Here is a 72,089-nt window from a genome sequence, read left to right on the forward strand (position 1 = left end):
GATGTCTTTGGGATGGATTCCCAAAGGTATCCTCTCTCGAATTCAAAAAATATCTTGCAGATTCCTTCCGAATGGCCACAATGAAGGGAGACCCTTTGCTTGGGTGGGATAGGGCCACATTACGTTCCCAAAGAAGTGGGGTGGTTGGGGTTTGAAAGACCTTCCATCCTTCTCTCATCCACTAGCAACTAAGATGAGATGGCTCATGCTTACCTCACACATCCTATGGACAGAGGTGGTGCATTTCAAATACATCTGGCCACTTCAGATAATGGAATGGATTCGGCTCCCAGCATGGCATAAAATAGGTATTTCTTCGATATGGCAAGTTGTCCTTCATTCACTACCCACCATCAGGAATGGACTTGTCTGGTGCATCCATGATGGCCAATCAATGTGGATAGGCATGGATCCATGGACAGGTGGTGGTAATATGCTCTGACATCCACCTGACCTAATTCTTTTCCTTAAGCACCATGACATCCATAGAATTGCCAACATTGTTGATATGGAGCACACCACCATATTCACTCAATCTTGGAAATTGGCAAAGATATTAGGCATCCCTGATCAGTGGCACCAGATTTTGACTGATTATAGAAATTTTTTGATAGAATCACATGTTCACATCATGGAGGGTGCTGATGAACTCATCTGGGCTCATGTGGGACATGGTGTATATACACCTAAAGAAGGATACCCTATCATACATGCATCCCACACTCCTCCTGCATTTGTAGACTAGTGGAAGTCCATATGGAAGCTCGAAGAACCTCCACAAACAAGACTATTAATGTGGAATATCTTAAGAAAAAAAATGCCCACTAGGAGCACTTTGATACAAAGGTACTTTCACAACACTTCCTAGTGTGTTTTATGTCATTTGGAATAGGAACCAACTGATCATCTATTTATCCATTGTCCCATTGTGATTGATTTATGGACACAGATTCTCAATTCTCTCTCCATTACTTTCTGATGGCATAGAAATACCATTGTTGAGGCATGGAATCACTAGAGAGAGGGGACCGCGAACCTAAAACTCCATTGTCTTCCCCTAATTATTAGTTGGACCATTTGGCTGAATAGGAATGGAGTTATCTTCAGGGACATAGTTGTCTGTTGGCATGTCTCCATTTCCCATATTATCAATGCATACAACGAAATCCCAGATGTGGACTCTTCTCCTCCTGTTCGGGCTGTGATCCTAGAAGTTATAAACCAAAATCTGCCATGGGCTTATTTTGACGGTGCTGCACAGGAACAAGGTTGTTGGGGGGGGGGGGGGGGGGGGATATGCTATTCCACCAAACTCAATACCTTATTTTTCATATCCATATGGGGTCTAGGTTGGGAAAAAATAACTTTTTCGAATTGATCACCCTTTGACACTTGCTCCACTTTGCACTTACACATGAATGCAGACATCTACGGGTATCCTAGGACTCAAAAATCATAATAAATTGGCTCAAAAATGCATCTGGATGTCATATGCACTCACGCAGAAATATTTTGGATGAAGTTATGTTATTTAAGTCATAATTTTAATATATCTCTTGTCAACATATTTACAGGGAGCGCAATTAGGTTGTTGACCTACTATCCAAGGCGGCCACAGACCAGCGCAGGGGGATTTGGCTCATAAAGGAATAGTAGGGTGAAGAGCATTTCCAATACTATCACCGACCGTACATATATCAATTAGTGGGCCAATAGGCCCTAATTTTATAGTATATTTTTCTCCTTTCCTTAGTCTATGGTATATATTTTTCTATATACAACATCTATAGGAACAACCACAACATACCCTGTTTGGATAGATTTTGTATAGATTACTTTTTGATGGCTACGGCCCAACATGTGGCATATGCCACACATGCATCTACAACATGTAATTTTCTCTTTATAATAGAAAATAGTGATTTTTCCCGGGGAAAAAAATAAAATTAATCAAACAAATATATTTGAAAAATAAAACATGAAACATTTAATCATATTTATTCTTTTCGTAAATTTTTTTAATAATAAAATTCATTCACATATTTAAACTAATAAAACATAAAACATTTAAACTTTCTCTTCATATTTATTCTTTTCTTAGAGACTTTTAATAATAAAATTCATTGACTTATTTAAATTATAATGCTTTTTATGGACACCTAAAGGAGAGAGAGGAATGTTTTTTAGAATTTACATTTCAGGTGAGATACTAATCAACGTTTTGTAGAAGATCTAATTTGTTAGAAATTGTATATTACAGAGCAATGGAACACATAAAATACTGCAGAAATATATACAAAAAACACATAAAACAAGAGAGACACATATATATGTGGTTCACAAAATTTGGGCTACGTCGATGGAGAAACAAACAGTCCTTCCTTTTATCTTATCCAACAAAATAAAGAGATACAACCTACAAGAGATCCATTGTAGTTCCCTCTTTGCTTTGACACACTTTCCTCTCTCTTTCTCATCCAGAATACACATCTACATAGCTCCAATACAATTCCATCATTAATAGTGAGGGGTTACCTTTCAGGGCAAAAAAACTTAAATTAAACATAACTTCTACTGGCAGATTTCCACTTAATGAACAACCCAAATAGATTACGAAATTACACCATTTTACAAGGGAAAATTACATCTATTTTTAGCTTTGGGGACACTGCCACGATCCTTGGCCAAGGGGGGGCATTTAAAGAATCATTGTCAGCCCCCCTAGACTTCCTTGGAGGCACGAAAAAATGGGCAGCCTTGCCGCCCCATTATGACCCAGGGTCCACTACGATGATACCTTTGAATAAAGAATATAACCAAGCTCCATACCAAAAAATCTCCCACTTGGAGACTGATTATAACAACTCCACCAATGCTTCATTTGTTGTATAATGACTCCACTTTGGACCTTAATGTTTCTCATCTTCATCATCATACTTGAAGACCAACTGAAACCGAGAAGAATCTCAGTTTCTCCATGGTTACAACTTTTGTTAACATATATGTAGGATTTTGGCTAGTGTGTATCATTTCCAACTTCAACTGTCCATCTTCCAACACTGACCATATGAAATGGTACTTGAATTTTATATTTTTAGTATGGTAATGAAATGTAGAGTTCTTTGGAAGATGTATGGCACTCTAACTGTCACTGTATAACTTGCCCAACTCTTGCTTCTTACCCAATTCATCCAAAAACCTTTGTAACCAAATCATTTCTTTACTAGCTTCTGTAGCAACAAAATACTCTCCTTCCGTCGTTGAGAGTGAAACAACACTTTATAGTTTTGAAACCCAAATAGTACTTGTTCCACCTAGAATAAACACATACTTTGTGGTACTCCTCCTGTTATCTCTATCACCCGCAATATCTGCATCAACATATCCATGTAGAGAAATGTTTGATCCACCAAACGATAATGCTTGATTTGTGGTACCTCTCAAATACCTGAGAATCCACTTCACTTCCATCCAATGTTCTTTTCCTGGATTTTTCATGTACCTGCTTACAACTCCCACTGCATGTGAAATATTAGACCTTGTGAAAGCCATTGCATACATTAGGCTTCCAACTGTTGATTCATATGGAACTTTAGACATATAAGCCATTTCTTCCTGAGTCTTGGGAGAAACCTCCTTACTTAGTTTCAAATGGCTAGCCAAAGGTATACTAACTAGTTTTTCATTCTAGATATTAAATCTTTTTAAAACCTCTTGTATGTAATCACTCTGAGACAATGTTAATTTTCAACTCTTGTTGTCTCTAGTTATTCTCATACCAAGGATTTGTTTTGCAGCACTCAAATCCTTCCATTGCAAATGAGTTTTCCAGTTTTATTTTCAGCACATTTATTTCCTACATGTTAGAACCTGTAATAAGCATGTCATCTACATACAATAACAATATAATGTAGCTCCCATCATTTTTCCTTTTGAGATAAAGAAAAGGATAAAAGTGACATCTAGTATAACTTTGTTTAGACACAAACCTATCAAATTTTAGATAGCACTACCTCGGAGCCTGTTTTAATCCATACGAGCTCTTCTTCAACCTTCACACTAGTTTCTCCTTCCCTTTTACCTCATATCCTTTTGGTCGTTGCATATATCTCTTCCTCCAGATACCCATAGAGAAAGGTTTTCTTTACATCTAACTACTCAAGATGCAGATATTCAACTACTACTAGAATTAAAATAGTTCTGATTGAAGTCATTTTATCAACAAGAGAAAATATCTCATGAAAGTCTATACCCTTTTTCTGTGCAAACCCCTTCACCACAAGTTTATCTTTATACCTTTTTTTACCTCCATCTTCTTTATTCAACCTATCAACCCAATTTATTCTGCAATGTTATTTTACCTATAGGAAACCCGACTAAGTCCCAAGTCTGGTTATCTACCAAGGAGTCAATTTCTCCTTTCATGGCTTGCTCCCACTTCTTCTTGGTTTCTACCTGCACTGCTTCTTCATAACTTTCTGCTTCACCAAAATCAGTCAACAATAAATAATATAATGAAGGAGAGTATCATTCAGGGGTTCTACTTATCTTGGTAGATCTTCTAACACCACTTTTAGGTGTTTAAGGTGGTTTTTGTTGTTATGGTTGCAGTTTTCATTGTTCTGGCTGTTTATCATTATGATTTTTAGGCACCTTCACTTTTTCTATGATATCATCAAGCACCATGTATTCTTTGTTTTTTTTTTCCTATTTCTTTTCTTGCATCCGATCCTTATACAAAACTTTTTTATTGAATATGACATCTCTACTCCTAATGATTTTTTGTTTTTCATAATCATAAAAGTGATAACCAAAATCATTAACACCATATCCAATAAAGGTACATTTGTTTGATTTTGCCTCAAGCTTTGTTCTATTTTCTTTATTAATGTGGACAAAGACTTCACAACCAAAAGTCTTTAAAAATGAGTAGTTTACCTTTTTACCTATCCATGCCTCCTCTAGAATACCACCATCCAAGGCACTTGAAGGCCCTACATTTATTAGATAAACAACAATATCTATAGCATCTGCCGAAAATTGTAAAAGCAATCCTACATGAAATCTCATGCACCTTGCATGCTCCATGATTGTCTCCTTCATCTTTTTTGACACACCATTTTCTTGTGGTGTTCCTGGAATTGACTTCTCTCTGTGAATTCGATTCTCTGAACAGTACCTATCAAACTCTTTGTTGCAATATTCACCTCTGTTTTCTGATCCAAGATACTCAACCTCTTTCTTGTCTCATTTTAAACCAAACATTTCCATTTGTTGAATGTATCAAGTACATCGGATTTATTTTGAATACAATAAATCCAGGTTTTTTTGGTTGCATCATCAATAAAAGTAACATAATAACCAAAGCCACTGAGAGATGATACCTGAGCAGGTCCCAATACATTTGTATGCACAAGCTCTAATTTTTCGCTCTTCTTTTCTTTTATAACTCCAAGGAATTTGTCTCTCTCCTGTTTTCCATAAACACGATTCTCACAAAATTCCAAATCAACATGCTTCAAACCTGGCAAAAAATTTCTTGAGTGAAGAAACTACATCCCATTCTCACTCATGTGCCCAAGCCTATGATGCCACAATGTCTTATCTTCTCCTGTAGAGGTTAAAGCATTAAAAAAATTAGAAATACTATTGCATAAATACAATGTACCATCATTTTCTCCTTTTTCTTTTACCAGGGCTCCTTTAGAAACCTTCGAGGTTTTATCTGTAAAAGTAGTTACACAACCTTCACCTCCCAACTACCCCATTGAAATTAGATTTTTCTTCAGATCTAGAACATGCCTTACCTCATTCAATATCCATTGATTTCCATTTTCCTTTTTTATGAAAACTGTACCCATTCCAATGATTTTACAGGGTTTATAATCACCCAATTGGACCTGTCCAAAGTCTCCTTGAACATAATCATGAAAATGTTTTCGATCATGTGTGGCATGGAATGAGGCCCCTAAATCTACCACCTAGGCATCAATAATCTTTTCCAATGAAAGAATGAAAGCATCTTACAATACATCACCTATCACATTCGCTTCATGATTGTTTTATTGTTGAACATTTCCTTCTTTTCCCTTCCGAGAATTGCAATATTTCTTCAGGTGTCCTTTCCTCCCACATTTCCAGCACACTATCCCTGATCTAGACTTGGATCTACCTTTCCTTGACTTACTATATGATATCCTCATCTCTTTCCTTTTTCCATTTTTCTTCCCCTAGTCTATGAAGTCAAAGAATTACTTGATGTCTCACTGGAGCTTTTCTGTTAGGATATTCCGACACATAGGAAATAGTTAAGTACAACTTGGTCTAGTGTAGAGTTAGATAGAGAGTTAGGTAAAGTGTGTTTCTTTACTGTTGTACATTTTGTAACTTACAATCCGACGGTCACGATATGTAGTGATCTGACAGTTCATTCTCTCCTCGGTATTACCGACACTTGATCCGTGGCTTGACACCCGATTGGTCCATGAATTCTATTTAAAGCGCATGGAGGGTCATTTGTAGAGTAATCTGTGCATGAGAGAAACATATGTAAATTTTCATTCTTTTATTAATAAATTGCCTAAAGTGGCCGCGTTGGCTCAGGCCGTGGACTGTTTCCCTCTTTGAGGGTTTTAACCACGTCAAAAATATTGGTGTATTGATCTGCGATCTGGTTGTGAGCGGTTTCCTTTGGTGTTCTATCTGAGGAACTTACCCTGTAAATTCCTGCATGGTATCGGAGCTATTTAAGGGCCGCGTTCATTGGTGATCTAAATTTGAAGCTGGTAGAACTGCATCCGACTGTCGTTTCCTAGATCTACTATTTCTGACTGCTTTCGGGCCGAGAGGACTGCTCTGTTGTGTTGGGAACATCTTTTCTAGTGAGGAACCCCTTTCGTTTCATGCGAAAAGGTTTCTGGTAGCCCTAGCTGCGTCATTTTTAAGATCAGGAGGTATACAGTGTTTATTTGCAGTTTACTGTTATTTTCTCTCTGTTTATTTCGGTTTCGATTTATTTAGCCTTTTTATTACCGGATCTATACCTTTCATTTTTGTGTATGCTCTTTGCCCTGCGACTCTGTGTGATCTGGGCAAATCAGAAACAGAAAGGAATGATTTTTCTCATGCGTATGCTCTTTTCCCTGCGCCTTAGGGTGATCTCGGAAAATCAGAAACATTGAGGAAAATATTTAGTTTCCAGCCAAAGCTAACTTTGAGCTGCAAGGTTCATTTTTGAAAATATTTAGTTTTTCTGCTAAAGCTAACTTCGAGCCATAAGGTTCGTTTTCTTTGCATGTCCGTGTTGGGTTTTATGTTTTTTGTTTTGTAGGGAAAAAGAGCTTCCTCAAAGCAAGCACGCAACCCAAAGCACCCCCCCCCCCCCCCCTCTCTCTCTCTCTCTCTCTCCATTTTCAAGTCTCCATTTTGTGGGGGCGGACATTTTCATTTCCGCACATTCTTGCACTTCGTTGGCAACTTCAACAACTTTTTTTCAAAAAGCCATAACTTCTTCATCCGGAAGCCGTTTTCAGAGCCGTTTTTTTTAAACCAGCCTATTTTTTCGAGATCTACCCATTGGAACACTTATTTTCAGCATCTTTAGCTTCAATTTCCATTAAAATGGAAAGTCAATACCAAATTACCCTTGACAGCACCAACTACTTCCAATGGTTGGCTTACATTGAGGATTTACTTAGAAGTAAAGGTCTCTACAGAATAGCCTCAGGCCAAGAAAAGAAACCGAAGGATGAAGATAAGGCTGCTAAATGGAAAAATAGGTAAGATCAAGCACGTGGATTGATAGCGATGTCTATTTCTCCAGATCTTAGATTCCATATTGCAGAAATTGATACTCCTGATGAAGCAATGAAACAAATCAATAAAGTTTTTGGGATTAAATATGAAATTAGAGCCCATCAACTTGAAAATGAGTTGCTTACATTGGACCCTAATAATTTTTCTTTCATTGAAGATTTCTTTTCCAAGTTCAAGACCCTTAGATATCTTTTGGAAGGTGTTAAAGTTAAGAAAGAAGATAGTAACCTTATCTATTCCATTCTTACAAAGTTGGGACCAGCCTACTCTGTGTTTGTTTCCACCTTCCATTCTGCAAGAGAAGCCTTCATTTCTCAAGGAATAGACTACAAGCCCCCTTCATTTGACTCTTTTTGTGATTCTTTAATAAGAGAACAAGAAAAACTCTTACACCTTGGTCTTCTTAATCTTGGAAACTCTTCCAAGAAAGCGTTAGCCGCCCAGCAACAACCAAATTCAAAGAATCCTAAGAAGTCAGATCCTAAAAAGAATGGTCCTAAACCAAACAAGGGTCCTAAGAAATTTCAGCCCCAAAATGAAAAATCATTTCAACAAAATGATAAGACATAAAAACAAAGGGAAGAAGACTGATAGACATTGCAATTTTTGTAATCGAGATGGCCACCTAGAATCAAAATGCTTTAAGAAGATGGAAGCCTTGGACGCAGCAATGAAGAAGCATAACATCCATTTGGGGCAATCTTCAACTTCAACTTCATCTTCAGGAATGGCACTTTTTGCATGTGGTTGTCAAGCATCTCGGTCTGGCTATGCATTAAATGTATCTTCTTCTTCTCATTCTCATGAGTGGCTCATTGATTCTGGAGCTGTTGGCATTATGATTCAAGTGTTGTCCTTGATGGCAACTCACTCAGAGGTTGGTACAGGTGCTCAAAGGTTGGTACAGGTGATGGCAACTTAATCAGAGGACAGATCTTAGTACAGCATGCCAAGAAAGTTCATACACGCAGGTTCGTTAAGCCCAAGTCACATATACAAGCAGGTTCACTATATACCAAGTCGCGTATACGCAGGTTCTCTATATATCAAGTCGCGTGTACACGCAGGTTGGCTTCAGTAAAAGAGCGTGTATGTGGAAAAGTACCTTTGGTCCGTGGCGGTTAGTCCTTGGAAGTTGTGCCTATGGTTTCGGACCATGGTGTCTCGACGGGCGTGTCGATCCCTCGTTTTGAGGTTGATGGTATTGTGTTACTATGGTTTTGGACCGTGGTATTGTGAAGTACCTAAGGCTATATAAGGAGAAGATCATTAGGCAAAGGGAAATCATTGGGTGTCTGACGAAGTGAGAAGATCTGGTATTGCTGGTTATCTGTTCGGGATGCTTGGCAAGGGTCGGATCTGACAGCGAAGGTATAAGTAATTATTTCTAGATCTGCACGCGGGTTGCCTTTGGTGAAAGCGCGTATACACGCGGCTTTGGTACAGTGAAGTAGCGTATGCATAATAAGATTTGATATTTCAGGTTGCTGCTGATTCTGGTGGTTGTTGTAGAGTTCTGGGCTCTGGTTTGGGTTCTGTGATCTTGATGACAGGGTTTTAGTGATTCAGTATTGGGTTGTTTAATGAATTATGATGCAAGTATAAGTTGATGATTGTATTGCAGTAATGTTTGTTGTGTACTCTTGGATCCAGTCTGAAAATTGATGAAACGTGGTCCCTGAAGGAAAGAAGGTTGTAGGGTTAGCACCTACGTACTAGTAAATGGATCAGCTAGTACAAGAGCTGAGGGGGTTGTAGCTCCCTTCCAGAAGTAGTTGGAAAACGAGAGAGGGTTGTAGCCCTCTGCAGGTTGTAGCCTGCGTACTGGTAAAGGACTGCACCAGTACATTGTAAAAGAAGTTTCTTATTAAAGAAGAAAGAGACGAATTGCAGTAGGTGGTTTTCATCCACATTGGGTTTCCACCTTATATCATGGTGTCCATGTGTGTGGCTCTTGTGTGATGTTCTGTTCTGTTATTCTGCACCTGTTTACTGTTAATATGCTTAATAATGTTTTGATGCATTTACTGAAGATTAAGCTAACTGAATTATAAGATCTCTGGATATACGCGAGTTTCATTAGACACAGCAGCGTGTACACGCAGGTTCACTTAATTGAAGTAGCGTATATGTTTCTGAGTATGAAATTGGAAAGTTTTTACTGATCTGATAATATTGATTCACCCCCCCCCCCCTCTCAGTATTATTTCCAAAAATTGGTATCAGAGCAGGTCCTTTAGAGGAAGCTTGATCGCTTGAAGGAAAGGATCCATCAGAATGGCTAATCCAGAAAGAGAGGCACACATCAGGCCACCAGTCTTTGACGGGAACAATTTTACTCACTAGAAGATAAGAACCACTGCATATCTACAATCACTTGGAGCAGAAGTTTGGGGAATCGTAGAAGGAGGATACAAATTCCCATCAGCAACTCCTACAGATCCAGCAGAGAAAAAGCAATATGAGCTCAATGCCAAAGCTTTTACTGTCCTATTGAGTAGTTTGACTCAATCAGAATTTATGAAGATCATACATTTCAAATAAGCTAAGGAAATATGGGACAAAATTTTTACAAGCTACGAAGGAGATGATCAGGTAAAAAGAGCAAAGCTTCAAACTCTCAGAATCCGGTATGAAACTCTTAAGATGCATAGTAATGAAAGCATAGCTAATTATTTCCTGCGTATGGATGAGATTGTGAATTGTATGAGGGATCTGGGTGAAGAATTTGAGGAAGTTGTCTTAGTTGAAAAGGTTTTGAGATCTCTGTATGCTAAATTTGATTCTAAAGTATCTGCCATAGAAGAAAAGGAGAATGTGCAGAAAATCACCATGTCACAGCTTCACGGGATCTTAACTGCTTTTGAAATGCGACAAGAGGTACCACCAGAGGCCGCATTCGAAGTGTCAGAGGAAGAAGATGAGGTAAATTTTGTCAAGAATCTTGAACAGGGAATTGGACGGTTCAAAGGTAAGCTACCTTTCAAATGTTTTCTATGTGGTAGAGTTGGTCACTATGCTGCTAGATGTCCTCATAACAAAGGAAAGATATCTGAAGAAGATGGTAGAAGCTATTATACCCATATTAAAAGTTCATTCAATGATAGTGAAGATATTAGAAGTCTCATGGCACATAAGAAGAAGAATGCTTCATCCAATAATAGCGAAGATATTAAAAGTCTCATGGCACATGAAGAGAAGAATGCAGAAACAGAAGAAATTTCCAAATTAAAAGAACAATTGGAGACAAAAATCAGGGTAAGGGAGCAATTGCAGGATATAGTAAAGGATCAGAGTACAACTATTCAGAGACTTGAATCAAAGATCCTCTCTCTAAAAGAAGATCTTAAAAAATCAAGAGAACAGAACAGAGAAGATCTTGAAGATCAAGAACATGAAGTGACCAAACTAAAGCGACAAGTGGAAGAAGGAAGAAGAGCTGAAGAAGACCTAAGGAATCAATATCTGAAAAAGGAAGAACAACATCAAGTTGAGGTAAATATCTTGAAAGGTAAAATAGAAGAAAAGGATAAGCTTTTACGATTTCAAGATAATACTAAAGTTTTGGATGATATTCTTAATAGTCAAAGGTCTCCTGCTATCAAGACTGGTCTTGGTTTTCATGAATATGTTGAAGGTGAATCTAGTCCACAAGGTGAGGCAAGAAACTCTAATGAGAAATCTGAAATGCTCAACAAGGAACAACCAAGGAAAGAAATTCCTCAAGGAAGATCCTTTACTCCTAACTATGGACGTGATAGACGATTATTTCCTCCACTGAATAATGTTGAATGTTATGTATGTCATAATCTTGGATATGTTGCAGCCAGATGTAGAAGTAGAATGGTTCAAGAAAGATCATCGCATCCCAGGTATTTCAGAGGATATTGCTTTGCCTGCAATGCATATGGACACAAAGCAATTGATTGTGATAGAAGGAACATGAAAAATATAAGGTGTTATACATGCAACAACTATGGGCATAAAGCAAGGGAATGCAGGAGCAGATTTCAAAATTCAAAACAAGAGGACCATACATCATCACAGTTCCAGGAACTGAAGAAGACAGAGACAGAAAGGTGTGGCATAATTCAGACAGCTGACATAACAGACACAAGGGAATCTGAAAGTGATGAAATTCAGTATTCCATCTTGCATATGCTGATATAATGAAGACAAGTCACGTATATATGCGAGTTACAGGCTGCAAAGTCACGTATATGAAGAAAGGGCAGCATAACAGACCCAGGTTCAGTCATGGTTGGCTCAGGCTCAGGGGGAGCAGAACAGACTCAGGAAATGGTTCAGTCATGGTTGGCTCACACTCAGGGGGAGCATATACTTCAAATAATTCATTGTTGGCATTATGGTTAGAAGTGGCTGATGAAACTAAATGATACATCTTGTTGTTTGATCAAAGGAATAGTATTATAGGCTGATGCTTATGGTACAGATCAGAATGGCTGGTCTTAGAACCTGCATCTGCTCAGGGGGAGCGTGGATAGATTGGTACACTTTGGCATAAACAAAGGGGGACCCAAATCAGAAACTTCAGCATGTACTCAGGGAGAGTATGGATAGCAGTATGGACAGCAGAAGGTATACCAAAGAAGAAAATATCTTGGTCCGCCCTTTCCCCTTGATGTCAAAGGGGGAGAGTGACTTGGTGTGGTGGTTGCCATCAAGTCCAAAGGGGGAGATTGTTGGCATTATGATTCAAGTGTTGTCCTTGATGGCAACTCACTCAGAGGTTGGTACAGGTGCTCAGAGGTTGGTACAGGTGATGGCAACTTAATCAGAGGACAGATCTTAGTACAGCATGCCAAGAAAGTTCATACACGCAGGTTCGTTAAGCCCAAGTCACGTATACAAGCAGGTTCACTATATACCAAGTCGCGTATACGCAGGTTCTCTATATATCAAGTCGCGTGTACACGCAGGTTGGCTTCAGTAAAAGAGCGTGTATGTGGAAAAGTACCTTTGGTCCGTGGCGGTTAGTCCTTGGAAGTTGTGCCTATGGTTTCGGACCATGGTGTCTCAACGGGCGTGTCGATCCCTCGTTTTGAGGTTGATGGTATTGTGTTACTATGGTTTTGGATCGTGGTATTGTGAAGTACCTAAGGCTATATAAGGAGAAGATCATTAGGCAAAGGGCAAGCACTGGGTGTCTGACGAAGTGAGAAGATCTAGTATTACTGGTTATCTGTTCGGGACGCTTGGCAAGGGTCGGATCTGACAGCGAAGGTATAAGTAATTATTTCTAGATCTGCACGCGGGTTGCCTTTGGTGAAAGCGCGTATACACGCGGCTTTGGTACAGTGAAGTAGCGTATGCATAATAAGATTTGATATTTCAGGTTGCTGCTGATTCTGGTGGTTGTTGCAGAGTTCTGGGCTCTGGTTTGGGTTCTGTGATCTTGATGACAGGGTTTCAGTGATTCAGTATTGGGTTGTTTAATGAATTATGATGCAAGTATAAGTTGATGATTGTATTGCAGTAATGTTTGTTGTGTACTCTTGGATCCAGTCTAAAAATTGATGAAACGTGGTCCCTGAAGGAAAGAAGGTTGTAGGGTCAGCACCTACGTACTAGTAAATGGATCGGCTAGTACAAGAGCTGAGGGGGTTGTAGCTCCCTTCCAGAAGTAGTTGGAAAACGAGAGAGGGTTGTAGCCCTCTGCAGGTTGTAGCCTGCGTACTGGTAAAGGACTGCACCAGTACATTGTAAAAGAAGTTTCTTATTAAAGAAGAAAGAGACGAATTGCAGCAGGTGGTTTTCACCCACATTGGGTTTCCACCTTATATCGTGGTGTTCATGTGTGTGGCTCTTGTATGATGTTCTGTTCTATTATTCTGCACCTGTTTACTGTTAATATGCTTAATAATGTTCTGATGCATTTACTGAAGATTAAGCTAACTGAATTATAAGATCTCTGGATATACGCGAGTTTCATTAGACACAGTAGCGTGTACACGCGGGTTCACTTAATTGAAGTAGCGTATATGTTTCTGAGTATGAAATTGGAAAGTTTTTATTGATCTGATAATACTGATTCACCCCCCCCCTCTCAGTATTATTTCCAACAGGAGCTTCTTATCACATGGCCAAAAACAAAGCCATGTTTTCTTCTTTAAATGATTGTAACACCAAAAATATATATGTTGGTGATGATAGATCTCTTAATGTTGTAGGGACTGGAACTATTCATTTAGACAATGGTCAGTTTAATGATGTATTGTGTGTTCCAACCTTATCCTGCAACCTTCTATCTGTATATCAGATAACTCATTCAGGTGAAGGTAAAATCATTGAATTTTCACCTCATGATGTTGTAATCAAGGACTTAAGAGATCCTAAACAGATTTTGGCTACTGGCATTGTTGATGATTCTACAAGGTTGTATAAGTTTCACAACTTTGGGTCATCAAATCTTCCCTCAGTATTTGTTGCTCATAACGATGAAGTGAGAAAACTTTGGCATGAGCGATTTGGTCACTTAAACTATTGCTCCCTTCAGCATCTATGTAAAGAAAATATGGTGACAGGTCTTCCTATGGTATCTTGCAGAGATGGTGTTTGTTCCGGATGTGTACTCGGAAAACATCATCAGGACAGTTTTGAAAAACGTGCCTCTTGGCACGCCTCAGCCCCTTTACAGCTTGTGCATAGTGATTTATGTGGTCCACTTCCAGTTGTGTCATTCTCTGGCTGCAAGTATTTCTTAACTTTCATTGATGATTTCTCCAGACACACTTGGGTATACTTCTTAAAACTCAAGAGTGAAGTATTTAACACTTTTTTGGCCTTCAAGGCCTTTGTTGAAAAACAATCTGGACATCAAATTCTTAAGTTAAGATCTGATAATGGCGAAGAATATGTTAAAAACACATTCATCAACTATTGCATTGAAAATGGAATTCAAATGCAACATACTATTCCATATACTCCACAACAAAATGGTGTAGCTGAAAGGAAGAATCGCACCTTAAAGGAAATGGCTAATTGTATGCTACAATCTAAAGGACTTGGTCTTAGTTTTTGGGCAGAAGCAATTAACTATGCAAATTACATAATAAATCTCACTCCTACTAAGGCTTTAAAGAATATCACTCCAGAAGAAGCATGGAGCTCAATCAAACCAGATGTAATTCACTTTCGTGTTTTTGGAAGTGAAGCGTGGGCCCATATTCCAGATGAAAAGCATAAAGCTTTAGAACCTAAGAGTGAAAAATGTACTTTTGTTGGATATTCTGAAGATGTCAAAGGCTATAGACTTATTCCGTTTAAGTCCAAAAATGTTATCATTAGAAGAGATGTAAAATTTGATGAAAATATATCGGCCTGTGAGCCGAGTCCGGCTGATGTGCCACCTCTCCCTATCTCTTCTACCTTTGAAAACATTTTTTCTTCAGATGATGAAAGTGAGGATGACAATCCTCCCCCACCATCTCAGGATCCTCCTTCAGCTCCTGAGCTTCCAAAATGGGTTCGTGCTACTCGAGATGCAGCAGGTGATCTTGCCCGTGATCCTACAGATCAGCGACGCACACGTTCTCAGTTTGAGAGAGCCTCTTCTTTACTGGCTCAAGATCCAGTAAATTAGGATCCTGGCACCTTTGCAGAAGCTTCAGACCATCCAGATTGGGAAGCAGCTATGAATGAAGAATATCATTCATTATTGGCAAATGATACATGGGATCTTGTTCCTTTACCAAAGGGACGAAAACTTGTTAGATGCAAATGGGTTTACAGAACCAAGTATGGACCAGTTGGGAAAGTTGATAAATATAAAACTCGTCTTGTTTCTAAGGGATTTTCACAGGTTGAAGGCATTGACTACACTGAAACCTTCTCCCCTATTGCCAAAATGAACTCCATCCACCTTGTTCTTTCCCTTGCTGCCTCTTTCAAATGGGAAGTCCATCAGATGGATGTTAAATCTGCCTTCTTGCATGGGGACTTGCATGAAGAAATCTATATGGAACTACCCATTGGCTTCATACAAACAGACTCCAGCCTTGTTTGTCGACTTAAGAAATCCCTTTATGGTCTCAAGCAAGCTCCTCGAGCTTGGTATGCCAAAATGGATAGCTTTCTTTTAGAATCTGGCTTTTCTAGGTGTCATTCTGACAATACTGTCTACACCAAGAAAGTGGGCAACTCTCTTATCATCCTTGTTCTTTATGTTGATGATCTTATCCTTACTGGTAGTGATCCCAACCTTATAAACCATGTGAAGTCTAGCCCTAAAAGGAAATTTGAAATGACAGACTTAGGACACTTACACTATTTTCTCGGTCTTCAAGTCTTGCAATCCAAGGAGGGTATTTCCCTTTCCCAGTCCAAGTATGCTTGTGATATTCTACGTCATTTTCACATGGAAGACTGTAAGCCAGCCCCTTCTCCCTTTCAGTCTGGAGTCAAACTCTCAGTCACTTGTACTTCTCCTGAAGTTGATGCTACCTTATACCGTCAACTTGTAGGAAAACTTTTGTATCTAACCCATACTCGTCCTGACCTTTCCTTCGTTGTTGGCCTTGTTGCTCGGTTCATGCAAAACCCCCGTGAAAGTCATTGGAAAGCAGCTAAAAGAATACTTCGTTATGTTCGAGGTACAGTTCAGTTTGGGATTCATTACGGTGCCGAAGCATCTCCTCTATTGGTTGGTTTCACTGATTCTGATTAGGCTGGTGACCCTGATGATCGGAAGTCTACTGCCGGTTATGTGTTCACTCTTGGTTCAGGACCTATTACATGGGCTTGCAAGAAACAGGGTGCCATTTCTCTTTCGTCAGCAGAAGCAGAGTATCGTGGTGCCGTAGAAGCTAGTAAGGAAGCCTTGTGGCTTCGTCAGATCTTGTCAGAGTTTGGCTTTCAGCAGCAGCATCCAACTACACTTTTGTGTGATAATCAAAGTGCCATTCAGCTATAAGATCCAGTCCAACATTAGCGCAGCAAACACATTGAACTGAACATGCACTTCATCAGAAAGCCCATTCATGAGCATGTTCTTGAAGTGCAATATTGTTCAACAGATGATCAAGTGGCAAACATCTTTACAAAGGCTCTCACAGAGGCGAAGTTCACTAAACTTCGATTTCTAGTTGGAGTTCAGGAAGTTGTCACTAAGGGGGGATAGGCTCTAGTGCCTCCTTCCTTCTCCTATTGTGTCATATTTGTAAGTCCTTTAATCCTATCCCAAGTTGTTCTTAAGGGGGGATGTTAGGATATTCCGACACATAGGAAATAGTTAAGTACAACTTGGTCTAGTGTAGAGTTAGGTAAAGTGTGTTTCTTTACCGTTGTACATTTTGTAACTTACAATCCAACGGTCACGATATGTAGTGATCCGACGGTTCATTCTCTCCTCGGTATTACCGACACTTCATCCGTGGCTTGACACCCGATTGGTCCATGAATTCTATTTAAAGTGCATGGAGGGTCATTTGTAGGGTAATCCGTGCATGAGAGAAACATATGTAAATTTTCATTCTTTTATTAATAAATTGCCTGAAGTGGTTGCGTTGGCTCAGGCCGTGGACTGTTTCCCTCTTTGAGGGTTTTAACCACGTCAAAAATACTGGTGTATTGATCTGCGATCTGGTTGTGAGCAGTGTCCTTTGGTGTTCTGTCTGAGGAACTTACCCTGTAAATTCCTACATTTTCTATCGCATTTCCTCGCTAAGGATTTCACTGACAACATCATCAATCTTTAAAGTTATAGATCCATAGAGAGAGTTACTAATGTCCATAACTAAACCATTCCCACTTTCTCGCAATGAGAATAGAAATAATGGAGCCCTAACTTCATCATCAAAAGTTTCCCCTACAGAACTTAACTATCTGGTAAATGTATTAAATTCATTTAAATGATCAACAATAGATCCACCTTCTAACATCTTCATATTAAATAAATGCTTCATAAGAAATACCTTATTTGAGGTGGACCGTTTTTCATATAGTTTCGTCAATACCGACATTAACGCCTTTGTTGTCATTTCATTTGAAATATTAAAGGCTATCGATGCTGCTAGGCACAACCGTATTGTTTAAAGTGACTTTCTATCAAGAATATCCCATTCTGTGTCTATCATACTCGTCGGCTTCTTTGTATTTCCCCTCAATGGTAGGTACAAATCTTTCTGGTACTAATAATCTTCCATCTGCATCTTCCAAAAGCTGGTAGTTTTGGCTATTCAATTTTTCGACCCTTAAACTACCATCTTCAGCCATTTCTCCCATTTGAACTAGGAACCCTTCTCTCCTACCAGTTTACCATTGAAATAGACTTTTGAATTTGATAATAGTTATAAGAAAATTATACATTACAAAGCAATGGAGCACATAAACTATTGCAAAAATATACACAAAGAAAATGCATAAAATAAGAGAGACACAGATATACGTGGTTCCCCCAATTTAGGCTATGTCCATGGAGAAACAACCAGTCCTTCCTTTTATATTACCCACCAAAATGAAGAGATACAACCTACAAAAAATGCACTTTAATTCCCTCTTTTCTCTCACACAACCTCCTCTCCCTTTCCCACTCAGAATACACATCTACATAGCCACAATACAGTTCCCTCATATATAGCGAGGGGTTGCCTTCTAGGGAAAACAAATCTAAATTAAACATAACTTCTTCTATCATATTTTCTCCTATTGAATGACTTAGATTGACTACGAAATTTCAACATTTTAGAAGGCAATTTTACATCTATTTTTAGTTTCGGGGGCTCTTCCCGCTATCCCCCACCAAAGGGGGGGGGGGGGGGGGGGGGGCGGCTCTAAAGAATCGTTTTCACCCCCCTGAACCTCCCTGGTGGCACACAAAAGAGGGTAGCCTTACCGACCTATTACGAACTAGGGTCCACTATGACAATACCTTTGAATAAAGGAGATAATCAGGCTCCACGCCCAACAATCTCGCACTTGGAGACTGATTATACCAACTCCACCACTACTTCATTTGCTCAAAAATGAATCCACTTTGGACTTGAATATTTCTCATCTTCATCATCATACTTGAAGACTAACTATAACTGAGCAGAATCTCAGTTTATCCCTAGTTACAACTTTTGTTAACATATCTACAGGATTCTGTCTAGTGTGTATCTTTTCCATCTTCAACTATCCATCTTCCAACACTGACGGTATGAAATGGTACTTGAGTTGTATATGTTTAGTCTTGGAATGAAATGTAGAGTTTTTTTACAAGATGTATGTCACTTTGGCTGTCATTGTGTAGTTTGCCCAACTCTTGCTTCTTACCCAATTCATCCAGAAACATTTTTAAACAAATCATTTATTTACTAACCTCTCTCGCAACAACATACTTTGCTCTTGTAATTGAGAGTGCAACAACACTTTGCAGTTTTGACACCCAAATGACAACTATTCCACCTACAATAAACACATACCATGTGGAGCTCCTATTGTTATCTCTATCACCTATCATATCTGCATCAACAAATCCTTGTACAGCAATGTTTGAACCACCAAAGCATAATGCTTGATTTGTGGTACCTCTCAAATAATTGAGAATCAACTTCACTGCCATCCAATGTTCTTTTCCCTGATTGTTCATGTACCTGCTTACAACTCCCACTGCATGTGAAATATTAGGCCTTGTGCAGACCATTGCATACATTAGGCTTAGGACTACTGATGCATATGGAACTTTAGACATATAATCCATTTCTTCCTGAGTCTTGGGATACACTTCCTTACATAGTTTGAAATGGCTAGCCAAATGTACACTAACTAGTTTTACATTCTGCATATTAAATCTTTTCAACACCTTTTGTATGTGCTTACTCTGAGACAATGTTAATTTTGAATTCTTCCTGTCTCTAGTTATTCTCATACCAAGGATTTGTTTTGTAGCATCCAAATCCTTCATTGCAAATGAATTTACCAATTTTCTTTTGAGCACATTTAATTCCCGCATGTTAGAACCTGCAACAAGCATTTCATCTATATACAATAACAATATAATTTAGCCGCCATCATTTTTCCTTTTGACATAAACACAATGATCAGAGTGACATCAAGTATAATCTTGTTCAACATAAACCTGTCAAATTTTAGATAGCACTACCTTGGAGCCTATTTTAAGCCATACAAGCTCTTCTTCAACCTGCACACTAGTTTCTCCTTCCCTTTTACCTCATACCCTTGTGGCTACTGTGTATATATCTCTTCCTCTAAATCCCCATGGAGAAAGGTTGTGTTTATATCTAACTATTCAAGATGGAAATCTTCAGCTGCTACTAGACTTCAAATATTTTTGATTGAAGTCATTTTAGCAATAGGAGAAAAGATCTTATCATTGTCTATACCCTTTTTTTGTGCAAATCCCTTCACAACAAGTCTAGATTTATACGTTTTTCTACCTCCATCTTCTTCCTTCAACCTATAAACCCATTTATTCTGCAATGTTGTTTTACGTGTAGGCAACCTGACTAAGCCCAAGTCTGGCTTTCTACTAAGGATTCCATCTCTTTTTTCATGGCTTGCTCCCACTTCTTCCTGGTTTCTACCTTCACCACTTCTTCATAACATTTTGGCTCACCATAATTAGTCAACAATACATAATGTAATGAAGGAGAGTATCATCCATGGGGTCTACTTATCATGGTAGATCTTCTAACACCACTTTCAGGTGTTTGAGGTGCTTGTTGTTGCTGTGGTTTTAGCTGCTATTTTTCTGGCTATTGATCATTATGATTTTTAGGCACCTTTGCTTTTTTTTTTATCTCATCAAGCACTATTTATTCTCTTGTTTCTTTCTCTTATTTCTTTTCCCGCATTTGATCCTTATATAAAGCCTTTCATTGAATTTAAAATCTCTGCTCCTAATGATTTTGTGTTTTTCATAATCATAAAAACAATAACCAAATCATTAACATGATATCCTATAATAGCACATTTCTTTGATTTTGCCTCAAGATTTGTTCTATTTTCTTTATTAATGTGGACAAAGGCTTCACAACCAAGAGTCTTTAAAAATGAGTAGTTTACCTTTTTACCTATCCATGTCTCCTCTGGAAAACCACCATCCAAGGAACTTAAAGGCCCTCTCTTTATTAGATAAACAAAAGTATCTACACCATCTACTGCAAATTGTAAAGGCAATCTTGCATGCAATCTCATGCACCTTGCACAATCCATGATTGTCATGTTTATCCTTTCTGACACACCATTTTCTTGTGGTGTTCTTGGAACTGTCTTCTCTCTTCAAATTCCATTCTCAGAACAATACCTATCAAACTCTTTCCTGCAATATTCACCTCCATTGTCTGATCCGAGACACTTCAACCCTTTTCCTGTCTCATTTTTAACTAAAACTTTCCATTTCTTGGAAGTATCAAATACATTAGATTTATTTCGAATACAATAAATCCAGTTTTTTTTGGTTTCATCATCAATAAAAGTAACATAATAACGAGAGCCACCGAGAGATGATACCTAAGCAGGTCCCCATACATGCGTATGCACAAGCTATAAATTTTGTCTCTTCTTTTCTTTCCCAACTCTGAGGAATGTGTCTCTCTTCAGTTTTACATAAACACAATTCTCACACGATTCCAAATCAACATGCTTCAAACATGGCAAGAAATTTCTTGAGTGAAGAATCTCCATCCCCTTCTCACTCATGTGCCTAAGCCTATGATCCCACAATGTCATATCTGCTCTTGTAGAGGTTAATGCATTAACATAATTAGGAATACGATTGCATAAATACAATGTATCAACCTTTTCTCCTTTTGCTATTATCAAGGCTCCTTTAGTGAGCTTCCATATTTTATTTATAAAAGTACTTACACAACCCTCACCTTCCAATTGCCTTGTTGAAATTAGATTTTTCTTCAGATATGGTACATGACTTACCACCTTCAATAGCCATTGATTTTCATTTTGTTGTTTTATGAAAAATGTACCCATTATAATCTCTTTACAGGGTTTATCATCACCCAATTGAACCTGTCCAAAATCTCCTTAAACATAATCATGAAATTTTTTCTTATCAGGTGTGGCATGGAATTAGGCCACTGAATCTACCAGACAGGTACCAATAATATTTTCTAATGAAAGAATCAAAGAATCTTACAACACATCACCTGTCACATTCGCGTCATTATTGTTTTCTTGTTGTGCATCTCCTTCTTTTCCCTTCTGAGACTTGCAATCTTTCTTCAGGTGTCCTTTCTTCCCAAATTTCTAGCACACTATCCCCGATCTGGAATTGGATCTTACTTTACTTCAGTTACTGTGATATCATTGACTCTTCCCTCTTTCCATTTTTTTCAACTAGTCTCTACACTCAAAGAATTACTTGATGTCTCACCGATGATTTTCCGTCGCATTTCTTCGTTAAGTATTTCACCAACAACATCATCAAACTTTAAAGTACTAGATCTAGAGACAAAGTTACTAATGGCCATAACTAAACCATTCCAACTTTCTGGCAATGAGCATAGAAATAATAGAGCCCTAACTTCATCATCAAAAGTTACCCCTACATAACTTAACTAATTGGTATTTGTATTAAATTCATTTAAATTATCAGCAATAGATCCACCTTTTGACATCTTCATATTAAATAAATGCTTCATAAGAAATTCTTTTTTTGAGGCTGAGGGTTTTTAATATAGTTTGGAAAATATTGACATTAACCCCTCTGTTGTCGTTTCATTTGAAATATTAAAGGTTACCGACGCTGCTAGGCACAATCATATTGTTCGAAGTTACTTTCTGTTGAGAATATCCCATTCTCTACCTATTATACTTGTCGACTTCTTTATCTTTTTGCTCAATGGTAGGTATAGATCTTTCTGGTACAAATAATCTTCAATATGCTTCTTCCACAGCTTGTAGTTTTGGCCATTAATTTTTTTGACCCTCAACCTACTATCTTCTGCCATTGCTACCACTTAAATGAGGCACCGTTATCTACTATGCGTTTATCAGCCAAATAGACCTTCGGCTCTGATACTAGTTGTTAGAAAATTATATATTATAGAGCAATAGAACACATAAAATATTACAGAAATATACACATAGAAAACGCATAAAACAACAAAGACACATATATACGTGGTTCACCCAATTTGGCCTATGTCCACTGAGAAACAACCAGTCCTTCCTTTTATATTATCCATCAAAATGAAGAGATACAACCTACAACAGATGCATTGTAATTCTCTCTTCACTCTCACACAATCTCCTTTCTCTTTCTCGCTAAGAATACAGATCTACATAACTACAATAAAATTCCCTCATATAGCAAGGTGTTCCCTTCTAGGAAAAAACCCTAAATTAAACATAACTTCTGTCGTTAGATTTCTGCCTATTGAGCGACCCAGATTGACTACCAAATTACAACATTTTACAAGGCAATTTTGCATTTATTTTTAGTTTTTGGGGTGCTGCACCCAACCCCCCACCAATGGGGGAGCTCTAAAGAATTGTTGTTTCCACCCGTGGACCCCCCTGGAGGTGTGTAAAATCTAGCGGTGTTTCCACCCCATTACGAACTGGGCTTCACTGCAACAATACCTTTGAATAAAGAAGATAATCAGGCTCTGCACCCAACAATCTCCCACTTGGAGACTGATTATAGCAACTCCACCGCTGCTTCATTTGGAGGACAATGACTCGACTTTAGACCTAAATATTTCTCATCTTGATCATCATACTTGAAGATCAACTGAAACCGAGAAAAATCTTAGTTTCTCCCTCGTTACAACTTTTGTTAACATATATGCAGGATTCTGGCTAGTGTGTACCTTTTCCATCTTCAACTGTCCATCCTCCAACACTGGCCATATGAAATGGTACTCGAGCTATATATGTTTAGTCTTGGAATGAAATGCAGAGTTCTTTGCAAGATACATGACACTCTGGATGTCACTGTATAACCTGCCCAAATCTTTCTTCTTACCCAATTCATCTAGAAACCTTTGTAACCAAATATTTTCTTTAGTAGCCTCTATAGTAGAATCATACTCTGCTTCCATCGTTGAGAGTGCAACAACACTTTGTAGTTTTGAAACCCAACTGACAACTGTTCCACCTACAATAAACACATACTCTGTGGTGCTCCTCCTGTTTTCTCTATCACTTGCCATATCTACATCAACATATCCCTATAGATCAATGTGTTTGATCCACCAAGGCATAATGCTTGATTTGTGGTACCTCTCAAATACCTGAGAATTCACTTCACCGCGATCCAATATTTTTTTCCTGGATTGTTCATGTATATGGTATTCCCACTGCATATGCAATATTAGGCATTGTGCAGACCATTTCATACCTTAGGCTTCCAACTGCTGATGCATATGGAACTTTAGACATATAAGCCATTTCTTCTTGAGTTTTGGGAGACACCTCCTTACATAGTCTGAAATGGCTAGGAAAAGGTATACTAGGTGGTTTTGCATTCTTCATATTAAATATTTTCAACACCTTTTCTATGTACTCACTCTAAGACAATGCTAATTTTCGATTCTTCTTGTGTTTAGTTATTTTCATACCAAAGATTTGCTTTGCAAGACCCAAATCCTTCATTGCAAGTGAGTTTTCCAATTTTCTTTTGAGCACATTTATTTCATACATGTTAGAACCTGCGAAAAGCATGTCATCTATATATAATAACAATATAATGTAGCTACCATCAATTTTCCTTTTGAGATATACACAATGGTCAGAGTGACATCTAATTTAATCTTGTTCAGACATAGACCTGTGAAATTTTAGATACCACTGCCTTCGAGCCTTTTTTAAGCCATACAAGCTCTTCTTCAACACGCAAACTAGTTTCTCCTCCCCTTTTACTTGATATCCTTGTGGCTGTTGTATATATATCTCTTCCACCAAATCCCCATGGAGAAAGGTTGTCTTTACATCTAACTACTCAAGATGAAAATATTGAGCTGCTACTAGACTTAAAATAGTTATGATTGAAGTCATTTTAACAATAGGAGAAAATATCTCATAAAAGTCTATACCCTTTTTCTGTGCAAACCCCTTCACCACAAGTCTAGCTTTATACCCTTATCTACCTCCATTCTCTTCCTTCAGCCTGTAAACCCATTTATTTTGCAATGTTGTTTTATGTGCAGGCAACCTAAATAAGTCCCAAGTTTGGTTATGTACTAAGGATTCCATGTCTTCTTTCATGGATTTCTCCCACTTATTCCTAGATTCTACTTGGAATACTTCTTGATAACATTCTGGTTCACCAAAATCAATCAACAATACATAATATAATTAAGAAGAGTATCGTTAAGGGGGTCTACTTATCCTCGTAGATCTTCTAACACCACGTTCATGTTTGAGGTGCTTGTTACTGTTATGGTTGCATCTATTGCTTTTCTGGCTGTTGATCATTATGATTTTTGAGAACCTTCACTTTTTCTGTGATCTCATCATGCATTGTGTATTCTTCGTTTTATTTTTCCTGTTTCTTTTCCTGTATCTGATCCTTATACAAAACATTTTGATTGAATATAAAATCTCTGCTCCTAATGATTTTGTATTTTTCCTAATCATAAAAGCGATAACCAAAATCATTAACACGATATCCAATAGAGGTACACTTCTTTGATTTTTCCTCAAGCCTTGTTTTATTTTTTTTATTAATATGGATAAAGGATTCAGAACCAAAAGTCTTTAAAAATAAGTATTTTACCTTTTTATCTATCCATGCCTCCTCTGGAATACCACAGTGCAACGAACTTGAAGGCCCTTTGTTTGTTAGATAAACAAAAGTATCTACAATATCTGCCCAAAATTGTAAATGCAATCTTGCATGCAATCACATGCACCTTGCACGCTCCATGATTGTCCTGCTCATCCTTTCTGACACACCATTTCCTTATGGTGTTTTGGAACCATCTCCTCTCTATGAATTCCATTCTCTAAACAGTACCTATCAAACTCTTTGCTGCAATATTCACCTCCATTGTCCGATGTGGGACACTTCAACGTTTTTTCTCTCTCATTTTCAACCAAAGCTTTCCATTTCTTGAAAGCATTAAATACACCATATTTATTTCGAATAAAAAAAATCCAGGTTCTTCTAGTTGTATCATCAATAGAAGTAAAATATTAATGAGAGCTACTGAGAGATGATACATGAGCAGGTCCCCATACATTTGTATTCACAAGCTCTAATTTTTTTACTCTTCTTTTCTTTCCCAACTCTGAGGAATCTTACTCTCTTCTGTTTTCCATAAACACAATTCTCACAGAATTCCAAATCAACATGCCTCAAACCTGACAACAAATTTCTTGATTAAAGAATCTACATCCCCTATGATGCCACAATGTTATATTTGCCCCTATAGAGGTTAAATCATTAAGATAATTAGAAATACCATTGAATAAATACAATGTACAAGCCTTTTCTCCTTTTGCTATTACCACATCTCCTTTAGTGACCTTCCAGTTTTCATCTGTAAAAGTAGTTACACAAACTTCAGCTCTCAACTGCCCTGTTGAAATTAGATTTTTATTCAAACTTGGAACATGCCTTACCTCCTTCAATAGCCATTGATTTCCATTCTTCTCTTTTATGAAAATTGTACCCATTCCATTGATTTTACAGTGTTTATCATCACCCAATCGAACCTATCCAAAATCTTGTTGAACACAATCATGAAAATGTTTCCTATCAGGTGTACCCTGGAATGAGGCCATTGGATCTATCACCCAGGCATCAATAATATTTTCTAATGAAAGAATCAAAGAAACTTACAACACATCACCTATCACATTCGCTTCATGATTGTTCTTTTCCTCCACGTCTCCTTATTTTCCCTTCCAAGAATTGCAATATTTCTTCGGGTGTCCTTTCTTCCCACCTTTCCAACACACTATCCCTGATTTAAACTTGGATATTCCTTTCCTTGATTTACTACGATATCCTCAGCTCTTTCCTCTTTCCATTTTTCTTCCCCTAGTCTCTGCAATCAAAGAATTACCTGATGTCTCACCAGAGATTTTCCATTGCATTTCCTTACTAAGGATTGCACCGACAACATCATCAAACATTAAAGTACTAGATCAAGAGATAGAGTTACTAATGGCCATAACTAAAGCATTCCAACTTTCTCGCAATGAGCATAGAGATAATAGAGTCCTAACTCCATCATCAAAAGTTACCCCTATAGAAATTAATTGACTGGTAACTATATTAAATTCATTTAAATGATTAGCAAAAGATCCACATCCTTGCGTCTTCATTTTAGATAAACTCCTCATAAGAAATACCTTATTTAAGGCTAAGAGCTTTTCATATTGTTTGGCTAATGCCAAAATTAACCCCTCTATTGTCGTTTCCTTTGAAATATTAAAGGCTACCGACGCTGCTCAGCACAACCACATTGTTCCAAGTGACATTCTGTCGAGAATATCCCATTCTACGTCTGTCATACTCGTCGGCTTCTTTGTCTTTCCTCTCAATGGTAGGTACAAATATTTCTAGTACAAATAATATTCTATCTACATCTTCCACAACTGGTAGTTTGGTTGTTAAATTTCTCGACCTTAAACTTATCATCTTCCGCCATTGCTCCCACTCAAACCAAGAACTCTTCTCTCCTGCGAGTTTATCGACCAAATAGACCTTCGACTCTGATACTAGTTGTTAGAAAATTATATATTACAGAGACATGGAACACATAAAGTACTGTACAAATATACACATAGAAAACACATAAAACAAGAGAGACATAGATATACATGGTTCACCCAATTTGGGCTATGTCCATGAAGAAACAACCAGTCCTTCCTTTTATATTATCCAACAAAGTGAAGAGATACAATCTACAACAAAACTGTTGTAATTCTATCTTTGCTCGCACACATGCTCCTCTCTCTTTCTCACTCTAAATACACTTCTACATAGCTACAATACAATTCCATCATATATAGCTAGGGTTTTCCTTCTATGGAAAAAAGACTCTAAGTTAAACATAACTTCTACCGTTAGATTTCCAACTAATGAAAGATCCATATTGACTACAACATTACAACATTCTACAATGCAAATTTACATCTATTTTTAGCTTCGAGGGCTCTACCCTCGATCCCCTACCAAAGGGGGTGCTGTAACGAATCATCTTCGCCCCCCCTTGGATCCCCCTGTCACCGCGCAAAAGCGGGTGGCGTTGTTGCCCCATTACGAACTAGGTTCCATTGTGGCGATAATTTTGAATAAAGAAGATAATCATGCTACACACCCAATATAATTTAGTTTGATTAATTAAGTATCTATATTTTTATATGAAAGGTTTGATTTCTTTAAAATATAATTGGTAAGTTTAGGTTTTAGGAATATAAGTAATGTTATTTAAATAAGATTTACATTCTAATTAAAAATTAAATTAAAATTATTATTTTAATAATTATGTAATTGTTTGAAACAAACTTTACAATTTACAATTGTTTTGAAAAACACTCTACACTTTGAATTGGTGATAAAAGTAATATGCAAACTGTGAAAATTAAGAGATTCAAGGTTTAAATCTCCCTAGTCATGACCTTGTTACTAAGATATCCAAGGTTCAAATCTCTCAGGTTGTGACCTTGTTTATGGAGAGGAGGATAGAGAGTAGACCCCAGAGGTTTCAAGCACCTACACGTGAGATAATGTGAAAAAAAGAAAAAGAAAAAGAGAAAGACACTTTACAATTTAATATGGGAGAGATGTTGTCCCATAATGTTACATTAAAAGAATTATATTATTTAACCAAGTTTTAAGTTTCAATATAGAATTAAATTAAAATTATTGATGACGATGATGTTTAAGGTCCAAGATATGGTATCTCACACCATTAATTGAGATTCTTTAACATTTTATTTCCATAATCTAAAATAAGGGAGAGAAGATCATTGCATTTTTTCTACTTAACAAGTAGCAAAGATTCTAAAAACTTCTTTTGATCTTCAACCCTTTCAGAATCACAAAGGTGACACATTTTCATCCCAAAGTGTCTTGGGAATTCACCAATGCCATATCTCACTTTGAAGCTCATGAGAATTAGATCTAATCTTGGCAATGTTCATCATGGTTTTGACCTATGGTGTTGTAAAAATTTCTATTTACAAATTATAAATTTCTGTGGGTTTTATCAAATGTGCTATGAAATAAGATTTTTTGGGAATGTGGTATTGATAGGTCATTTACCAATTGCGATAACCCTCAAGGTTTGATAGGTATCAAATATTTAAAAGAGGTTTGCATCTTAAGAGATTTCATCCCTCGACCCTCAAATCTCTTTTCAATCTAAAAAAAGGTTTTACATCTCAAAGAGATTTGAACCCTCTAGGAGGGGAGGAGAATTTGACCCAGTGATCTCTCAACCAATTGAGCTAACCCTCAAGGCTTGAGAGAGATCAAATCTCCTTTTGACTCCAAAAGATTGCATCTCAAGAGGTTTGTTCTCTTTATGAGTGGAGGGGAATTTGGCCATGCTACCTCCCAATGGAGAGGTACTTAGCATAGATAACTCAAACAATTGAGAGAACACTAAGGCTTAAATATATGTATGTTTAATTTATATATTAATTCATTTTGTAATTTATAATAATAATTTGAAGTTATAATTTAATTTATGTTTTTTATTTTTTTAACGATAGCAACTTAACATGCATGATGAAGTCAGTGTTTTGATGTTTATCATTGATTGATGCCTATATGCATTTACCAACCATTTAATTTATATGGTTGCACTAATTAAATTTATAATTGCTTCAAGAGATGCTTTGTAGTACCATGTGGGAAAAACAATAACAAAAAAAAAAGTTATTTCAACAAGTAACATGAGTATGAACAATTTTACATCAACTTTCTATATAATGAAAGATAAAGTAATTGATAGTTAAAAAGAATCCAATTTCTTTCATGATTTCTTTCAACAATTTAGTATGGCTGAAATGTGTAATTACTTTAATGTCCACCTTAAATAACTTAATTTTATTTCAACTTCATCCATAGAGAGACAAAGTAATTGATAGTAAATAAATGCTAATTTTTTCTGTAAGTGCTTTGTGCTTTCTATTGTTAAGTATAGAGAGATTTCTTATTCTATTGATAAGTGTTTTCTAATTATGGAGTTGACATGTAACATTTAAAAAAAAATTTATAAGACAAAATTTCAATGTATAAAAAATCATTTTAATGTGGATGATGTGAGTTATAAATAAAATATTTCAATGCCTATATCTAATAAAATATTTTAATATCTACTATCTATACATTATATAAAACAATTTCCAAAAAATACATATGATTTAACACATTTTCTTATTGTATTTGTCAAAATCAACATGTTTTGAAATTCTTTTTAGACTCAAATATATATATATATATATATATATATATATATATATATATATATATATATATATATATATATATATATAACCATAACCAAAACTAATATAGATCCAATTTATAAGCCTATATTTATCAAACTCGTAGATGGATAAATTCATATTTTCAAATTTTGTATTTAAAAACAATTTACACCTTAGATTTTGATTCCTCTCTACACTTATAAATATAAATTTATGATAAATCTAAGTTAATTTAAAAATAAATATATATTTCATAATATACAAATAAAGAATTTAATATATATATATATATATAAATTATTTTATATATATATTATTATTGCTATGTAACAATTTTATTTATATATAATTTTAAAAAAGATAACAATTTTACTATAATTAATTATTTAGTTGAACCATTTTTATAATTATATCCTATAAAATCATTATATATAATTTTCTTATATTTTCATCCTAAGTTTTCTCTCTAATTCTTTATCTTTAATTTATGTATAAATTTTTATTGGTACACCATTCCCTAATCATAAATTCAATTTTATTTAATTGATGTATAGTTATGATTTAATTAGATACATAAATATATATAACGGGCTAACAACAATATCTTCGGAAATCGGTACCCCATTCCCTAACCATAAATTCAATTTTATTTAATTTATGTATAGTTATGATTTAATTGGATACGTAAAAATATATCTATATAACGGGCTAACAAAAATATCTTTCGAAATCACCGCAACTGCTTGCAACGGAATCTTCATCCTATTTTTTCACCGCAGTTTCATTTAATTTATATTAAAACTTTCAGCCTTCTAGAAATTTTAATTTTTCCATTTAGAGTTTCATGTACCAGAGAGTTAGAGCTGCAGCGCCGTTGCTATTTATTTATGATTCCCAATTATGGTTTATGCCTGTGCTGGTGGTGAATTGCTCAGCATGTCCAATCAACGTAGTGTCTTGGCTTGCACAATCTTGATTGGAATCTTGTGCATCTATGGGCAGGTGCCCCATTGTTTGGCGGCCAAGGCATTTGGAGAAGCAGCAACTGTCAATATCAGCAGCTTCATCCCTGCTGTGGAAAAGGATGGGCACGGCCCAGTGCAGATTGTCGAAAAGTAATTAAACGCCAACAATACTACCGCCATATTGATTGATTGGTTTTATTCATGACATAATTTATCTCTCCCCATGATAATGATTAAGAGTGGTAGATTTTCAAAGTTAGAATTTATGTTGTTAATTTGTGTGTGTTTTTTTTAAGATTTTCAGGTTCAAAAGAATAAGTATAGACTTTAAAATTTCTATGTGATTTATTTACAAAAATAATATATGATTTTGAATCACAAATTAAAATAATTATATTGCTAATTTGTGTTTTTCTGAAGATTAATTCCTTTCTCATGTAATATATCATTGCAGAAGCATTATTAACACCACAAGACGAGAACTGGCCTCTTCGACAGGAAGAACAGGCAACCCCATTGATGATTGCTGGCGCTCCGAGACCGACTGGCGCCAAAACAGACAACGACTAGCACGCTGTGGCGTTGGATTTGGTAAGGACGCCATTGGAGGCATAAATGGGAAAATCTATGTGGTTAAGGATTCCCGTGATGATCCGATGAATCCATGGCGCGGCACTTTACGTTACGGAGTCATTCAGACAGAGCCCCTGTGGATTATTTTCAAGAGCAGTATGGTGATCCAACTGAAGGAGGAGCTGGTGATGAACAGTTTCAAAACCCTAGATGGACGAGGGGTCAACGTCCACATAGCAAACGGTCCCTGTATCACCATTCAGCAGGTGAGCAATATCATCATTCACGGCATTCACATTCATGATTGTAGGCCACCGAATCGAGGAGGAAGGGTTCCTGTGAGGATTTCTCCATATGAGTATTCGTTGAGATGGAGACCAGATGGCGATGGGATTTCCATCATTTCAGCATCCAACATTTGGATCGACCATTGCTCCTTATCCAGATGCCAAGACGGTCTCATTGATGCTGTGAGAGGATCTACACAAATCACAATTTCAAATAACCTTTTCACTGACCACGACAAGGTTCTACATTCCTAACTTTATGTGTTTTTGAGTTTCTCACTGTAGGTTAGATGTCATCACATTTGATTTTTGTTGTACTTAATCTGATTTTTGTTGTTCTTCAGGTATATGTTAGATGCCAATGTTTTTTAGCGTCTTATTGTATGTTAAGTGTCATCACATTTGATTATGCTAGATGTTATTACATTTGATTCTTTATAAGTAGGATTTCCGTAAAGAGTGACATTTGTCCAGACTTTTCTAACTAACTAGTGTGATTCATTCTCAAGACATTTGATTCTTTTGTCTATTAAATATTATAATTCAAGTTCACTTTACTTTAGTCTATTTATATTTCAATCATTCATCATTTATTATTGATATTTTCACTATAATTTATTTAGCTATTCTAAATATTGAAAAAACAGTCTCTACACCATTTTTCACTCTCATTCTTTATTGCACCATAGGTAATGATGACCATGACGATCTGGACAAAATCATGCAAGTAACGATAGCCTATAACCATTTCGGGAAAGATCTGGGACAACGAATGCCAAGGTAAATAATTACTGAAGTTATTTTGATCCTAGATTTTGAAAATATTATGCAAGATTTATTAACTTTATTCATTTTAGTTAGCCAGATTCTTAAATATTTTCAAAAGTTTTCATCTATTTTAAATATTAATAATTTTATTATTTACCTGGAATATGAATAAACTGTTAGATTATTAACATTTCATTGATAACCAGATTAATATCGCTATTTATTATCTGAATGAATTCATGCAGATGTCGACTTGGGCAGTTCCATATAGTCAACAATAACTACATTTATTGGCAAATGTATGCTATTGGTGGAAGTGCAAACCCCACTATATTGAGTGAAGGAAATAGATTCTTGGCATCGACACATAAACAGGTAATATTAATATTGATTTAAGAGGTCTATGTTTATTGCTATGTAGGGTTTAATAACAAATCTAATAAGGAAAGGAGTTGGAGAAGGAAGTTAATTTGGATGAAATTATTGTTTGGATGGAGTTTATAGCAATGTATTATTATGTATAAGTTAAAAAGATTAGTGAAGTGAATTTTAAGAATATTTTAGAATTTAATGAAAGAGAAGCTAATTGTTTGATTTTTTTGTATTATCTGATTTTGGAATATTCCCCAAATTTGTATTTTAATACATTTCATAAACCTAAAAACATATATTGTAATTTGATTGGAATTAGAATCTTGAGGTTTCAGGTAACGAAGCGGTTAACTACCAATGGTTATGAAAAATTGAGATGGAGCTGGATATCAAAAGATGACTTGCTTCTGAACGGTGCAGTCTTCGAACAATCGGGATCAGTTTCTGTAGCTTCAAGAGCACAGAGTGTAAAACCGAAGCCTGGGACCCTTGTAGAACTCATGACTCGGGACGCTGGTGTACTCAGATGCAGGAAAGGGAGACGTGGTCGTTGCTAGATTCCAAGTTTGTAAAAAGCATGGCACCACCATTCCCCCTGACGATGTTAGTGGCTTGCATCTAGTCTAACATCAATATTGACATTGGATTTGTATTAACCACTAGTTATTTGCCATACTTGTTTTTCAATTATGGAGGATAGAGCAAGGAATGCTGTGGAGGCTTCTGATTTTCAGTTCTTGGTGAATAAGGAGGCCTCAATCTATCATCAGCACTTCAAGCTGACATCAAATAGTTATATGATTTCCATTAATAGTTACTTAATTACTATATTTGTGTTGCAATGATATAAGCGTTGGGAGGCCCTGGTGTATTGTATTAAGTCTGTGCATATCAATACAATACAAGTGGTTGAATTTTTATTATTATTATTAATTTAATTTAAAAAATGAGATGATTTTAAGATCAAGTATGTGAGATATGCACAATTATAATGAAATGATACAATATAAATGTAATAAGTTAATATATAAAGCTTAAATGTGTTTAATATGTTTTTTTCTTTTAAATAAGTGTTTTTCTAATAATCACTTAATTGTTTATGATTTTGTGTAAAAAAATCAATTCCCCATGTTAAGTATTAGGCTTTGCATGAATAATTTATCTTCCCATATTGTTTATTCTACTATTAGGTTCCTCAAGTTGATGAGATATTCAATAATTTCTTATTTTGTAGTTGCTTAATCCTGGTCTCAAGGATTGTTTCCTTTTCTGGCATGGTTTTCTCTAGTAAAATTGTTTGGGCTAGGATCTTGTTATCAATTACCTTCTTCAAGCAAGAAATATGGAAAAATAGATGTACATATCAAGATGAAGGCTATTCCAACTTGTAAGCCATACTTCCAATCTTTTGTAAATTTTATAAGGGCCGTGATAAGTGGGTGTTACTTTATTGTCATTTCTTTGTTGTTTAAGGGACATCTGCTTATACAATTATAGCCTAAAATATATCCAATCCCCCACTTCAAATTCCATTTCATTTTGATGTTGCTACACATGTTTTTTCATCATATTATGTGTTATGGTAATGCTTTCCTTCACTAGTTAAATAGCCTCTTTTTGGTGCCCCATGTTGTCCTCAACTACTTACACCTTTGTCGTCCCTTTCAAAGGTGATGTGATGGATGGAGGATAATATCCATAAAGTATCATAACTGAAGACATTTTTATTAAGTATGAAAGGATGTTATGTACCACTATTGTTGTAAGGGTTGACATTTTTATTAAGTATGAAAGGATGTTATGTACCACCATTGTTGTAAGGGTTACCAGTTGACCCATTATGTCTATCTATCTTATGCAAAGCAACAAAAATATCCTTTTAATCATCCATTCACAATTTCATTTTTCCTATTGGATTGATGATGGTAGGATGACCCATGATCTAGTTGAGTACTCTAATAGGAAATAATTTAGTAAAAAATATTCTAGTTAATATTGGATCAATGCCACTTATAATAATCTTTAGGATTTTATGTAGCTTTTGCAAAACAGATGCTATTGCCACTCTACTTGCTTTAAAAGGATGGTAAAGACAATAAAAATAGACATAATTTATCATTCAATATGTTAAAAGACACATCATTTAAAAGTAGGAGAATTAGAACGTTGTGTGATGGTTATTATTCACAAGATATACATATAAATGCAAAAAAAATTGACCCTTGGTTTAATATTCCAATAGGTATCTTCTACTTCTTATGACTATTTGTGTCCACTTGAGACTTCTCACCTTCCTCTCAAGTGAATAAACCAATTTAACATAGCCCAAAAAGATTATGTTTCCAATATTTTTGTAACAGCTCTGGGTTGATTTTCCATGTAAATGGAAGGACATTATAAAGGAAAAATAAGACCAAATTCATGTGACACATATTCCAAGCTTAATGAGGAGATAAAACATCACATTGGTCATCACTTGTGGATAATTATTGGCTATGGAAATTGGCATTGACATTGGCCAAAGGCAAAGGGCAATAAATGACAATTAATTAAGGAAATAAAAGGAAATAAGAGAAAAGGAAGATGAAGAGACAAGAATATGCATGCAAGGGAAATTGAAGAAAAAAGAAGGGAAAAAAGAAAAAGAAAGAAAGAGGAGTGAGAACATTCCAACACTGTCTTGATCACTCTTGGATACTCTTTGGATAGAATTAGACATTATAACATTCTCTCTTGAACACTCTCTTGGAGGAAAGGAGAAGAAGAGTACACTACAAAATAGAGGAGAATCAGCTACAACACCTATACAAGTAAGTAGCATAAAAATGAATTAATGGATAGTTGAGAAGAAGATTGGACAACAACAAACAAGGGAAGAAATCAAGCAAAGAAAGAGCAGCTAGCACGAGGATTTGGTAGGTAACAGTTTGCATGTGTTATTTCCTTGCTGGGATTTCAATGCGTGGTCCATGCATTTGATTATTTGGTTATTTTTTTGTCATTGCCATGGGATTTTCCTAGATTGACAATGGACTACAACCATGCTTATGTCATATCCATATAGCCATGATGTAGTGGATTCCTTTTTTGTTGAGCTTTAGATTGTTCGAAGATTTTGGATCTAGGTGAGGTGGTATCAAGAAAATCCCAAGCTTTGCGGGTGCAAATGGTTTTCTCAGGGAAACCCTTGATAGGTGTGTTGAGATAGGGTAATTCCTTGGGTCGTGTTTAAGAAATTCTATGGTATCCAAGCTTGTGTTGGTTTGGTGATCTTTGAACCAATTTAGGTGAGAAGACTGCACCTTAAGGGTGGAGGTGGTTTAACCTTTGGATTCCCTATTTGGATATGTTATGGTTTATCCTATGAGATCCCACTTTCATATTTGGAATATGACACGAGGGTGATTACACTGAAAGAAAGATTTGGTTCAACCCCAAAATATGGTTGGGTGGTACATGGAAGTCCTTGACTTGGTTGGCATTTTCATATGTTAATACGTGTTAATATTTAATGAGATCAATGAGTATAAGTTTTGGATTTAGTGTATTATTATATGACTATTTTGTTATGGTTTCTCTCTAGTTAGATGTTGGTTATAAGCATGGTATATTTCTCATTATTTGATGTGCTCTTATTATGGTTCTTTTCCATGATTTGGTAGTGCTTGGTATTGTTATATGAATGCATGAGCTAACATGTATTTGTACAATTATAAAGAGAGGGCAACGAGCCTTCTTGATGATTATCAAATGATTTAATGAATAAGTGAACAAATATGCATTCATGAGCCATAGGTACTTTGTCTACAATGTGTTTTCATAAATGACTATTGTGTGTTTTATAAATTTGAGTATGATTAGAGCCTAGAAATTGATTATGGAGACTATTGTAGCTAGATGATAGAGCTATGGGAAGTTGGCATGAAGGCTAGCCATGAATTTACAGGACAAAATCCCTCGCTGTATGAAGGAAGACTTGTGTGGGCGGTTGAAGCCTTCTGGCCGCATGCACAACTTGGCATTTGTGGAGCTGGGCTGCAAGTTAGAGTAAAGTATGGCTTAAGCTTAGGGAAAGGTCACTAGTGGATTTTGTCTGATATCTGAGTGATCAGGTGTCCCTCACAAGTTGCATAACGTTTTCAGTATAGTAGGCCACAATTGAATAGCTGGAACTTGGTTGTTGGGTCATGCGTAGTAACTATCATCTCATGTTCACCCTAAAGAGCTTGTAAAATCAGGTAAATATGGGGCAGGGTGTAATAGGGTGGTATTAGAGAAGTTCCATTCTTTGTAAACCTTTCTCTAATACCAATGTTCCAAAGTGGTATCAAAGCAAGGTTTGCAATATTGGACGTTGAGGTAAATGCAAATTATTATGGTTATCATGCATGTAGTTACTATTAAATTTTTGTATTATCATATTGATTCATGCATGATGTTGATGTGTTATTGCTATTATTACATATTGTGCTAATATGGACTAACTTGTGAAAATGTAATAACCTCCCTTGAGATACATTGAGGTATGATTTTGATCATGTCTTCTATTTGGTTTACCTAACATTATATGCTTATAAGAAACTATAAGACTAGAGATGAAGAGAAAAATGGTGGATTACAGTTCACATGAGTCTTTGTATAGGTATGAAGTGAAATCCATGGAATGGGAAAATTCAGAGTAACAATAAGGAGAGGAATATTGTCTAGATCTTACATATACATTGAGGAGTCTAAGGGCAGAGTTTAGAAGTTGTAAAGTAGATAATGAGTAGATGATTGAAGCCCATAAAAGGCTTGCAAAAGATCAAGGATAACAAGCTAAGGTTAATGCAGTGATTATTCAAAAAACTCATACTTACAAAAGTAGGAACAATCGGGGATCAATCATGCAGAAAAACAAGAAGAAAATACTAATGCAGTAGATGGAAGCAGGTCCTAGAGAGATTATAGGATGAACGATTATGATACAATTAAAAGTGGCAGACTCTTGAGTATACCAGAGACGACGGTTGGTACACATGGATTTTACTGTAGATCTACTTTTAGGAGTCATCATCACCCTCACCGCCAACATTATCATAACAGGGGTGAGAAGGAGTACTTGACAAAGGAATTCAAGAAATCCAAGCCTCCTAATTTTGATGGGAAATGAAGAAATAAGAAGATGTAGAAGCATGGCTACTTGTGATGGAGAAATTTTTTAGATTGCATGATTATTCAGAGATGTGAAAGCTACCTTCAATCTCAAAGGAGGAGCAAACATATGGTGGGAAGATTTTAAGAATGTCAGAGGGATCAAAGAAGACTGAATTGGGATGAGTTTGAAAGACGCTTTAGCAGAAGTAGCTATTTGAGAGGTATTATGATGGAAATATCAAGGAATTTTATGAGCTCGGGATGGGTTCCATGTTAGATGAATAAAACACGTCCAAATTTCTAAGCTATTAAGATAGGTTTTCTATATCAAGGATGAAAAAGAAAAGATCTAAACATTCATCAATTTATTTCCATTATCATTCAAAGACTATATTGAGTTTGATGAGACTCAGTAATTAGAAGAAACCATAAGAAAGTTGAGGCATTTTTATGAAAAATCGAAGTGAAAGCTTGAGTTCAAGCATGACAGGAAGGGTAGTGAGAGGACTAAAGGAAAATGTCTCAAGAAGCAACGAATATATTAGGATGCAAGTGGGAAGGAAAATGTGAACTCACATAAGAAGTTCAATGGAGTTGATAAAGGACACGGGTCTTAGCCTATGGAGTAGCACAATAAAGGTAGCGGCAAGGAACTGTTGGAAGTATTAGATTTGTGGTAAAGACCATCACAAGAAGGATTGTCCATTGTACCAGGGATGTAGGTCAGAGCATTCCCTAGATCAATTCAACACTTGATATGGGGGGAAGGTAGATCATTAGACATCTATTATAGAAATGGAAGCTACGCTTTGTGATCAAGTTGTTTCTATTTTGATTGATCTTGAATCTAATTATATCCATGTTATCTTGAAATGGTGGATCAATGTTGTTTGAATAAAGAAGAGCATGCATAATCTTAGTTGGTGTAGGTGGCTATAAGGACAAATAGAAGAGTTCACCTGTGTGTGAGATTGATCCTAGTGGATATTGGTGGCCACCCATCTATTCCACTTGGACCCCCAACACTGTCTCTTTCAGTTTTTTCATTTCCTTAATTATAGCATAGTTTATTATTTGGCATTTTTTCGGGTCCTCAACTTCCGAAGCTGTTTTGAGGCCTAAACGACGTTTTTAGGGAAAACAAAGAGATTTGAAATGTCCTAAACTAGCTATCCTATTTGTTTTTGGCGTTCTCTTCGAGATCTTCGAAACGAGATATTATGGTAGCCAAATGGAGATCGTATGCCAAAGTTATGACCTCAGGAAGTTGAGGTACCAATTTACCCAAACGGGGCCTACAGTTTTGGCGCTTCATATCCTAGGGTTAAGTTTTTGGATGTTTAGGGTTTTCCATTATTTCTGAATAATTAATAGGCCTTTGAGCCTCATTATAACACAGTTGAGGGGCATGTAGCCACCACATCTCTTCTCATAGATAAGCTACCATTGCCCAAGCTATCTTATTTCCATCCTATTTGTAAGCATAGTTTAGTATTTTTCTATTAATGAAATGAAGTGTGTTTCTACTACATCTTTGTATTTATGATTATATCTATAATTTTTTGCATTCTTATTTAAGTTTGGATTGGAGATCTTGTGCATTTTAGCTTAATGCCATGCCTACAGTAACACACTTAAATATGCTTCCTTTGGGTGCATATAACACACTTTTCGGCATGGATTAACTGTTTATTAATAGGAACAAGGTAGATTGTTATGAGAATGCTATTGAGTTTCGAGATGATGATGGAGAAAAGAGATTCTTGCAGGGAAAGAAGAACCCAACATTAGTGAGAATGGTTACAGTTATGCAAGTTAAGTGCATCCCCCAAAAAATGTGTATTGTTTATAGTTCATGTTTTCATTGACAAAGGGAAGGAAGATGATGATGATGAAGTCCTAAGGAAGTATCTTGTTTTGCAGCATTTTGAAGATGTGTTTCCTGTAGAGATTCCAAAGTTTCCACCTAATAGGGAGGTGGATTTTTCTATTGAGTTTATGCCTGGAGCAACACCAAAATCTAATGCAACATACATGATGAGCGCTACAGAGTTGGTAGAACTGAAGTCACATCTTAAATAGATGCTTAATGAGGGATACATGAGGCCAAGTGTGTCTATTTTGGATGCACTAGTGTTGTTTGTAAAGAAGAAATATGGTACTCTCAAATTGTGCATTGATTACATGCAATTGAACAAGGTAACTATCAAGAATAGGTATCCATTACTATGGATCAATGATTTGTTTGATCAACTAAAGGGAGTTGCAGTGTTTTGAAATATTGATCTAAGATTAGGATATCACCAGGTGTGCATCAAAGAAGAAGACATATACAAGACTACATTCCGTACAAGGTACGAGAATTATGAGCTTGCGGTGGTTCCTTTTGGTCTTACCAATGCTCCAGACACCTTCTTGTGTTTGATGAGAAACATGTTGTTCCCTCAGCTAGATAGGTTTGTGATAGCCTTTATTGATGATATATTAGTCTATTAAAAGAATGGGGACAGGCATGTAGAGCACCTAGAAGGAGTATTGAGACTATTGAATGAGTAGTATGTTAAACTCAACAAGTGCAGTATCTTTTAGTTTCACATTCATTACCTGGGACATGTTGTTTCCAAGGAAGGGATGGCAGTGGATATAGAAAATATTAAATCTATCATTCAGTGGCCAACTCCAAGGAATGTGGATGAAGTCAGATCATTCATGAGACTATCAGGTTATTACAGGGAGTTCATCAGGAATTTTTCCAAGATTGGCTATCCTATCACATATTTGTAGAGAAAAGTGAAGAAGTTTGAATGGACTGATGGGTGTGCAACTAGATTTGATAAATTAAAGCAATTTCTTACCAATGCTCTAGTTTTGATGATTGCAGATCCAGATAAGGAGTGTTGTTTGTACAAATGAGTGTAAGGAAGGACTAGGTGGAGTCCTGATGTCAAAAGGGTAGGTGTTTTTCTATGAATCAAGGAAGTTGAATTAGCATGAGAAAAATTATGTGACTTATGATGTTGAGTTGGCAGCCATCATTCAATCATTGAATATGTGGAGGAATTATCTCCTTGGCTGCAGGTTTGTCTTGATGAATGATCATAGTGGATTGAGATACTTGTTTGACCAGCTCAGTATGAATGTAAGGCAAGCTAGATGGCTGGCTACCCTTAGTGAGTTTGATTTTGATATTAGGTACACCAAAGGCAAATAGAACCAAGTTGCATATGCTCTTAGTAGGAGAGTATAGGTAAATCATAGTTCAAGTGTGAACTCTTATGGGAAATATGTTAGTTCCCTATAATACTAGTGATTCCCCCATTATTATTATCATTGTATCCCTTATTGTTATTATTGTGCCCCTATTATCCCCATATTGTTATTAGTGTGCCCCATAGAAGCCCACTATTGTTATTGTTATACCCTTATATTATTATTATTATTATGTTGCCCTTGATTATATTGTGACCCCTTAGACTCCTATATATAGAAAGAAGGTTTAGTCATTTGTATCATCCAAGAATTGTTTATTTGTGTAATGTAAAGAAAGTTTCCCCCTCGAAGAGGCTAATTTTTAAGTTGTTGATCTATCTTTTCTATCTTTTTGTGAGCTCCTTCATAACATTTGGTATGAGAGGTTTCGATTCTAGGGTTTCGCTGCTCCAAATAGGTCATCATGGAATTTTCACTATAACATTTTTTCTGTGATGTTTCAGAAGCTAAAACATAAACCTATTTGATCCAAAATCTTGATGATCCTTGGGCCCGAATTTTCGATCTTGTGTCGCTATATTTTCAAAGATATGATCTAGGGAAGTTATGGTTTTTGCAGGCTCTCGAATTACATCCCAAATAGGTGACCTTCAGAAAATCATCATAAATTTATGTTTGAGTATCAGATTGAAATTTTGTAAGAAGTTAAAGAAAGAGGATGGACTTTAGTTTTCTATGCATTATTTTTAGGTCCAAAGGTTAAAGCAATGACACGTATCACTTCGTACAAGTTTTCTCTACTAAAAAAGTGTATAATCAGGTCATCTTGGGAGATTGGGCATAACGCTTTCTTGGAGAATCCAATTTCAATCAAACTAGTGGTGTTGGTGTCAGACCAGGCAGTAACTCCTCAAAATCAATTCATTATATTCATTCAGGTTGGTCTTTATTATATACATGAGGGAGATACTGTTCATTTCATCTCCGGGTGACTCTTCATATTTTCCATTCTTTATTTACATCAGTTACACTTATTCACCCAATCCTGATGATTAGGTGTCAACATTCCCCCCCTTAATCTGAAGGGATGTTGGTGAGTCTAAGCATCATTCTGAATCTTTCAAGCTTTTCTCTTCTAAGCGCTTTGGTAAAGATGTTTGCAATTTGCTCATTAGTCGAACAATGGTGGAGACGGATTGCTTTGGCCTCAACATGATGTCGAATCAGATGATATTTAGTATTGATGTGCTTCGTTTGATCATGGAACTTTTGGTTATTAGCCAACTTTATTGCTAAGGTATTTTCAATCATGAGTGGAGTCGATTGTACTTATTTTACCTACAAATCTTCAAGAATTTTCTTGAGCCACACAATTTCTTTTGTTGCCTCAGCTGCTGCCACATATTCTACTTCTGTTGTGGAATCTACTGGAATTGGTAGTTTGCGTGATCTCCAGGAGACAGCTCCTGATCCAAGACTCATAGCATAACTTGAAGTAGATACCCCAATTTCTTTATCTACATCGAATTCTGAATCAAAGTATCTAATGAAGCTGAAGTCGTCCACTTCTCTATACTTGATTCCGAAGTCTTGAGTTCCCTTCAAGTACCTTAGAACTCTTTTTGCAACAGACCAATGTCCCTCACAAGGCTTTTGCACAAACTTGGAGAGGATTCCAACAGTAAACAAAAGGTCTGGTTTGGTAGTAGTTAGGTAGTTGAGACTTCCTACAAGCTATCTATACTTTGTTGCATCCTCAAATTCTTTTCCTTCAACGGATGTGAGCTTTATGTTTTGTTCGATTGGAGTAGTAAGAGGATTGCATTTTGTCATGCCAAACCTGTTCAACAGATCTCCAATGTACTTCTTTTGAGAAATAAATATGGACTTCGGATGTTGAGTTACTTCAATACCAAGATAGTAATGAACATAGCCCAAATCAGTCATTTCAAAACCTTTCCTCAATTCCTTCTTTATGGATGCAATGTAGCTTTCATTGTTCCCTATCATCAAAAGATCATCTACATATACCACAAGATATACAACTATTTTGCCAACTTTCTTGACAAATAAAGTTGCATCATCAAGATCATAATGTTTGAAATTGAGTTTTAGAAGATGCTCAGTTAGTTTTTCATACGAGGCTCACGGTGCTTGCTTGAGGCCATACAAGGATTTGACAAGTTTGCATACTTTATGTTCATGTCCTTTCACAACAAATCCTTTAGGCTGGGACATAAAAACATTCTCTTTTAAATCTCCATTCAAGAAAGTAGTTTTTACATCCATTTGATGGACTTTCCAACCATTTTGAGCTGTTAGGGCAAAGAGCGTGTGGATGGTAGCCCATTTTGCTATGGGGGAAAAAGTCTCCTCATAATCAACCCCTTCCTTCTATGCAAAACCTTTTGCCACAAGCCTAGATTTTTGCCTCTCAAGTGAGCCATATGCTTTATACTTGTTCTTGTAGACCCACTTGCAGCCAATTGGTTTGGTTCATAATGGAGGATCAACCAGCTTCCAAGTGCCATTCTTTCCATTCATCATGAGAAGCAGCTTCTTTGAAGGAAGTTGGTTTGAAATATATAGACAAATTCAATTCACAATCATAAGAAACATCCATATCAATAGGTGAATCAGAGTCATCTACATCACCTCCATTTTGTCAGTTTGAATTTCTACTTCCTGTCTTTCCAACCTCATCAGGATGAACACTTTCAAGTGTCTTTGTTAGCCACTTTGGGGGACCTTTCTCAGATGGTCTAGGCTGCTCCGTTAATTGAGTTGGGACTGAATCAAGATTGAGTCTCCCAATTCTATCAATCACATCACTTGAAGTATCATCTGTTGTTGGAGTTTCATGCAGGGGAGAGAGATCTTTAGAAGAATATTCGTTACAGGTTGATCTAGTATAAGAATCCCCCCTTCAAGACGTGGAATCTAATTATCAAATTCTTGAAATGATTTTGCATATGCGAATCTACCCTAGTGATCAAGTTGCCACTCAAGAACATTGTCACTTTTGGATGATTCAAGAAAGATTACATCTCTAGATACAACAAACTTTTTATTTACTTCATCATAGAGATGGTATGCTTTGGAGATGTCTGAATACCCCAGGAAGATACACATACGACTTCTTGCACCAAGTTTGTTTCTATGTACCCTTGGTATCAAGGTATAACAGGTGGAGCCAAAGACCCTGAGATGCTTTACCGAAGGAACGTGCCCATACCACAATTCATAGGGAGTCTTGTTTCTGATAGAATTAGTTGGACATCTATTCTTTATATATACAACACATAGAACTGCATCAGCCCAAAACATCAATTTTACATTTTTGAAAAACATCATGGAGCGCACCATATTTAAGATTGTCTTATTCATTCTTTCAGCTACACCATTCTGTTGTGGATTATACTGCATAGTTGTTTGATGTTTGATCCCATGTTGGCGAAGATAGTTTTCAAATTCATTTGAAGTATATTCTTTTCCATTATGAGTGTGAATAGAGCCAATATGAGATTGTGCATCATTTTCAATCCATGTATGAAATTTCTTGAATGTTTGAAAAGCATCAGATTTGTTCTTCAATAAATAAACCCAACACATTCTGGTGTAGTCATCAATAAATGTCACCATATATTTATTTATATTTGTGGAAGGAATAGGAATTGGACAACATAAATCTGAATGAATGAGTTCAAGTTTTCTATGTGCTCTTGAATTTGAGTCATGAAAATACTGTTTGTTATGCTTTCCTAGAATACAAGCATCACATTGCTTAAGTTTCCTAGGAATTGTAGGCAAACCAGTAACACCATTTTTCTTCAACAAGCGAAGGCTGTCATAGTTCAAATGTCCAAATCTAGAATTCCATAATAAACTTGATGGAAGTGTACCTTCTTCATAATGAGAGTTGTATGAGAAATGTTGTGCACAAGCAAAGGTACCCTACAGTTTGAGAAGTCTTTCTTCTTCTATCCGCCTCATGACAAGTGAGTGGTTAGACGCTTTTCTCACCTCAAGCTTTCCATCAAACATATGAATGGAGTGACCTTGCTAGTGGATGTGGACCAAGGATAGCATGTTTCTCTTCAGCTGTGGGAGATATAGAACATGATGCAGAAGAAAGTCTGGAAGACCAGGCTATTTAAGCCTGATTGTGCCAAGCCCTGATGGCTTGAGTTTTGATTGACTTGAAAAGTACATTGCTCCATCAACATTGTTAGTAAATTCTTCAAAAAAATATTTCCTATGAGTCATGTGGCAAGTTGCTTCTAAATCAAGCAACCAATCATTTTTCCAAGAAGAAAGTGAAGCATTAAATAAATCTTCATTTACATTGATATTACATTGTGCCACAACATAATGAGCAGATTCAGGTGCTTTACCTTTGTCTGTGTCATTAGTTTTACCTTTGGGTTGGTTTCTTTGCTACTCAATTTTGTCCCAAGGTAACTTGCATGTAGAAGCATCATGTGATCCATTTCTTTTGCAGCGTATGCAGTGGAAATCTGACTTTTCTCCTTGAGAGTGTCTGCCCCCCTGCCTCTGAAATATCTTCCTCTTTCTCTTCGACCACCTCTTCCTCTGGAAGAATCTTGGGCAAGATTCTTTCCTTTATGAGCAAGGCACATAACCCCTTCAGAAGATTCAAGGGCTGTCTTCTTTCCAAAATCTTTCTCTCTTTCAACAAATTTTTTCACAAGAGAGTCAAAGGTAATATCTTTGAGATTTCCATTTGCTTGCAATGACTCAAGATAATTGAAGTAGGATAAAGAGCCTTGAGAAAAGTGATGAGAGGAATATCCAATTCAACCTTAGTGGCTTTGATATCATGAATTATAGATTTTACTTCAGATGGAAGATGATGCAGGAGCATGTAACTCAGAGGGAAAAAGTCTTTAAACTTATCCCAAAAATCCAACAAAAAAAAATCTACAGGCAAGGGAGTGGGGTCCTTTAGCCTACAATTTCCATGTTTTTTTTCAAGATATGATAAATAAGAGAATAAAACATGCTATTTATATCACAGATGGATAAGATGTAATAAAGCTTTTACGATTTAAATAATTCCTGTAAAGCGTGATTTTGTAATAGATAAGGTCTGAGAAGACCTATCCTTTAATTATAAATAAAGAGGCAACCAAGACTCGCATTAGAGAGAGAGGAGCGGTGTCGGAAGCAATATTATTGAAAACTTTTCTCTCGGTGTTTCTAAATCAATGGTTTCTGTTAATATGTATGCATAGCTTATTTCACTGTGTATTGAAAGTGTTGAATTGCCTTACTGTTCCCCGCATGATGCACTTACTTTGTATTTAAGCATTTTGGTTTGTTTTCTTTTCATTATAGCGGCTGCTGATTCTTTAAATTCAATTTATAAAGTTAGGGGAGAACTCCATTTACACGGAGTAATTACGATATTTCTCTTAAGTGGAAGAATGGGCAGACGTGAAGCTTTATCAATATTGGTTCTTACCCTTATCGGGTCCGAAACCAATATCGCATCGGAGAGGGCCTTTATAACTGTGGAATGTGTGCGCTCCGATATCCCGGGGCCGAAGTAATATAAATCGCAGTATAAAAGGTCGTCGGGTCCGAGAGGGGCCTTTAGCATTGAGAGCTCCGACTTACCGGAGCCGAAACATTACAAAGTTAAGAGTATAAAGGGCGTCGGGTCCGCAAGGGCCTTGGGAACTGTGCAGACATCCTGATCCGAAACATTATAGAGTGGAGCATAAAGGGGCGTCGGATGACAAACACACCGATAAGGACCACCAATATTCCGGACCCGAAATTTATATATAGAAGGGAGCATAAGGTGCGTCCCGTCCGCGGGGTGTTCGCATCGCATATTGGAGGCATTGGTACCATAGAGTCCACCGATAGTAATTGCCGATATCACATCGGGGAAAAGGGCAAGGGGAAACATAAAGCACCAATTCTATTTAAAGTAATTATTTTGGAATTACAGCCCGATAGCATAAAGCCGTCGATAGTGTTATTCCTCTTTAAAGCACTGATAGTGTTATAAAGTAATTCGTCTAGAATTACTACCCGATAGGAATAAAGCCTCTATTTCTATCAATTAGCAAGGTTTATGGGATTCAGAGAAAAAAGATGAAGCTATCAGTTTAATGAGTGATACACATATAGAAAGGGAAAGAGAAGTTGACCCTGACATAGAAGAAATTACTGCCAGCTTTGGAAGGTTATCCCTAACGCCTGCACCCACGCCATCATTAGTGGTATTAGAGCCATCAACTGACATTGAATTGAATCTCAGGAGTAGGAGAAGGATGGCTTTTAGATTTGGAAGAGGACGAGGATGTGGTGGAAGAGGACGACCTATTGCAAATGCTAAAATAATGGAAATAGTGCAACAGCTACAAGCTAGATTGGATGCGTTAACTTTAGAAAGAAACATAGATGATGGAGATGTTAGCGAACCCGAGGTTGAAGCTACAGAGGAGGAAGCTATAGAGGTTACTCCTGAGATGAGGTTCTTTCAATCAGTGTTGAGATCCACAACCAGGCCAAAGACCGAGGTACCGGTATACCAAGGAGGACTGAATCAAGAAGAATTGATAGATTGGATTAATGGCATGGAGAAATTCATCGATTATGAAGAAACAGAAGATGAGAAGAAAGTGAAGTTTGCTGTCACCAAGTTAAAATGCCATGCAGCACTTTGGTGGGATGGTGTGCAGGCAGAAAGGAAGAGACTTGGTAAGAAACCAATAAAGAATTGGAGCAGGATGGTAACAAAGTTAAGAGGTAAGTTTTTGCCAAGTAATTACCAGCAAACATTGTTTAGACAAATGCAAAATCCTAGACAGAGATCTTTGAGAGTAAAAGAATACACAGAAGAGTTCTATAAGGTGAGCATAAGAGCTGGAGAAGCTCAAGATACAGATGAGAAGGTGGCTAGATATATGAATGGCCTCAGGATGGACATTCAAGATGAGATAAGTCTATTGTCTCATAAAACAGTAGAGGAAGCTTATCAGATAGCACTGAAAGCTGAAGAAAAACTCATGAGGAAGCAGTCTACCAGAGGGAGAGGGACTTTCAGATGAAAAGGAAGTCAAGGTGGTAGAGGAATATCTACAGCACCAAAAGATGGGGCTAGCAGTAGCTCAACCCAGCATGCACCCACAGGAGGTGATGCAAGAGGCAGAGGGAGTTTTTCTAGAGGAAGAGGAGGAAGAGGAAGAGGTAGAGAAATAAGATGTTACAAATATAACAAGCTGGGACACAGAGCTTTTTAGTGCCCAGAGAATGCAAAAACAAAGCAGAGGAATGAAATTGTTACTCCAATTGAAGGAGAAGCACCAGTGGCAGCAGTAGCAGAAGAAGAAAATACACCAGAAAGAGGAGAATCCTTGGTAGTTAATAAAGTCCTACTTAAGCCAGCAAAGGAGGTGGCTGAACCACCACAAAGGAAGACTTTATTCAGGACAGTGTGTAAGGTTCAAGGGAAATGTTGCCAGATGATCATTGATAGTGGCAGCAATGATAATTTAGTCTCTACAGAAGTAGTGGAGAAATTGAAGCTGAAGACAATGAAACATCCAACACCTTACAAGGTGTCATGGTTGCAAAAGGGACATCAACTGTTAGTAAGTGAACAGTGTGAAGTGGAATTTCAAGTGGGCAAGTATAAAGATAAAATTGTTTGTGATGTGATGCCCATGGATGTGTGTCACATATTGCTTGGAAGACCTTGGCAATATGACAGAGGAGCCATACATGATGGGAAAAGAAACACCTACAAGTTTGGAAAGGATGGTGTCAATCATACTTTGCTGCCTCTGCAAGAAGAAGATGTACCAGGGCAAAAGACTGATCCAAAAACTCTATTACTTGGAGGAAAGGAATACTTGAAGCAGATTGAAGAAAATGAGGTAAATTTTGCTGTAATTTGCAAGCCCAAGGTAATAATGACTTCTACTAAAGTTGCTGATTTACCCATTGAAATTCAAGAAATGCTGGAGAAATATTGTGATATTATTGTTGATGATTTGCCTAATGAATTACCACCCATTCGAAGAATCAGTCATCATATAGATTTGATTCCTGGAGCAAGCTTACCTAACAAAGTAGCATATAGAATGACTCCTGCAGAAAATGAAGAAGTTAAGAAACAAGTGCAAGAATTGCTTGACAAGGGGCTGATTAGAGAAAGCTTGAGTCCTTGCGCAGTGCCAACAGTACTGAGCCCAAAGAAATATGGAGGTTGGAGAATGTGTACAGATTTGAAATCCATCAATAAAATCACAATCAAGTACAGATTTCCGTTACCCAGAATTGAAGATTTAATGGATTGTTTGACTGGAGCAAAATATTTTTCAAAACTAGATCTTAAAAGTGGGTATCATCAGATAAGGATAAGAGAGGGGGATGAGTGGAAAACCGCTTTTAAGACCAATGAAGGACTATATGAATGGAGAGTGATGCCTTTTGGGTTGTCAAATGCACCAAGTACATTCATGAGGCTCATGAATGAAGTTCTTAAAGAATTCATTGGTAAATTTGTAATAGTATATTTGGACGATATATTGGTCTATAGCAGGTCCAAGGAGGAGCACTTGAGGCATTTAAATTATTTCTTATAGAAGCTACAACAAGAAAAACTATTGCTAAATCTAAAGAAGTGTTCATTCATGAAAGAGGAGCTGGTGTACTTGGGATTTGTTATTTCTACTGAAGGGTTGAATATGGATCCAAAGAAGATCAAGGCAACTATGGAGTGGCCTTCACCCAAGAGTGTTTTTGAGGTAAGGATTTTTCACGGTCTTGCTAGTTTTTACAGAAAATTCATTAAGAATTTTAGTAAGATTAATGCACCTATTATTGAGACCATAAGGAAGGATAAACGACCATTTAAATGGACTGCTGAAGCAGAGAAAAATTTTCAACTGTTAAAGAAGAAAATAACTGAAAAGCCTGTTCTGGTCCTTCCTGATTTTAATAAATCTTTTCAAGTAAAGTGTGATCCCAGCGCAGAAGCAATTGGAGGAGTTTTAAACCAAGAAGACAGACCAATAGCTTATTTTAGTGAAAAGCTAAATGATGCAAAAAATAAGTATTCTTCTTATGATAAGGAGTTCTACGCAGTTGTCCAGGCATTAAAGAAATGGAGGCTTTATTTAATGTCAAAAGAATTTATTCTTTATTCAGATAACCATGTGTTGCAGTTCATAATGCAGCAGCCAAAGCTCAGCCAGAAACATGTTAAATGGGTAGAATATCTTCAAGGTTTCCATTTTGTGTTGAAGCATATAACTGGGCAGTAAAACAAAGTTGCAGATGCCTTAAGTAGGAGAAATGTATTGCTTCAAGAAAGTCAAATCCAAGTGTTGGGTTTTGATTTCCTTAAAGAATTATATGAGACCGATTCAGATTTTAAAGAGGCATTTGAGACTTGTAAAAATCCTGTTTTGGCGGATAGGAGCAAGTGGTTGGATTATTTCCTACAAGACGGACTATTATTTAAGAAAAATCAGTTGTGCATACCAAACTGTTCAATGAGAGAGAATTTAATCAAAGAGAAACATAGTGGAGGACTTGTAGGACATTTTGGGATAGAAAAGACTTTTGAACAGCTCAACAAATTTTATTTCTGGCCGAAAATGAAATCTGAAGTAGAGAAGTATGTAAGAAATTGTAAAGTCTGCCAATATGCAAAAGGAAGGAGCCAGAACACAGGGTTGTATATTCCATTACCAATTCCAGATAGGCCTTGGGACATGGTAAGTATGGATTTTGTGCTGGGGCTACCAAAAACTCAAAGAGGTTATGATTCAATTTTTGTTGTAGTGGACAGATTTTCAAAAATGGCACACTTTATTACATGTTATAAAACTAGTGATGCTTCTCATATTGCTAATTTGTTTTTTAAAGATATTGTAAGATTGCATGGGTTGCCCAAAAGCATTGTCTCAGACAGGGATTCAAAATTAATTGGACATTTCTGGAGAACACTATGGAAGAAGCTGGGGACTAAATTAAGTTTCAGTTCTTCCTATCATCCACAAATTGATGGACAGACTGAATTTGTGAACAGAAGTTTAGGCAATCTTTTGAGGAGCCTTACTGCAAAGCATCCAAAGCAATGGGATCAAGTGTTAGCACAAGTTGAGTATGCATATAACGACTCACCGAATAGGAGCACAGGACAGAGCCCATTCCATATTGTTTATGGAATGCATCCTAGAGGAATATCTGAATTAAGGAATTTGGGAAAAGAAGAATTGAGAAGTGTAGAAGGTGAAGACTTTTCTTCAAGAATGCAGGCGATACATGAACAAGTGAAAGAACAGCTCCAAGATAGCAACATCGAGTACAAAACCAGAGCAGATATGAGGAGAAGAGAGGTGAACTTTGAAGTTGGGGATTTGATTTTAGCACATCTCAGAAAGGAGAGATTTCCATAGGGGAAGTATAATAAGTTAAAATCCAAGAAAATTGGACCGTGCAGAATACTAAGGAAATTCTCTGCAAATGCTTATGAGATTGAACTACCACCTGATGTAGGAATATCACCAATTTTTAATGTTGCAAACTTGTATAAGTATGAGAATGAAACCGCGGATGATACAGCACAGGATCAGGAGACTCCAGAGATTAACTGGGTAAAACAGTTACCCACAGCAAAGAATTTACAGCCAGAAAGAATTCTGGACAAGAAAGTGCATAAGAAGACAAGGGGATGAGAATACTTTCAGTATTTGGTAAAATGGAGGGGACATCCTACAGTTTAAGCTACTTGGGTGACAGAAGACGTTCTACAGAAACTGGGAAAATCTGTAGACGAGCTCATGGATAGTAGCCCATGAAGAATTTTGTCCTCAGGAGTCTGATGCAGGAGCATGTGACTCAGAGGGAAAAAGTTTTCAAACTTATCCCAAAAATAAAAAGATAAAATCTACACGCAAGGGAGTCGGTTCCTTTAGCCTACAATTTCCATGTTTTTTTTCAAGATAGGATAAAATAGAGAATAAAACATGTTATTTATATCATAGATGGATAAGCTGTAATAAAGCTTTTACACTTTAAATCATTCCTGTAAAGCATGCTTTTGTAATAGATAAGGTCTGAGAAGAACTATCCTTTAATTATAAATAAAGAGGCAACCGAGACTGGCATTAGAGAGAGAGGAGCGGTGCCAGAAGCATTATTATTGAAAAAAATTCTCTCGACGTTTCTAAATCAATGGTTTCTGTTAATATGTATGCATAGCTTATTTCACTGTGTATTGAAAGTTTTGAATTGCCCTACTATTCCTCGCATGATGCATTTACTGTGTATTTAAGCATTTTGGGTCATTTTCTTTTCATTGTAGCGGTTGTCGATTCCTTAAATTCAATTTATAAAGTCATAGGAGTACTCTGTTTACACAGATTAATTATGATATTTCTCTTAAGCGGAATAGTTATCGGACGTGAAGCTTTATCAATATTGGTTCTTACCCTTATCAGGTCTGAAACCAATATCGCATCGGAGAGGGCCTTTATAATTGTGGAATGTGTGCACTCTGATATCCTGGGGCTGAAGTAATATAAATTGCAGTATAAAAGGTCGCCGGGTCCGATAAGGGCCTTTAGCATTGAGAGATCTGACTTACCGAAGCCGAAACATTACAAAGTTAAGAGTATGAAGGGCGTCGGGTCCGCAAGGGCCTTGGGAACTGTGCAGACATCCGGATCCGAAAAATTATAGAGCGGAGCATAAAGGGGCGTCGGATTACAAACCCACCAATAAGGACTGCCGATATTCCGGACCCGAAATCTATATATAGAAGGGAGCATAAGGTGTGTTGGGTCCATGGGGTGTTCGCATCGCATATTGGAGGCATTGGTACCATAGAGTCCGCCGATAGTGATTTCCGATATCGCATCGGGGAAAAGGGCAAGGGGAAACATCAAGTGCCAATTATATTTAAAGTAATTGTTTTGGAATTACAGCCCGATGGCATAAAGCCGCCGATAGTGTTATTCCTCTTTAAAGCACTGATTGTGTTATAAAGTAATTCGTTTAGAATTACTGCCCAATAGGAATAAAGCCTCTATTTCTATCAATTAGCAAGGTTTATGGGGTTCGAAGAAAAAATATGAAGCTATCAGTTTAATGAGTGATACGCATATAGAAAGGGAAAGGGAAGTTGACCCTGACATAGAAGAAATTACTGCCAGCTTTGGAAGGTTATCCCTAACGCCCGCACCCACGCCATCACAAGAGCAATAGGATCATTATTTTGTAATTCAAGAGTGAAGAGTTTAATCATGAGTTGAACCACTTCAAGTGCAGAATGTGAGTCATAGAGTTCTTTCAGCTTTTGTAAGGCTTCAAAAGCAGTTGAAAATGGTGAAATATGGTGACTCACCTCTTCACTTACAGATGTTGCAATTAATGCATAGGCTCTGCTGTTCTTATTTTCCGAAATGGAGAACTCTTTGTCTAAGGTAGGCTGTTCTGGCTCTTTGTCTCCATCTCCAACACAGACTCCTTTCCACAACTCATTGAAAATGAGGGTATGTTTTCTCATTTGGGACTACTCAGGATATTTCTCCTTACCAGTGAGAACTATTCCCACAATGGATATGATTGAATGCATTGTAAAACCCGTGTACTGTAAAAAAAATACTTCTAGCAATATACTGTAAAAAATTGCACTTCTGGTGGCAAACTCTGTTTAACTTTGAAAAAAAAAATAATGAGGGATAATTAAAACAATAGTGTATTAAAACAAACAATCTTAAATCCACCATATGAAGTTTCATCACCAAGGAAATACGCAATATGTTGGTTCATTTAGAATGTACTGTGACCAAAAATCAAAGTTGCATAACTCACATAACAAATCAGTACATATTCAAAGTAGCAGTCTAATAAGTACATAGGAGGCAATTATATATCAAAAAATGGTGATCTTAAATGGCACACATATTTAGAGAACGGAAGCTTAGGATCTTTCACCAAGAATCCATACACATTACCATCCATCACATTACGGTCTTCCAACATAGATCTGGAAACGTTTGGCTGCGCTCACTAAAAACAAAAGATTCATTAGAATCTCTCTGTAGGAGTTTTAACTCTCCAAGAAGCGGAGCCCACGAGAGCAGAAATAAGAGAATGGGAATCTCTTCCTAGAGAGACAACGGAAACCAAAGTAGGCTTACAACAACAAAAGCCACAAACCATGAAATCTTGAGTAGCATGTACAGAAGAGCATAGTGTGCATTCATATGACTGTTGAGCGGTATTAACCGGGAAGTGCAGTATTAACATAGAGTATTAACAACAGAGGCAGCATATTAACCAGAAAACATATATTTGAATTTTCATACCTCAAACCACCAGTTGCAATACATGGATTTCCATACCAATTAATGAAGTTTTAACACTCCAAATGCATAAAAGACATAGACAATGCCAGAGTTTTAACATACAAGGATGCATCACGGTCTTAATTCACAAACAACACCAAAGTTTTAACATACAACTTGTACCACAATCTTAACACAATTCGACTTGAACCAACGTTTTGACCAGAATTACATAACGCAATGGGAAATACCAAAACAGGCATGACACGGTGCTGAAGGTGTAGCTACCGAGCAGCATAGCAAAGCAGCGTTATCGGACTATGTCAAAGGAGCGTCGGAGGTCACAAAATTGGCAGAAAAATGCAGGACAAACTGACAAACTTCTGAAGAAATGACAGAAGGGAGTTACAAAATGGAGCTGGAAGGAAAAATGGCGCTAGCTTTGATACCATGTCAGACCAAGCAGTAACTCCTCAAAATCAATTCGTTATATTCATTCAGGTTGGTCTTTATTATATACACGAGGGAGAGACTATTCATTTCATCTCCCGGTGACTCTTCATATTTTCCATTATTTATTTACATTAGTTACACTTATTCACCCAATCCTGATGATTAGGTGTCAATAGTTGGATAGAAGACTCAGAGGGCTAACACATTTTGCAATTTCAAACCTTGGAGATTTGAAATTTCAGAGATAAATTAGACTCAATATTGAGTTCCTACAAAGTGAAAAAAGGTTTGTAGTTCTTTTATAAATTTTGCATAAGTTTGGTTTGAAAAATTAGTTTGAAAGAATTCAAAGGGCATAGTGAAGCATAATTATCATTAATTGATGCCCCAAAGAAAGAAAATGGAAACACCTAGTAAGCAACCTGAAATCTCTAAGATGACGCATGAAGAAGAGGAAGAAATGCAACATGATATATCAAAATTATGAGACCAAGTGCAACAAAATTCACTCTCACAAAACGTAATATAAGCTAAGATGGATGGTTTTAAAAAAAACATGGAATCTAGGATGGATGGCGTGGAATATAATATGGATGGTTTAAAGTAAGTCATAGAAGCTAAGATGAATGACATGGAAGCTAAGATGGATGGTTTAAAGAAAGGCATGGAAGCTAAGATGAATGATGTGGAAGCTAAGATGGAAGGAAGAATGGAATATTTCAAGATAGATTTGACAAAGTTGCTACAAGAAATGTTTACTAATGGTGAAAGGGTAGTAAAGAAAACTCATGATGAGAACAAAAGAAACGTTAATCATGATTTCATAGACTCTAGCATTTGATTGAAGACCCACCATGTTCCAAAGATTGATATGAGGAACTTTGATGGAAAGCATCCTGTAACATGGATACTCTAGATGGAGCAATATTTCGATCTCCATAATGTATAAAAAACACAAAGGTACGCATTGCAACTTTATATTTGGAACCAAATCAATTTGTATGGTATCGATGGCTTTGCTCTCATAAACAAATTGTCACTTGGGAAATGTTTATGGAAAAAATGATAGCACATTATGAGGATACGAAAAGAAACACCTTTTTTAGCCAACTAATAAATCTCAAACAAAAGGGTTCAATGATGGATCACATTGAGGAATTCCAAAAATCGAATATAAGGGTAAAAGATATTCTAGAGGAGCATATGATTAATGTGTTCATAGTGACTTTAAAGGATAACATCCAACATGAGGTTCACCTTTGGGAACCTGATTCATTGGAGAAGACATTCAGGTTGGCAAGAAAAATAGAAAGAAAAATTATGGCAACCAGGAAGCCTACCACTCACAACTATAAAGATGGAAGTGTTGTTGCCCCTAGCCTTTCATAACCTACAAGGTTGACACCACAACAATTGGAAGAAAAAAGAGAAAATGGGATTTGTTATAGTTGTGATAGAAAATACACTAAAGGTCATAAGTGTGCTAAGAAGAAATTATTTTACATAGATTATGAAGAGGAGGAATAAAAGGAACAAGAAACGTCAAAAGAAGAGGATGTACAATAGGAACAAATCCTAGAGAAAGAATAAATGAATCCAACCATATCTTGTAATGCATTGGATGGAATTACCACTCCTCAAAATATCAAGATAGAAGGACATATCAAGAAGAAAAAGGTAATAGTGTTGATTGATTCGGGCAGTAGCCAGAATTTTATTCATTGTAAGATAGGCAAGGAGTTGAATTGCTTGCTATATCCAACACTAGTGTGTCAAGTGATGGTTGCAAGTGGAGGAACCATAAATTTCTCTGGAAAGTGCCATAATATCAAGCTATCCATGGGGTAATATGTATTTCATAACCTAATGCTTTCCATTCTAATGGGTGGTGATGATGTTGTACTAGGAGTCCAATGGCTACAATCCTTGGGTACAATAGATTTTAATTTTCAAGAACTTTTCATGAAATTTTGTTTGGAATGAAAGGAAGTTGAATTAAGGGGTATCGCAGGAAAACCGGGAAAGATAATCAGCTCTAACAGAATGGCAAAGATTCTAAATAAATAACAACGACGCATAATTGCACAATTATGTGCGCTAGATGTTCCCACATCGAAGTCATCTATTTCTCCAGATCTCCAAAAAGTCTTGGACAATCATTCCAAGGAATTTTAGACTTCCAATGGCCTCCAACCTATTCGTGTTCCTGATCATGTTATTTATTTGATTCCAGGAAGTGTTCCTCCAAACATCAGGACTTACATATATCCCTATGCCCAAAAGAGTGAAATTGAATGTATGGTTGTAGAAATGCTAGAGGCTGGTATAATTCGGCATAGTCAAAGTTCTTTCTCTACTCCAATAGTACTCATGAATAAGAATGATGGATCATGGTACATGTGTTTGGATTATAGGGAGCTCAACAAGCTCGCTATTAAAGATGAATTTCCCATTCTTGTCATTGATGAATTATTTGATGAATTTCATGGATAAATTTACTTCACCAAGTTGGATCTTCGTTTAGGATATCATTAAATCATAATGAAGAATGAAGACATTTTGAAAAGAGCATTTATAACTCATGAAGGTCATTATGAATTTTTGGTCATGCCTTTTGGCCTTACCAATGCACCCTCTACATTTCATGTTTTGATGAATTCCATTTTCAAACCCTTCTTTAGAAAATTTGTGTTAGTATTATTTGATGATATACTAATATACAACAAGTTTTGGAAGGATCATGTTCAACATGTTGACAGGGTGCTCAAACTATCAGAGGAGAAACAATTAAATGAAAAAAGCTCCAAATTTTTCTTTGGAGTACAAGAGGTGGAATATCTGGGTTATATTGTATCTCATGAAGGTGTTAAGGTAGACCCTAGAAGGTGCTAAGGTAGAGTTGGAATGATAATCAACTCTAACAGAATGTAAAAGCTTCTAAATAAATAACAACGAGGCGTAATTGCACAATTATGTTCACTAGAGGTTCCCACATCAAAATCATCTATTTCTCCAGATCTCCAAAAAGTCATGGAAAATCATTCCAAGGCATTTGAGACTTCCAAATGCCTCCCACCTATTCATGATCATGATCATGTTATTCATTTGATTCCAGGAAGTGTTCCTCCAAACACCAGGTCTTACAGATATCCCCATGCCCAAAAGAGTGAAATTGAATGTATCGTTACAAAAATGCTAGAGGCTAGTATAATTCAACCTAGTCAAAGTTCTTAGTTTTCTCCAGTAGTATTGGTGCACAAGAAGGATGTATCATGGCGCATGTGCCTGGATTATAGAGAGCTCAACAAGCTCACTATTAAAGATAAATTTCCCATTCCTGTCATTGATGAATTATTGGATGAATTGCATGGGTTAATTTACTTCACCAAGTTGGATCTTCATTCAGGATATCATCAAATCAGAATGAAGAATGAAGGCATTCCTAAAAAAGAATTTAAATCTCATGAGGGTCATTATGAATTTTTGGTCATGCCTTTTGGCCTTTCCAATGCACCTTCTACATTTTAAGATTTGATGAATTCAATTTTCAAACCCTTCTTTAGAGAATTTGTGTTAGTATTTTTTGATGATATACTAATCTACAACAAGTCTTGGAAGGATCATGTTCAACATGTTAACACGGTGCTAAAACTATTGGAGGAGAAACAATTATATGCAAAAGCTCCAAATGTTTCTTTTGAGTACAATAGGTGGAATATCTGGGTCATAATTTATCTCATGAAGGTGTTAAGGTAGACGCTAGAAAAACTAAAGCCATTAAGGAATGGAAAATCCCCACATCCATAAAAAATATGCAAGGATTTCTCAGGTTGACAGGGTATTATCACAAGTTTTTTAAGAATTATGGGATAATAATAACACCTTTAACAACATTATTGAAGAAAGATGCATTTTCATGGACTCTAGAAGCAACAAAGGCCTTTCAAAATCTTAAAGAGGCAATGTACTAAGCATCGGTCTTAGCTACGCCGGACGTCACAAAGACCTTTATTGTGGAATGCGATGCCTTAGGAAATGGAATCGGTGCTGTTTTAAATCAAGGAGAAAGACCCATTCCTTTCTAAAGTCGTCTAATCAAATGAATGTATTTACGCAAAGCTATTTATGAGAAGGAAATGTTGGAAACACTACATGCACTTAAGAAATAGTGACCCTACCTAATGGGAAGACACTTCAAGGTAAAAACGGATCATGATAGTCTTAGATACTTTTTAGAGCAAAGATTATCTTCAGAAGAGCAACAAAAATGGGTCAAAAATATGTTGGGTTATGACTTTGAAATCATCTACAAAAAAGGGAAGCAAAACGTTGTGGTAGATGCACTCTCAAGAAAGGATGAGGATGTGGAAGCATTACTTTGCGCCATTTCTATTATCCAACTAGATTGGATAAACAAAGCAAGGGATGAATGGAAGAATAAAAAATAAGTGTGGGCACTCATTCAAAAGTTACAACAAGATCCTCGTACATCTGATACATTTCGTTGGAAAAATGGTTCGTTATGGTACAATGATTTCTTATACCTATGTAAGAATTTCCAACTCAAATAAAATATTCTTATGAAATTGCATAGTTCTCCCTTATGAGGGCACTTAGGATTTTTTAAAACTTACCACAGGGTTAAGAAGAATTTTCTTTTGGGATGGCCTTAAATCAGATATTCAAAAGTTTGTGGCGAAATGTTTGGTTTTCCAACAAAATAAACTTGAGACAATGAAGGGGCTTCCATTCCAAGCCAACGCTGGGAGGAGGTTTCAATGGAATTTATCACAAGTTTACCCAAGTCTGAAGGAAAGAGTGCCATCATGGTGATAGTTGACAGAGTTACCAAGTATGCACACTTTTGTGCATTATCTCATCCATTTAAATCCAGTACAATTTCTACTGCATTTATGGAAACAATTCAAAAGCTACATGGAAACCCAAAGATTATTATAAGCGACAAAGATCCCATTTTCATAGGAAATTTTTGGACAGAATTATTTTATTGTCTCGATACTCATTTAGCTCATAGCTCATCTTATCATCCTTAATCTAATGAGAAAAATGAGATAGTAAACAAATGTTTGGAAGGATATATTTGTTTCTTTTTCTTTGATAAACAAACACAATGGGTCAAATGGTTGCCTCTGGCTGAGTAGTAGTATAACACTTCCTTCCATACTGTAGCAAAATTAACCCCATTTATGGCACTTTATGGATATCATCCACCATCCATCACATCATACTTGAGAGAAAATTCTAAGGTTCAAGTAGTGGAAGATCACATCGAGCATAAACAACAATTTCTCCAACTCTTAAAGGATAACCTCATTTTGGCGTAGAATAGAATGCAACAACAGGAAAATAAACATGACAATGAAAGAAGTTTTGATGTAGGTGATTGGGTATTCCTATGGTTACAAACATATAAACAAATGTCCCTCGAGCAAGCTAAGAAGTATAATAAATTATCACCAAAGTATTATGGTCCATACAAGGTGTTGCAAAATATTGGTACTATGGCATACAAATTTTAGCTTCCTACAGCTTCCTGAGTGCACCCAGTTTTCCATGTTTCATGTTTAAATAAGGTTATAGGTGACAAGCTCCCAGTTCAAGCAATATTTCTAGAACTTGACAAGGAAGGAAAAATCATATTGGAACCTGAAGCAGTCATAAAAATAAAAACTCAGCAGCTACGAAATCAATCAATTTCAAAGTATCTCATCAAGTGGAAGAACTTACTTGCTGAAGATTCCAAATGGGAGGATGAGAATTTTATACAAAAGCATTTAGAACTACTCAAGCGTCGAGGATAACACATTTTTGAAGGAGAGGGAAATGTTAGGTCCGTATAATACTAGTGTTTCCCCCACTACTATTGACATTATAGCCCTTATTGTTATTATTGTGCCCCTATTTTCCCCATATTGTTATTAGTGTGCCCCATAGAAGCCCACTATTGTTATTGTTGTACCCTCGTATTATTATTTTTATGTCGGATTTGATTATATTGTGACCCCTTAGACTCCTATATATAGAAATGAGGTTTAGACATTTGTATCATCTAAGAATTGTTCATTTGTGTAATGTAAAGGAGGTTTCCCCCTCGAAGAGGTTGATTTTGATGTCATTGATCTATCTTTTCGTGAGTTGGTTCATAACAAAATATTTAGAGGAGTGGATCTTATATGCAGGGAAACATGATGAGAGGTACCAAAAGCTGAATCAGATATTATAACAATAGGGTGAGGGTGATCAAGATGAATAATATCACTTCACATTAGATGGCTTGGTCAGATTCAGGAGCAGAATCTATGTGCCAGATAACAATGAGCCAAAGAGGCTTACTTTGAAAGAGTTTCATGTCAAGCCATATTTAGGCCACCTAGGATACCATAATACTTTGAAAGATATTAAGAAGTTATAATACTGGCTTAATTGAAGAAAGAGGTGGGTGAATTTGTTTCCAAGTGTTTGGATTGTCAGCAGGTGAAATATGAATGCAGGCATCAAGTTGGTCTGTTACAGCCTCTTTCGATCAGGGAATGGAAATGGGAGGTCATTTCTATGGACTTCATTACAGGATTTCCTAGGACATCGAGGAAACATGACTGCATCATGGTTGTGGTTGACATGTTGAGTAAGGTAGATCACTTCATTATGGTAAAAATTTCTAATTCAACCAGGGAAGTGGCTCATATCTTCATGAGAGAGATAGTGAGGTTTCATGAAGTTCCCAAGAAGATTAGATCTAATACAGATGCCAAGTTCACTTCCAAGCTTTGGAAGGAATTGTTTTTCAGGCTTGGGGACAAAGATTTCTTTTAGTACAACTTATCATCCAAAGATAGATGGGTAGACAAAGAGGATTAAAAATATCCTTGAGGATATGTTAAGGTTGTATGTCATGCATCAACAGAGTAAGTAGGAGGAGTATCTTCCACTAGTGGAATTTTCTTATAAAAATGGGTATCAGGAATCGTGGAATATTAGTCGATTTGAGACTCTCTATGGACAAAGTTGTAATACTCCTATCAGAAGGAGTGATCTAGTTAATAGGGTGTTGGTTGGCCCAAATATGTTGGCAGCGATGGAGTAGGGGATGCAGGTTATTAAAATGAATTTAAAGGTATCACAAGATAGGAAGAAGAGTTATGTAGATAAACATAAAAATTCAAGGAGTTTTAGGTTAGAGAGCATGTGTTCTTGCACATCAAACCCAAATAGAGCTCCTTTAGGGTTGGTTCATGTGCCAACTTGGCACCTTGGTATTGTAGGCCTTTTGAGATCCTTGGCAGGATTTACCCAGTAGCACATAGGCTTGTTTTTCCTCCATTAGTCAAAGTCCATGATGTGTTCGATGTTTCATTGCTTAAAATATATGTGTAAGATGCTGATCATGTGATTGATTTGTTTGTATTGCAGGTGGAACCAAAGGGAGAGTTCTTGTTAGAGCCATAATGCATATTGCAACGGAAACAACTTATGCTCCAGAATCAAGCAATGTAACAAGTTAAAAGTGCAGTGGGAGCACATTGGGCTCGATGAAGCTACATGGGATATGTCTGATTAGATGCACACATTATATCCTTCTTTATTTGTTGGTTGAAGTATATATATATATAGTAAATACTGCAAGGCGCTATGTTATAAAGTTCCAATAAGTAGTATGTTGTAAATATTGCATTGAGTTGTGCTATAAAGCTCCAATAAGTAGTATGATGGTGGTGTTTTTAGTAGTTCAAGCTCTATTATAAAGCTCCATGAGCAGTATTTTTGTTAGGTTTAATCATTTTTTGGTCATGAAAGTCATAAGAACATTGAGGACGGTGTTCCCTTAGGGGAAAGGGTTTGTAACATCCCTAGCCTAATTTTCCAAGTAAATGGAAGGAAATTATGAATGAAAAATAAGACCAAGGTCATGGGACATGTATTCCAAGGTGAACGAGGGGAAAAACATCACATTAGGTATCACTTGTGGTTTATTGTTGGATATGGAAATTGGAATTGGCATTGGTAAAAGGAAAAGGGAAATAAATGGAAATTAAGTAAGGAAATAAAGGCAATTACGATAAAATGAAGACGAAGAGACAAGAATATGCATGCAAGGGAAATTGAAGAAAGAAGAAGGGAAAAAGGAAAAACAAAAAAAAGAGAGGAGAGAGAAAATTATTACACTCCCTTGATCACTCTTGGATACTCTTTGGACTGACTTGGACATTCTGGGATTCTCTCTTGAACACTCTCTTAGGGGAAAGGAGAAGAAGACTACACTACAACATAGAGGAGAAGAAGCTACAACACTAGTAAAAGTAAGCAGTGGAAAAAGGAATTCGTGGGAAAGGAAGAAGAAAATTTGGCAACAACGAGCGAGGGAAGAAATTAAGCAGAGAAAGAGTAGCCAATAGGATGATTTTGTAGGTAACAGGTCTCATGTGTGATTTCCTTGTTGGCATTTGAATGCATGGTGCATGAATTTGGTTATTTGGTTACTTTATTGTCATTGACATGTGATTTTCGTCGATTGACAATAGAGTATATCCATTCCTTTTCCATTTCCATATAGCCATGATGTAGTGGGTTCCTTTTTGGTTAATCTTTGGATTGTCACAATATTTTGGATCAGGGTGAGGTGGTGTCAGAAAAAAGGCTTAGGGGTGGAGATGGTCTTCTCATGGAAGCCCGTGATAGGTGGGTGGAGGTAGGAAAATTCCCTAGGGTATGGTGAAAACATTACGAGGCATCTAATCTTGTGCTGGTTTGGTCATCTCTAGAATAGTTTAGGTGAGTTCATTGTGGCTTGAGGGTTGAGGTGGTTTAACCTCTAGAGTTTCTATTTGGTTATGTTTTGGTTTATCCCATGAGATCCCACATTCATGCTTGAAATATGGGATGGGGGTGATTGAGATAAAAGAAATATTTCATTCAACCCCAACATATGTTTAGGTGGTACGTGGAAGTCCCTAACTTGGTTGGCATTTGCATTTGTTAATATGTGTTAACATTTAAAGAGATCAATGAGCACAAGTTCTGGTTTAGTTTGTGATTATATGATTGGTTATAAGCATAATATACTCTAATTACTTAATGTGCTCTTGTTACAGTTATTTTCCGTGATTTGGCAACCCTTGGTATTGTCATATGAATGCATGGGTTAACATGTGTTTGTACAACTAGTAAGAGATGGCAGTGAGCCTTCTTGATGATCTTAAGATGATTTAATGAATCAGTGAACATATATGCATTCATGAGCTACAAGTACTTTGTATACAAATTGTTTACATAAATGACTGTTATGTGTTTTGTAAATTTGAGTATGATTAGAACCTAGAAAATGATTCTAGAGGCTCTTGTAGCTAGACGGCAGAGTTTTGGGAAGTTCTAGGCAATTGGCTTGAAGGCTAGCACTAAATTTCTGGGACAAAGTCCCTGGTCACACAGAGGAAGACTTATGTGCACGACTGAAGCCTTCTAGGTGCATGCAAAGCTTGGCATGCATGCAACTTTGCTATAAGCTGGAGTAAATTATGGCTTGGGCTTAGGGAAACGTCACTAGTGGATTTTTTCTAACATCTAGGTGATGAACTGTCCCTAGGAGGTTGAAAAAGGTTGTTAGTATAGTAGGCCCCACTTCCATAATTGGAACTTGGTTATTGGTTCATGCATAGTAACTCTAAGCTCATGTTTACCCTAGACAACTTTTAAAAGTGGGTAAATGTGGGGTGGTTGTGATTTGGTCTAGAATAATATATTGGTGTGCTAAGATTCTCCTCAGATTAGAAACAAAATTCTTTCATTGTGATTAAGGATTCATGAATTTTTGCAAGTGAAATGATGAGTTTTTTATGTTGATTTTGTGAGAAATTTAACATAAATAAGAGAATAAACAATAATATAAACATGTATAGAACATCATCAAAAACACATTACAATAGGAACATGATAAAGGAGTTCACCCCTCCTGGGCTACGTCTCCTTCGTCGAGCTTCCAATGGTTTCGACCTCTCTATTATGCTCAAAAGTGTAAAAGGGTGTGTTTACAACGCTCAAATTCTTTTGACACCTACTCCAATGAGTCCAAAATGTTCAAAAATGGATACCTAGTCTCTTTTTGCCTCCAATTTGGTCAAGAATTGAAGAAGTTATGACCTCTCCTAGTTTTCCCAATATTCTCTCCACAAATTGCATTAGTTTCGGCATGATCCTACAATTCCACTCCAAAAAGCGCTAACTGGGAAAAAAAAATTCCGCGCGGTGGTCATAAGCTATCGGCACCAACAGTTCCATCGCAAACCGCAATCGGAAAGAACTGGCAGGTCTTATGGTTTGTGAACGTGGTGTGGGTGATATGTGATTGCGATAAACGATGAACCCGATGGAACTATCAACTGAAAGCCATAATCTTATTGCATACAGGATCCATCACAAATCACAAATTGGTGGAGTCATGGGGTAAGATATATATATGGGACTCTGCAATCTGTGATTGTGATTATCGCATCGCAACACGGTATGTTGGGGGCCAATTTTTGTAGTACTTCCCTTCTACGATGTGCGATTGCGATTATCGCATCGCACCTCGACTTGTTTTGGGGCCGATTCTTTAACGCCGACCCATTTGCGATATGTGATTGGTGAAATGTAGGGCCAATGGCTGCCTGACACTCAGCGCTTCCCCATTCGTTGAATAGTCCTTCCACGTCATCTTCTCCTGCCATATGTGCAAGTCAAACCTGAACTTTGACTTGCTCTAACTTTTTCATATGAGTATGGATTCAAGTGTTGTTTGCACCATTGGAATTAGGATGATGAGAAATTAAATCTGAATATAAGTTTATCAAGATTCTACCACTTTGAATTTTGAGCCTAATTTTGAGCACTTGATCACTCCTCCCCACCAGAAGCCTTTTGGACCCCAAAATATCACTTTCAATTGTCCAACAGGTGAGGATAGTTCCCTCACCTTCCAACCTCTATCCATTTTTCTTTTAGAGGATTTGTACACTTGAGCCCCCCTCGAAGATAATCAATACTTCCCCTTTTTGATATCCTTGTTCTTCTATCAAGTATAGTGTCTTACTGAATCTCATTAAGGAATTCTGGAGAAATTTCTTCAATAGATGGAATTTGAATATGCTCTCCTTGATGCTCAATCAAAGGAGGCTCATACAACCTTAAATTCTCAACATTAACAACAACATCAATTTTCATATATGAAGGAAAATCCAACATGAAGGAATTGTTACCAATCTTTTCCAAAATTATGAATGGACCATATCTAATTGGTTTTAGCCTTTTACCTTCTCCTTGGAGCCTCTTTTTGTTATTGTGAAGCCAAAATTCATCACCAACTTGGAACTTGTGATCTTGACGATGCTTGTCATGCCTTGGTTTCTACTTTCCTTGGCTTTTCTCAAGCTATTCTTGAACCTTTTGGTGTGCTAATTGGATTTGTTCAATGAACTTTCTTTCTTTGTCTATGTCGCTATGACCTTCAATAGAAACATCTTTGACAAAAATAAAATCCAAAGGAGATTTAGGCAAGTATCCCAAGCGTGCCTCAAATGACAAAGGTTGAGTTGAACACTACTTGGCTTGGTTGTAAGCATGTTGAATATAGTTCAAATGTTCATCCCCCAACTTAGGGTGCTTGCTGCAATACCCACCAAGAAGATGTGTCGCTTTTTTGTTCACTGCTTCTGTTTGACCATCTGTTTGTGGATGAAAAGTTGTAATGTTTTTCAATTTGATGTCCATGAATCTCCACAAGCTTGACCAAAAATTCCCAACAAAGAGAGCATCTCGATCACTAACAATGGATGTGGGTAATCCAAAAATCACCCAAACATTCTGAAAGAATCACTGAGGAGATTGTTTAGTTGTAACTTGCTTTTTACATGGCATCAAAATACACATTTTGCTGAACCTATCCACAACTACATACAAATAATAGTGACCTATTTTTGACAATGGAAGACCTCCTATAAAATCCATAGAAACACTCTCCTACGGTGGTGAAGGAACCGGAAGTGGTGTGTACAATCCTAAATTCCTATTGTTAGGCTTACTGATTGCACATAATGAACATCCTTTAATAAAACAAGACACACTTTCAAGCATACGAGGCCAATAACAATACCTTGTAGATGTGCCACTATCTTACTTACACCAAAATGACCTGCAATAAGAGAAGTATGTGCCTCTCTTATGATGTTAACTCTTTCTCCCTATGGAATACAAAGCTTGCCAAGATGGTACAACAAGTTATCATGCAAATGATAATCTAATTCTTCTAATTGGTTACCTTGACTCAAGCTTGCATAAACATTTTGAATGTCATTATCTAATGCATATTGCTCAATATAATTTTCATGCAAAAAAAAATTATGCTTGAGTAAAGTAGTTGCATTAAAAATAGGCCTACAAAGAATATCAACTACTTTATTGTAGATACATTTCTTATACCTGATTACCAAGTGGAATTGTTGAAGAGAACCCATCCATCGGAAGTGCCTTGATTACTACAACTTTGATTATGATTGCAGGTATTGCAATGGTTGATGATCAGTGTGAATGACGATTTCCTTACCCATCTAGTATGTTTCCATTTTTTTGCACTTTGCACCAATGCATAAAATTCCTTGTCATATGTAGGATAGTTAATCACTACACCATTAAAAGTTTCTGAATGAAAACATATAGGTTGTCCATGTTGCATGAGGACTGCACCCATGGCGTAGTCGCTAGCATTAGTATGAATATGAAATGACTGTTTCAAGTCTAGAAGTTCAAGTATTGGAGTTGTAATGATCTTTTCCTTCAATTCATCAAAGGCCTTTTGTAGTTTGCCTCCACACTAAAAAAACGTTTTCACACATGTCAACACATGCAAAGGAGTGACTATAAGAGAAAAATTAGCAATGAATTTCCTCCAACATTGGGTTTCTCCCAAAAAACTTCTTACCTCGGTAATTGTCTTGGGTCTTGGCCAATTCACAATGACATCAACCTTGGAGGGATCTATTTTCAACTCACCTCCTCCAACAATATGACCCAAGTAAACTAAAGAAGTTTTTCCAAACTCACACTTTGACATCTTAAGATAAAACTATTCTTTTTTTAAGAAATCAAGTAATTTTCTTACATGCATGACATGTTCATCACAAGATTTACTGAAAATTAAGAGGTCATCTAAGTAGACTATGAAAAACTCATCAATAAATGGCCTCAACACATCATTCATCCCATGCGTGAATGTAGCGGGAGCATTACATAAACCAAACAACATAACTAGCCATTCAGACAAACCTTGTTTTGTTTTGAATTTTTCATCCAAACGTCTCCTTCATCTATTCTAATCTGATGGTAGACACTTCTTATTTCCAACTTAGTAAAATAATTTTCATCTTTCAATTGATCAAGTAAATCATCTATTCTAGGCAATGGATAACTGTTCTTTACTATAATTTTGTTCAATGCATGAAAGTCCACACACATGCGCCATGTTCCATCCTTCTTTGGCATGAAGACAATAGGTGAACGACATGGCGTGGAAGATGGTCTGATGATCCCTTTATTGAACAAATATTGAATTTACTTCTTAATTTTTGCGCTTTGCATCACTGACATCCTGTACATGCCAACGTTAGGAAGAGGACAATATTGCTACAGTTGTATCTCATGTTGGATTCGTCTCTAGGGAGGTAATCCCTTTGGTTCTCGAAACATCTCATCATATTGGTTAACTATGTCAACCAGTTCAGATTTAAAATTTGAATCACAACCTTTAAAAGATTCATTATCAACGTCATTCTTGGATTTGATCATTAGAAGCACAAAATTATCGCACAAATTCACTAGTCTTTTCATCTGCCCTGCATTAACAAGTGAAAGATTTATTTTCTTGCTTCGAGCTCTCACAATATATTATACTCCATCTTTGGATAAATGATATTTGTTTTCATGTCTATGGAAGATATCTTTTCTGTCATAAAGGTACAGGCAACCAAAAATTATGCCACAGATATCTAACGGCACAACATCAATTTACACTTTCTTGTACCTTGCAATTGCGCATTGTCATTAACACATTCAAGTGCATATGGTTTATGATGTGGAACAATTTCCAAGTTTAAATTTTTGACAATCTTTTTAGAGATAAGATTGGCTTAAGAGCCACTGTCGAAAAGCATATCAATGTTGTTGTGTTTTGAGATAACCCTTATGTGAAAAATTTCTATTCTCCACTTTTCATTTGGAGTTTCATTTTGTGGGTTTGAATAACTAGTGCTGGCAATGGATTCTTTTCCTTTTAATCCCATGGCCGTGATTTTAGTTTCATCGCCCAAATCGGATCCCAAATCTTGTTGAGTGGTTGTAGTTTTCCTTTATTCTCCCTTGTTGTTGTTTCTCTTTGGTCTCATTTCAGGATGAAGCTTCCAACAATGAGCTTCATCATGACCCTCCCTGGAACAATCTTTGCATGTAACTTTCTCTCCTTCTTTTTTGATAGACGCAATTTTCTTTTCCTTCCCCTTGAAAGTATTTTCCTTTCCTTTACTCTTAAATGGATTTTTACTACCTTCTTTTGGAGTGTTTTTCCCTCTTGCCTCAAGATGAGTGACTTGCACACACACATCATCTAGATTATTGGGATTAAACATTAAGATATTATGCCTAAGGTAACTGTGTAAACCCCCTATGTACTTCAACAATTTGTCTTGTGATTGCAAATCTACACCTAACATCAAAGACCTTTTTCCTCAATTCTTGGGTGTAATCTTGCACATTTTGAACTTTAAGCTGTATAAAGTTTTGCCATTTCACGATGGATTTCTACATATAAGCTATACGGTAGAATTTTATTTTGATTGCAGCAATGAAATCATTCCAATAAATTGAGATCTTAGCGTGTTTTTTAATCTCCTCTTAGGTCTTTGATTCCCACCATACTAGTGTTGCACACTCCATTTTCAAGGAAGCTAACTGAATCTTTATGTCATCTGCTAGAAAATTATATATTACAGAGAAATGGAACAGATAAAATATATTGCATAAATATAAACATAGAAAACACATAAAACAAGAGAGACACATATATACATGGTTCACCCAATTTGGGCTACGTCCATAGAGAAACAACTAGTCCTTCCTTTCATATTATCCAACAAACTAAAGAGATACAACCTACAGCAGGTCCACTGTAATTCCCTCTTCACTCTCACACAATCTCCTCTCTCTTTCTCACATAGAATAAAGATCTAGATAAACACAATACAATTCCCTCATATATAGTGGAAAAAACCCTAAATTAAACATAACTTCTACTGTCAAATCTCTGCCTAATGAATGACCCAGATTGACTACGAAATTAAAACATTTACAAGGAAATTTTACATCTATTTTTAGGTTTGGGGGTGGTGCCCCTGATCCCTCGCAAAGGGGGGGCTCCTTAAGATCGCAGCCACCCCCCTGAACCCCCCTTGCAGCATACATTTTAGGGTGGCATTACCGCCACAGTACGAATTGGGGTCTAACGTGGTGATAACTCTAAATAAAGAAGATAATTAGGCTCCACACCCACCATCATCCTCTTGAAGGTTTTGAATCTCGTAATAAACCTCCAACTGATGAATCGAATTATCAAGCTTCTCTATATTCACTTCACCATTATACATGGGCAGCTCAAATTTAACATCAAGTTTTAAAAAATGTGATTTACTAGTTCCTTTTGAAATATGATGATGAGTATGAGTAAGGGTTGTGTTAGTGGAAGAGGATGAAGATGCTTGTGAAGAAGATGATGAAGAAGATGGTGGAGAGGGTGGAGGTTTGTATCCATTTCCATTACGTCATTTTTGTAGGTTTTAACCCCGTACAAAATTACCTACATACGAATTCTAAAAACAAAAAATAAGAAATGGCGAGGGCATAACACATAAAACAAATATACACAGAGATTTTCCCCTAGATCCCAAAACTAGGACTAGCAGATTGATTTTTGATTATGTTCCTTTCAATGTTACAAGACATATATATACATGTCTAAGCATCCATAAACCCCAATCCATTATCCCTACATTAGAAGATATTGTATTTCCCTTGACCGGATCTGCAAAATACCATGGACCAAAAACCATCGCACCCAAAACCATGTGTGAAATCCATGCAAAAAATCATAGGTAGGTCCACCCAACTAATATAGGGAAAGAATATAACACAACCCAACATTCTCACACTTGTTGTTTTCTTTCCACAAGGGGCCACACGAGAGCTTAGTCATTGACCCAACCACGCAACGCCCATTGTTCCTCTACACCAAGAGAACTTCATGCTCGTAGACTTTGTTAATGCATCTGTAGTATTCTTCAAAGTGTCCACCTTTACCAACAACACCTTTTTATCATCTACCATATCCCTCATAAAGTGTGTTATGAAACCAGCTCAAGAAAAGATAGAAAAGATAGATCAACGCCTTGGAATTCAGCCTCTTGGAGGGGGCAACCTCCTTTACATTACATGAATGAACAATTCTTGGATGATACAAATGATAAAACCTCCTTTCTATATATAGGAGTCTAAGGAGTCACAATATAATCCATCCGACCTAACAATAATAATATAAAGCCACAATAATAACAATAGAGGGATTCTATGGGGCACAAAAATAACAATATGAGGGTAATAGGGGCACAACAATATAAATAAGGGTATAACTACAATAGTAATGGGGTAATCACTAGTATTATAGGGACCCAACATGCCCCTCTCCTTCAAAAAAGTGTTGTCCT

The 72,089-nt window shown here is 36.6% G+C and overlaps 1 pseudogene; it reads left to right on the forward strand.

Moving 5' to 3' along the window:
- Nucleotides 1-31,089: 31,089 nt before the first annotated feature.
- Nucleotides 31,090-33,856, forward strand: LOC149232852 (pectate lyase-like; annotated as a pseudogene).
- Nucleotides 33,857-72,089: the final 38,233 nt, after the last annotated feature.

The sequence above is a fragment of the Pinus tabuliformis genome, chromosome J (assembly GCF_031772625.1).
Source record: "Pinus tabuliformis cultivar Carrire ecotype Pingquan chromosome J, CPIR1, whole genome shotgun sequence".
Taxonomy (NCBI): Eukaryota; Viridiplantae; Streptophyta; class Pinopsida; order Pinales; family Pinaceae; genus Pinus; species Pinus tabuliformis.